The sequence below is a fragment of the Mus pahari genome, chromosome 10 (assembly GCF_900095145.1).
Source record: "Mus pahari chromosome 10, PAHARI_EIJ_v1.1, whole genome shotgun sequence".
Taxonomy (NCBI): domain Eukaryota; kingdom Metazoa; phylum Chordata; class Mammalia; order Rodentia; family Muridae; genus Mus; species Mus pahari.
The window spans coordinates 53,174,807-53,229,745 of NC_034599.1; the positions used below are offsets into that span (position 1 = coordinate 53,174,807).

The 54,939-nt window shown below is 50.1% G+C and overlaps 1 protein-coding gene across 1 annotated transcript; it reads right to left on the minus strand.

Annotated features, from left to right (window-relative positions):
- Window positions 1-9,800: 9,800 nt before the first annotated feature.
- Loxl1 (lysyl oxidase like 1) lies at window positions 9,801-31,895 on the minus strand. Its single transcript, XM_021206688.1, has 7 exons — window positions 30,352-31,895; window positions 19,022-19,130; window positions 15,782-15,919; window positions 15,176-15,332; window positions 14,382-14,477; window positions 12,238-12,353; window positions 9,801-10,114 (listed from the first exon to the last, which is right to left on the minus strand). The coding sequence occupies exons 1-7, from the start codon at window positions 31,556-31,558 to the stop codon at window positions 10,108-10,110; spliced, it is 1,830 nt and encodes a 609-aa protein (XP_021062347.1). The 5' UTR covers window positions 31,559-31,895; the 3' UTR covers window positions 9,801-10,107.
- Window positions 31,896-54,939: the final 23,044 nt, after the last annotated feature.

Consider the following 54,939-nt stretch of genomic DNA (forward strand, 5'->3'; position numbering starts at 1 on the left):
AACTCAGAAATCTGCCTGCCTCTGCCTCCCGAGCGCTGGGATTAAAGGTGTGCGCCACCATGCCCGGCTTAAGTTCAGTAGTTCTAAGACAGTGAAATCTACCGTTATCGTGTGACTCAGTGACCTCATTCCTGACTTAACAAGAAAAAGTGAAAACAGGTATGTACACCACAGAAGCTTATGTGAGAATATTGAGAGCAGTTTTCTCCATAATGGCCCAAATCTAGGGAGAAAACAAACAAACATGAATCTACTAGTAAATGGATGAACAGTTGTGGTATATCTATGAAAATTGTGATACATCTATGAATATGGAATATGAGGAAACAAGAGCAAGAAAATCCTGGGGCTGAGACAACAGCTCAGCCTGGGGAAAGTCACGCGGTCCATCCGGTCCATCCCAGTACAGCAAGAAAACCATGTAATAAAATACTGATCACACAATGGACATGAGTGAGTCTCATAAACATTATGTCCAGAAGGAATATGGTTTTGCTTTGTGATAATTACATAATACAACAAATATAGTAAATTGAATGTATGCTAAGCCTGGTGGGGACAAAGTGACATGGTTCCTGGCCCTGGGACAGGGCCCTGTGTGAGCCTTCACAAGTGTCAATGGCTGCTGTGGGTGTAAGGCTTATTTGTCTGGAAGTCAAGAGTGTGACTATATCTCAGCAAAATGGTAAACACTGGGACCTTCAGAACAGCCCTTAAGGCTATGGGAAAGAGCTCTAAATACATTTTGAAATTATATAATTCTCAAGTATACAAAAATATAAAGATGCAATATGAATTACGAGGGGCTTCATGAATCTAAAGGAACAGAGGTAGCTACTATGAGCCAGCGAATCAGAAAGATGCAAAGACAGGCAGATGCAAATGCAGGCAGATTCCTGGGTTCGTTCAAGGTCAGCCTGGGACTTGGAAAATGAAGGCCCAGGTGTAGGGGAAATGGAAATTTCAGGGCAGGGTGCCACCTAACTAGTTTATCACCTGTGCTTAACAAAGACAGACAGATCTCTGAATTGTTTGCAAAAGGGGTAACAGGATGCTGGATTGAAATGTAAAATAAAAGCCAGGACCTGTGCTCTGCAGGAGATGAGCGATCCAGAAAACTTTTTAGGGAAAGAAGAGAACAGTTGCCGGTGTGGTGAGGCACGCCTTTAATCCCAGCACTTGGGAGGCAGAGGCTGGTGGATTTCTGAGTTCCAGGTCAGCTTGGTCTACAGAGTGAGTTCCAGGACAGACAGAGAAAATGTCTCAAAACAAACAAACAAACATAAAAACAAACAAACAGAAAAAGAAGAGAACTGCTTAGACAACTGGCACTCATGTATTTGCTTTCGTGCGGAAGCACATAAGCAAGAAGGACTTGGACAGAGAGATCTCTTAGAATAGCAAGCAAGCAGAATATAGACAGAGAACTCTCCAGAGAGAAAGCAGAACATAGAAGCAGACTGGAAAAGCTGTATCAAGCATAACATAGGTCGACAGCTTGAATCTACAGTTAGACTTCAAGTTATTCTTTTCGAGGCTCCCAGACTCCCCTTCTCAGAACCCGTCTCCACACTGAAGCTGGTCCTTGGCAAATGCACATTCCACAATCCAGAACTGTGGCTCCGTGGGCAGAGTGTTTATCTAGCAAGCACGAAGCCCTAGGTTCAGTCCCCCGCACTGCAGAAGCAGGGTGTGGCTGCACATGACTATACTAGCCCCACCTGGGAGGTGGAGGCATAAGGACAGAAGTTCTTTGTAACCTCTGTTATGGTAGCAAGTTCAAGGCTAGCCTCCACTAGAAGCCTTGACCAAAAAAAAGCAAACAAAAGTCTCCAAGGAAATGCATTTGAATTGTTCCATCCTAAGAAGATAAGTGCTTGACTTGATGGCTGTTAATGAGCTTGATTTAATTGTTTTGTTATGTTCATAAATCATGAAGTACCTCACTTTGTACCCCATACAGCAAGATAATTTCAATTCACAATATAAAAATTAAAATTAAACTAAAAGGCATATTCTGTAAACGAAATTAGAAACAAAAGGCTGCCTACTATGTGGCGCTATTTACAGGCGATCCCGTGAAAGGCAAATCTTCAGGGACAGAGAACAACTCAGGAACTCCAGGGCTCTGTGACTGTGAGACTGAATACAAGGAAATACCACAGGAGGAGATAAAAACAGCTATTAGATACTGATTTATTGATTTATTTAGTGATTCTCCTAAAGCACAGTTAGAATGCCTCGTGCCAAACATGGCTGGAACAGAGCCACCTGAGAAACAGTTTAAAACAATGAGCCGTTGCCCTTAACAACCTGACTGCTGCTCAGGCTTCTTGCTGTATCAGTAACTTCTCACTAGCTCCCCCTTGTGGTTTTAGATATAAAATGGGAACACAGACTGGGCCAATACCAAGGCCTGCTGGGAGCTGTCCTGGCTTTGGTCCAGATGTCTCCTCTCTTCCACTCGTGTCAGAGTGTTTATTCTAGAAAGATTCCCACAACAGGAGCAAGAGAGGAGTGGGGTTTCCATTTGCATTTTATGTGTATGAGTGTTGTGCCATGTTCATACAGCGTCCATGGAAGACGCCTTTGTCCCCTGGGACTGGAGTTACAAATAGTGTGCTCCACCATGTAGGTGCTGGGAATTGAACCTGGGATCTCTGGAAGAGTAAGTGCTTTCAATTGTTGATCCCCAGGAGGGGAATTTGAGAGCAATGGACTTTTTCCCACATTTTTATTGTGGGGGTGTATTTATTTTTATTTATAGTTTTAAAACTTGTCAAAGCTGGGTGTGGTGGCGTATGCCTTTAATCCCAGCATTTGGGAGGCAGAGGCAGGCGGATTTCTGAGTTCAAGGCCAGCCTGGTCTACAGAGTGAGTTCCAGGGCAGCCAGGACTACACAGAGAAACCCAGTCTCGAAAAAAAAAATCAAAAAAATTAAAAATAAAACTAAAATAATAAAACTTGTCAAACTACACATAAAGGAGGTGACTGTAACTGTATGCAAAGTATCCATTAATATTTCTTAGTTATATATACTGAAAAAGCAAAAGAGACAATGGGTGTGATTCAGAAATTATGTAATAGATCTGAAAAAAACAAACAAACAAACAAAAACAAACAAACAAAGAAACCTACCCAAAAACAAAACAAAAAAACCCTACCTCTACCTCTGAAATAACCCTGAGGAAAACAAAGTCCTGCTCCCCCTGGTGGCCTCCATGTGCATTGACAATCTGTTCCCTGACAAGCTGCTGGGACCCCAGCTCAGGCTAAGACCTCTTGCTGCCAGAGATTGGAGCTCCTTTTGAGACCAGAAAGTGGTTGTCAGTGTACCACAGACATTGTCCTAAAGTTTTGGGGCTGCCTTAACTACTTTTCTATTGCTGTGATCAAACACCATGACCAAAAGCAACTTAGGGAGGAAAGGGTTTCTTTCTGCTCACAGTTCTTAGGTCATCCAATGTCACTGGAGGAAGTCAGGACAGGAACTCAAGCAGGAACCTGGAGACAGGAACTTAAGCACAGACCATGGAAGAACAATACTTACATTTATTTTATGTATACGAGTATACTGTAGCTGTGCAGACGGTTGTGAACCATCATGTGGTTGCTGGGATTTGAACTCAGAACCTCTGCTCACTCTGGCCCTGCTCGCTCCAGAGAAAGATTTATTTATTATTATATGTATGTACACTGTAGCTGCCTTCAGACACACCAGAAGAGGACATCTGATCTCATTAGGGATGGTTGTGAGCCACCAGGTGGTTGCTGGAATTTGAACTCAGGACCTTAAGAGTAGTCAGTGCTCTTAATCACTGAGCCATCTCTTCAGCCCTCAACCTGCTTTCTTGTACCACCCAAGAGTACTTGCTCAGAGTTGGCAATGAGCTGGGCTCTCCCACATCAATCAACAATCAATCAAAATATGCCCCACCCCACCCCCACTTCGCTTGCACAGGCTTGCCCAGTAGCCAGTCTTGCGGGGGAATTTTCTCAATTGAAGTTCTCTCTCCTAAAAGGACTCTAGTTTATGTCAATCTGACAAGACACTAACCAGGACAGGGATTATGCACATTGACAAAGCAAAAACAGACTTCTGTCAGGATTCCGAATTGTAAAATCAGCTGCAATCAAGCCTCGTAGGAAGAAGGCAGAACTGACAACCTATATAAAAACACAAGACAGGCCTGGTGACAGGTGTCTATTGTCCCAGCTACTCAGGAGGCTGAGGCAGGAAGATGACAAATTCCAGACCTGCCTATGCTTCGAGTAGGCTTAAGGTCAGACTGGGAAACTTAATAAGACCTTGATCTCATTTTTTAAAACAATGAAATGATAAGGGCTGGAAATATAGCTCAGTGGTAGAGCACGCCCAAGACCCTGGGTCCATCCCAAAGACCACAAAACACCCAAGAGCTTCATCAGGCTAGTATAGTAGTCTCAGCCCTATAATCTTGTACTTAGGAGGCTGAAGCAGCCAAACAGAGAGGTAGAGGCCAGCTTGAGCTACAGGATGAGTTCAAGGCCAGCCTCAGTTACCTAGAAAGACACTGTCTCAAAAACCAAACCAAACCAACAAAAATTCTCCAAAAGGTAGAGAAATGTCAAATTATCAATCCAATGGGCTGGTCCAGCTAACCACAAGTTGCCAGCAAACAGCAGGGATCTGAGTGGCGGTCCTTTTACATTGTATTTTTATAAGTCGTGCACACTGACTTTGCTGGCTTTCTCTGCTTCCTGAGAGGGCATTTAGGACCACACAAAGTAGACGCTGTGTCCAAATTGCTTGGACTCAGACCTTGGCTCCCAGCATTGCCGTAGAGAAGATCTGAGACACAGGGGAGCAAGCCAAATACCGATCGTGTCAGACCACACTATGGTTCTGAGTTCCATCTGCTGGAATTTTATCCAGGAATCTGATGTCTGCCATTTCGAATTAACCCAGTCTGTGGCTGTCATGGGAGCATGGGTGGGCAGGATGGTCGTCTCCATCATAGTTTCGGTGTCAGGATTATGTTTACTTCATAATATTGGCTAAGGAACATAAAATCGACCCAGTGTTTGCATAGTGCTCCGGAAGAGCTTAAATGACATAGCCACTACCCACTTCTCCACTTCAAAAGAGCTCATTCTAGAATTCTCTTAAGTCTGGCAGTCATTTAGAGGTGACAAATTCTAAAATCCTGTGGGTTTGTGATTTTTACTCCTTGGTATTGATTTTGGAAGTTTAAAAACATATTCCTGCCAGGCATGGTGGCACACGCCTTTAATCCCAGCACTTGGGAGGCAGAGGCAGGTGGATTACTGAGTTGGAGGCCAGCCTGGTCTACAGAGTGAGTTCCAGGACAGCCAGGGCTACACAGAGAAACCCTGTCTCGAACCGCCCCCCCCACTCAAAAAAAGAAAAAACATATTCCTAGGGAAGTATTGAATGTTGAAACACTCTAACTTATAAACGTGTATGAATCTTAACTTTTAAAAAATTATAGTGTGTGTGTGTGTGTGTGTGTGTGTGTGTGTGTGTGCTTTCCTGTGAGCTTCCCAGGCTATGCAATGCCTGCCATTCTTTCTGACCAGCTGTGGCCTGCCTGGAGGCCCCACCTACAGGACTCCATCTGTGGGTTGCTGGGAACTGTGGGATACACCAGGGCATGGCCATGGAAGAGGAGGCTGTTGGGAGGGAGAGTCTATCCCCACAGGGACCAGGAGAAGGTCAGAGCCATGTGTGGGCACCCAAATGGCATCCAATTCCCTTATCATTAATGAGGGGCTTGGCAGGGTCTGGAAAGGGGGCCCTAACCCTGGATGGGTAGATGTTACCAACAATCTTCAGCAGGCACTGAGACACCTCGACACTGTCTGGCAGGCCCCCTTGGAGACACTCAGGATGACAAGACCCTTCATCAAACAGTCAGCCCCAAACTAGATCAGTGTCTCCCATCCACAGCTGTTATCAGCCCCCTCCTCCTCCAGGTCTCGCTGGGTCCCTCACAGGGATTCCTGTTGCGTAGGCGAAGACAGGAGGATGCTTTAGTAAATTAACCTGGGGTCTTGTGGAAAGGGTGGGGGTGGAGCAGGAAACTACCAACATCCTGGACAGGGGATGGGGTAAGGTCAGGGTGTGGTCAGGGTGTGGTCAGGACAGTTAACACAAGAGGCATCCAGGTCTAACTGACCTCATCCTGTTGGCTTTTGTAGCCTCTCCACCTTGCTGGAGCAGCCCCTGAGCACCTTGGTCTCAGTTGGAGTCTTTCTGAAGGTTCCAGGCCCAGGTCCTGGTTTGGAGGTCTAATGCCCCACTGTAGGCCTCATAATGGTGTCTTCTAAGCCAGGCAATGGGGCAGCCTGTGCAGCTACAAGTCTTTCTGGTCACTGCCCTGACCTGAGTCCAATGAGTGGTTCCTTCCCTCTCCGGTCCTCCCTCCAACCCCCCACTGGGCTGGACTTTTTCTCATTCCCTTCCCCTTCTCTCTTTTCTTTCCTGTTCTCTCTTTACTGCCAGATAGGGAATTAGCACTGGGGCCCAAGAAGTCAGGCTCTCAGATAAGAGGGACAGAGGTCCACTACAGGGTAGTAGTGAAGGCCTCTGTTCCTTTCTTTTTGTTTTTTTTTTTCTTTTTTAAACATTTATTTATTTATTTAATGTGAGTACACGGTAGCTATCTCCAGACACTCCAGAAGAGGGCGTCAGATCCCATTACAGATGGTTATGAGGCATGATGTGGTTGCTAGGAATTGAACTCAGGACCTCTGGAAGAACAGTCAGTGATCTAAACCGCTGAGCCCTCTCTCCAGCCTCTCCTGAATTCCTTTTGTGTCCATGACCATTGCACCAAATAAGGGATCTTACTGGTTAGACCAAAGGGAGGTTGCAGGGCCCAGTGCAGGCCAAACTGTTCTGGCAGGCCTTGGGAGAGGCAGTGAGCCCTCAGTACTGGGACTGAGCGATGTGTCTGCGTGTATGTGTGTGTGTGTGTCCTTAGTACTGGGACTGAGCAGTGTGTGTGTGTGTCCTCAGTACTGGGACTGAGCGGCGTGTGTGTGTGTGTGTGTGTGTTGTGTGTGTGTGTGTGTGTGTATAGTGCAGGTAGCTGGGCAGCTGGCCCCAAGGCTCTCTCTATCCTATTCAATGAAGCACCGATGGGCCTGGGGTGGAGATGATACCTGTGTGCCTTGGTTGTGTCTGAGGGAGGTTAAGGAACCTTCTTTTTTTTTTTTTTTTTTTTTTGATTTTTCGAGACAGGGTTTCTCTGTGTAGCCCTGGCTGTCCTGGAGCTCACTTTGTAGACCAGGCTGGCCTTGAACTCAGAAATNCNCCTGCCTCTGCCTCCCAAGTGCTGGGATTAAAGGCGTGCGCCACCACGGCCGGCTTGAGGAACCTTCTTATCCCCCACACCTGTCCATACAGCAAGGGGGTGGGCAAGCCACAGGTGGGGACATTCAGTGCTCCCCAGATGAAGAGGGAAGAAGGGAAGGCCCAGGCTTCAAGGGACCTAGGCTGGTCCTTGAAGGGACATGTGGGAGATTGAGGTGGTAAGTGGACGCAGTCCCTGAGCCTTGTGGCCTGTCCTGTGGGTCTGACATAACTCTGAGTGAAGCTCGGGATGAGGTCCAGGTCATCTTCCACTAGGTGAGCCCTGGGTAAGAGTCAGAGCCAGGAGACAGCAAGACAAGGGCAGTGAGGCCACCCTCCCCTCAAGTGACATGCTGAGATAAACCTCGAGGGACCTCCGTCTGTCTCCCTCCCAACAACGACAATGCTTGCCCAGCCACTTAGGACCCTTTGCCCCTCCCTTGGCCACAGACCCTGCTGTGCCCTACACAAACGCCCTATGAGCCACTTCTCTGAGGTGGGTGGAGCACACCTCTTCTTCCAGAGGGAGGAGCAGTTTGGACAGAGCCCTCAAACCATGGCAACTCTTTAGAAGGAACAATGGCTGCCCACAGTCCCTGTGTATCCTGGCACATCTCCTGTGAGGTGGAGGTTTCCTTTCCTCTTTGCCTCCACGCCAGACTGCTCATTTCAGAAGGTCCTGCCAGAATGTGGGGACTGGCCCCTGTGCCTGCTCCACCTTAAGGGCAGAGCTGCAGTCACCCACCCAGCCTCTGGGGTCTGGGCTCCAGGGTTAGGGCTCACGAGCACATTGGAACCTTGTGTCTGGAGTCTGTCCCTTCCCCGTGCTTTGAAATGAGCCTCCTTGGGGAAAACTCACCCCACCCCTCTCCTTTTCCAGTTGTCTGGCCCCAGCCTCCCTTAGCATCACTAAGGGTAGGGGTCTCCTCCCCAGAAACTGCACGCACCAGCCATCTAGCCTGACTGGGGCTCAGGGACTTGGGTTCCAGTCCTGTTCACCTGTAGTCTCCCATAGGCTCACATTCTGATCTAGGAATCGAGGATCTTTAACTCTGCCTACCTTCTAGGGTTCTTCTAACTGGGGGGGGGGTGTTCCTGGCTTACTCTGGGGCACCTAGAGAGGAATGGTGGGGGGGGGGCAGGTATGGAGTGGCATCATTAAGAGTCATGTGGGCAGAGGGTGTAGCGGGACAGTAATCAAACGTCTAGTCTGCCCCTGAGTTCCTGCTCAGGCTCCTGGTCCAGCCTAGATGCAGAATGGCTGGCCAGGACACCTCCCTCATGCCAGGAGAGTTGGGTCCTGCTGCCTGGGCTGCTGCCTGGCCCAACCACTCCAGTGGGCTGGGGCCAGGAACCTTCTGGGAGGTCTTCCCACCAACCCTCCAGAAGATCTCCTGGTTGCCAGGGACACAGAGGCAAGAATAGCAACAGAGCCCAAAGATGGTGGGGAGGTGGGGTAGGGGTGGTCTTTAAGGAGCTGAGTCCAAATGGACTCTTGGGCAGGTGCTGACCCTGTAGCTCACCTAGTGCCTGCCCTGTGGAAATGACAGGTGGGTTCTCCATGACAGTAGCTTTGCCAGGCAGGAGGGCAGCTCCATTTTATTGATGATGAAACCCGAGGCCCAGAGGTATAGCATACCTGGCCCAGCATCAAACGCTAGAACTAGAGCCTTGAGCCAAGTCTCTCTCCCGTTCCTACGGTGATTCTCCAGGGTGGCAGTGGCAGGTGGGTGGAAAGAAAGCTTGAGAGCTGGTGGGAGAGGAGCAAAGGAGTGGACATTTTCTTCCCACGTCTTCCTGGTCCAGAGTGGTGTCCAGGAGTTCTAGAATACCAGGATAGTGGAGCTCTTCCCTCCTGCGCTCCCTAGAGCCTCAAGACCCACTACTCTACCTAACCCTAACCCAAGCCATCCCCTCTGCCAAGAATTCATATGTCCTCTCTCTTCGGGGAGGTAGACCTTTCCCACTTTAAGGGTCCTCTGCCTCTCCCCATTTGTCCCGAGGATGTCCAGCACTGTGAAAGCTGTAGTAGTGCCCAGGGCTGCTGCCGCTGGTAGTGGTGATGGTAGTGATGGTGGTGGTGGTGACAGTGGTGATGATGGTGGGGGGTGGTGCTGGTGGTGAGCTACAGTCTGAGAAGGAAAGAAAGAGCAGTAAAAGGTGGAAGGCTGGGGGTAGGGGGAAGAGGCTAGGAGATGGAGCCACCTACCACCTCTGCCCTGATTCTATGAGATGGGGTCCTCTGTCCAGGAAGACGACATGGCTTTAGACTAAATCCCTCAGCATTTCCATGATGGCCAAGGCTGGCGGCGTGGAAGTTGCTGGAGTCCTGGCTGTCCAGCAGCTACCCTTCGACATTTTCCTACACAGAGGCTGAAACCCCAGAATATCTCCTGGGCCTGACCCAGCTGTGGTCCGCCAAACCGCACGGCACTGCAGAGCTCCAGACTAGAAAACCCTTGTTTTATTCAGCACCCGGGCAATCTTGCTGTGTGGGATGGCCAAAATATAAAAATTAGAACCAACGACAGACTCCACGGTGTCGTAGAGGAGAAGTAGGTACAAGACAGGGTCCGGCATCCAGGATCCCTGTGGTTTGGGTCCATGTTCACTCCCTGAGGCTGGCAGGGAGGGCTGCCTCAGTGGCCAGCTGCCTTTGCCTTGGGCTAGGCTGAGCCTCTTGGGGGAGGCTGCCTGGAAGCAGGTCCTGCTTTTCAAGGAGAGACAAGGGGGGCTCTGTCCACTCAGATCAGGACCTAAGGAAAGAGAGAGAATGTGAGTGGTGTGACATCTGCAAGGTGGCCCACCTCTCTGACACATAAGGTTCCTTGTGGTGCAGAGGTGGGTGTCCATCTCCCCTTCGGGGCCTCTCACCTCTTTGGGCACAGTCTCAGCATGCCTCCTGCTGGCTGCCCCAGGCCCCAGGTTCTAGCTGTTCTTGTCAAGCAATACTTTCATGCTTGTTGTTTTCTAAGTCTGACCCCCCCTTTTTTCTTCTTAAAAAGGAGAAAAATGTTCTCTTTTCCCCTCTTCAGAAACATGATGGAAACCCACATGTGTCAGTCCCGTGGCCTTTCTGGGAACGCTCCGTCCAGCTTCCTGTGTATGCTGGCCCAGCAGCCTGCCTGTGGTCAGGGTCACAGGGACACCCTCATAAGACCTGGGGCTGTCCAAGCACTTATGTAAAGAGGTCTTGGAAGGAAGGGCCTTTGCCTCCACAACCACAGGCCTCCAGGGGAGCACCGGGGTAGCCCAGATGTCTACACTCAGAGAGGGCCCTGATGGTGTTGATGGGGTCCCTGTGACCCAAGACACACGGATGAGTAAATAGTCATTAGAAACTCAGGCTTGGGCTGGTGAGATGGCTCAGTGGGTAAGAGCACCCGACTGCTCTTCCGAAGGTCCGGAGTTCAAATACCAGCAACCACATGGTGGCTCATAACCATCTGTAACAAGATCAGACGCCCTCTTCTGGAGTGTCTGAAGACAGCTACAGTATACTTACATATAATAAATAAATAAATCTTAAAAAAAAAAAAAAAAGAAAGAAACTCAGACTTATGAAAGCTAAACTGCCCGTGGAGAGCAGGATCAGGCAGGGTCATGTCACCCTCTGGTCATGTCCTGGGTGATGGAAGCCTGATTCTACTCCTAACTTATCTGATCGATTTCTGTACTAAACTAGAGGTGGCAAGACCCATTCTTTCAGGTGTGAGCATATGAGTGGGAGTAATAGGTTAATGGAAGGAAGAGCTGTCTTGAAATGTGCTCTGATCACATACAGAGTCCTGACCCTTTTCACATACTGAGCCTTGATCCTGGTCACACACTGAACCCTGATCCTTGTCATACACTCAGGCCTGATTCTAGTTACACACTGAGTCCTGATCCTTGTTATACACTGAGCCCTGACACTGGCCATATACTGAGCCCAGATCCTGGTGGCACACTGAGCCCTGATCCTAGTCACACAAATGAGCCCTGATTCTAGTCACACAATGAGCCCTGATCCCACAGGCTTATACTCCCATACTAGCCATCCTTTGACAAGCACGATCTTTGGGATAACAACACCTCTCCAGGGATGTGGAGTTTTCACAGCCTGACCACATGGACGATCTAAGCTTAAAGTGCTGGAACACTTTTAGTAGAAGAATATTGCTGTGGTCTAAGCAAAAAATTTAAATTCACAGGGAATAGAAGGAAGTTGTAAATTTGTAAGCGACGGGTTCTCTATAAAGTGCTTCCTGGAAGGAGAGATTCAGGAGAATGAGTTCAGCTGGCCCGGGACAGCAGGTCCTAAACACCCAGCTTAGCAACCATATGCGAAAAGCCCAGGACCACATTCTGTTAACTTTCTGTATGAGGAAGACCCAGGAACAGAAGTTGGCTTATCCAACCAGAATGACTCCCAATCTGGGATTATTACTTAACCCAGTCCACTTGATAATGACACTGATGACCATGCCTGTTGTTCTGCTCCTCCAGGAGTTGGGGACCTGAACATGCAAGTCCTTATCCCAAGCTTGCATGGGAAGTGAAGAAGGTAGCAGCTCTGAGAGCAAAGGTGTTATCAAAACAAGGATGCACACACTAGGATGGCAGAGCCCGTGCATTTAACAGACCATCCTGCCTTCTGCCTCTGATAGGATTTTCTATCTGAAAATCCTAGGGGACAACAGAATCAGACCCATGTCAATACCCCATAGCCTGCCTGAGCTCCATCGTGAGCACTCCGCTTGGGGCTGGTGCGTATCTGAATTCAGCCATCAATGATTCAGCCCCAAAGTGCAGGAGTCTTAGGTATTTCAGGGGGTCCTGCCTGCTCCTCAGGTAGGAATGTGGTTGGGGTAGGGAGTTGGGTTGGGCAAACACGTACTGGACAATTTTGCAGTTTGTTGTAGAAACATAGCGACCTGTGTAGTGGATGTTGCATCTCACCACGTTGTTGGTAAAGTCAGACTCCAGAACAATGTACTTGGGGTTCACGTGCACCTGGAGAAGAGAAATGGAGAGAGACAAGGGGCATATCAGGAGGCTGCACCTCACCTGGTCATCAGTGGAGAAGTAGACACAGATGTGACAGAGAGGAAGACAGATGTAGGGGACAGAGATCTGGGGCCACAGAGAGAAGGATGGGAAAGAAGGGGCAGCTGTGGTCCAGGAAAGCATCGTCTGTCTCCCCAGCAGGAGACTGGAAACTTCTGCAGAGCCAGGGACTGCTCCAAGAGGCCCCTGCACAGGCACTGTTGCCAGTTTCTGCCCCAGAGAATCTTGGCGGTGTGGGGTGGCCTCCCTGACTCTCAGCTATCTACCACAGCAGGTCCAGGTGAGGTGTTGAGGGCCCCAATGCTGCCAGGGTACTTACCACGCCTTGAAGCCACCAAGATGGCCCAAGCATGCCCTGTGCTCTTTGTCTGAAGAGCTACAGAGACAAACCATGACAGTTTGGATTAGCAGTCACTCAAGGACATTTAAGACTGGATGCAGTGGAGTTGGGGGTGCAACCCTATGATAGAGCACCTGCCTAGCCTGGATGGTCCCCATCATCAGTCTCAGTCTCTCTCTCTCTCTCTCTCTCATACACACACACACACACACACACACACACCCCAAGAAGGAAAAAGAAAAACCAAAATACTTAAAGAAAACAGGGCTGGAGAAATGACTCAGCCCCTAAGAACATGGACAGCTCTTCCAGAGGACTCAGGTTTGGTTCCCAGCACCCCCAGTCAGCTCACAACTTTTTGTACTCCAGTTCCAGGGGATGTAATGCCATTTTCTGGTCTCTGAAGGTGCTGTACACACACAATGCATAGATTTACAAACAGGCAAGACACCCGTACAGGAAAAAAAAAAAAGAAATTAGAAAAATTTAAAAATATTAAAAAGAACAGCTGTTACTTGAAATCTTAGTGTATTCCTCCCAGCCTGACCTATGCACCATGTACGTGGCTAATTTGGCCACTGCCTGGAACCCAGATGGGCCTTCCTTAGACTTTGATGAGCTCATGAGGCAGGGTTCTCACGCATGCAACCTGTGGGACAGAGCTCAGGCTGTACAACAATGAGGTGCTTCTGTTTTGAAGCCACTTCTCCCCTCTCCCTCTCTCTGTGTTTTGTTTTTTTGTTTTGTTTTGTTTTGTTTTGTTTTGTTTTGAGACAGGGTTTCTCCGAGCACTCCTGGCTGTCCTGGAACTCACTCTGTAGACCAGGCTGTTGAGGGCTGCCTCTCTACCAGCCTCTTCTTATAGGCACTTGCAAGGAGGAACTAAGATTTCACTTCCTGGGGTCAGGCTGTGGGGACATAGCCCTACACTGCATCTATGGGTATACCAAGCTGAGCAGGGTATTGTTACACTTTTTTATTTGTCCCAGTAACAGGCAATGGGTGATGGGTAAGCTCACACTATTCCAGGTAGCAAAAGGGGTTCCTTCCAGAAGGAATCTCGGTCACAGATGCTGTGGGGCTTGGTACATGTCCTGCAAGCAGCTGAGACCCTGCCATCCCAAACCTGGGAGGATGGGCTAAATGGCTCTCTGGGTCTTTGTCACTTAGAGGGGGATGGTGTCATCACCTTCCCTGTCACTATAGCTGGGCTAAAGAATCATTGGGGTAGCCGGGCAGTGGTGGCACATGCCTTTAATCCCAGCACTTGGGAGGCAGAGGCAGGTGGATTTCTGAGTTTGAGGCCAGCCTGGTCTACAGCGTGAATTCCAGGACAGTCAGGGCTACACAGAGAAACCCTGTCTCAAAAAAACCAAACCAAACCAACCATCCAAACAACCAACCAACCAACCAAACAAAAGAATCCTTGAGGTCTTTAGGGAAAGAGAAGTGATGTCTGCTTGAGACAGAAACCACCAGAAAGGAACATAATCTCAGATAACATTGCAGATGGCAGCCCGGCTGAGCAATGAGGCACGTGTGGGCACAGTCAGAGAAGGGAGCATCCTTCAGAAGCAGGAGACAATAAGCATGGGTGTCAGGTCGGAGAGAATGCTGCAGAGCAGGAGCCCTACCTTGAGGATGTAGTTCCCAGGCTGCACATCGGTTATGTCGATCCACTGGCAGTCAATGTCTGCATTGTATGTGTCATAGCAGCCTGGACTCAGGCCCTGTGGAAAGGGATGAATATGGTCCCATCTTAAAGCCACTTCATATCCTCCTCCCACCCCCCAGGCAGTCTGGGCCTTCTACCTCTGTGCTTCCTCCCTGACCTGGGCCCATGGTGGCTCAAGCCCTTGCTGAGCCACTGGGTGGATGATCCAAGGAGAAGGTATGTCATAGGCGGAGGGGGCATGAAGTGAAGGGGCAGAGGTTTGAATGCTTGGCAGAGGTGACTGGAGGAAGGGCTGAAAAGATAGATGGGCATATGGATATTTTGTGGATGAAGCAGTGGAAAGATGAGACATAGTGTTGTCTAGACTATGTGGCAATGTTCTTTTTTTTCTCTCTCTTTTTCTTTTTGGTTTTTCAAGACAGGGCTTCACTGTGTGGCTCTGGCAGTCCTAGGACTCACTCTGTAGACCAGGCTGGCCTCAAACTCAGAGATCCACCTGCTTTTCCCTCCTGAGTGCTGGGATTAAAGGCATGGGCTACCACTGCCCGGTGTGTCAATATTCTTTTATCTCCAAGGCAGACACCCCTTGAAATGAGGGAGGAAGGGCCTATGCAGGGCCCTTTGATGGTCTCAGGCCTGGCAAGCTCCTCAGCCAGAACTAAGCGGGCACAGCCTCTCACTTGCTCACTCTTTGTTCGGCTGGCCCACGCCCATCCATAGATGCCCGCATCCACCCAGCCACACTAGTCCAACCTGCGTGTGAGAGGTGCAGGCATAGCGCTTGAGGTTGCCGAAGTCACAGGTGCTGTCCTCCAGGCAGAAGCTGGCCTTGTGTCCCTCTGCTACCTTCTTGCCCGTGGATGCGTCAAGCAGGTCGTAGTGGCTGAACTCGTCCATGCTGTGGTAATGTCTGGGGGGAGGTGAGGCAAGAAGGCCTAGTTTCCCCAGTGCTTTTCTTCATGTACCCTCATGAAGTGACCCAGATGACCTGCTTCCTAACCATGGGGGCCCTTCTAGTCCAAGTCCCACAGGATAGCGTCTTGATGCTTGTCACCTTAGAATGACACCTCCTAAGGCTCCTCACTTCTTTTCTGGACTCTTTCCTGTTCTGGTCTCTCTTGAGCAAAATCCTATATTCTAGACATTTCCATCCCATACCCTATCGGCCCATCTTTCTACTCAGTTTTGCTGAGGGTCCCCCGAGGACCCTTGACCAGTGGGGTCCTCTGCGGGATCCTCTCTAGGACTGGAACGAGCAACTGGAGTAGTCTCCCAGGGCTACTGGGAAGGGATTCAGGCGCTGAGAGCGAGCCCTGACCAGGAGGGAAGAAGCAAAGGCCACTCGGGAGTCTCACTTACTGGTGACAGCTATGCCACTCCCAGGTGTGGCGTGGCCGGTTGGGGAGGAAGTCCGCTGTGCCTTGGTTTTTCACCCGTTGGGGGAAGCGCAACAGCACTCGGAGGTCATAGTCGGTAGCCTCAGGGGCATAGGCTGTGCTGTGGAGACAGGGAAGGAGACTGGAATGGTGCTGTGACCCCCAAAGTCAGAGGATGCTACATCAGGTCCCTGTGACCAGCCCTAGCCACTGCCCTCTCAGCTCCCTCCTACCCCAAAGATCCCGGACATTTGATCTCCGCATGACAGCGACGTCTGGCCCCTTCTCTCCAGACAACCACCCAGCCCTGGCTTCCTCTCATCTCTGGCTTTCTGTGTGTGACTGACAGCTGTTAATGGACTCAGACCACAGCCTTGCAGACCACAGCTTCCAGGCAACTCGGCAAGGGACAGCGCCTGCCACCACCCTGGGAGAGGTTAGAATCACGTGAAAAATCTTCCGAGGATAATTAAAAAAACAAACAGTTCTGGGCGGACGAAGACAGCTGAATTGGTAGTGTTTGCTTTGAAAGCATTTGGAACTGAGTCGAATCCTCAGAGCCCAGTCCAAACCCAGTCCTGGAGCCGTGTGCTCCCAATGCCAAGACTGAGGGAGTGGAGATAGGAGGATCTGTGGAGCTTGCTAGCCGGTGGCCTAGCCTAACTGAAGACTTCCATACCAGTGAGAGACCCTGACTCAAAGAGGTGGCTGATAGCCTGGAAGATGACCTGAAAGGCTGTCCTTCAGCCCTCGCTTGTACATGAATACACATCACGCATGCCTGTGCATGTGTGTGTGTGTATGCGCGCACATGCACACACATAAATAAATAAACAAATATAAATAGATCCTAACAGACACATCCGGGAGCTTCTAAGCTCCTCCTTCTTCTGGACAGAGCCTTAACTGGTGACCAAAGTGTCTGCCATGTCTGTGGGACTGAAAGCCAGGTCTGAGCATCTTGGGCTAAGTCTTCATGTTCCTGGTCCCTTGTGCCCTGCCCCACTACAGACTGGGTGCGAGCTCCAAGGACTTTTCTCCCATAAGGCTTCTCTCTTTCCCATTCCTCCCAAGCTGTTTGTATGACCCTAGCCCTAGAGCTCACTAAGCTTCCTAGGCCCAATTCAAGTCCCTTCCTCCACGAAGTCTGCCATGATTGCCGCACTTAGAAGCCCCCTGTTTGCCTGTGAGCTCTCGAAATACTACCGAGGGCTCATCCTCGAGTCACGTGTACCCTGGCTGGTGCAGGTGGGATTAGACCACCTCTCCCTGATGGCACGGCTTCAAGACCAGCAATATGCACTTTGTCTTCTGGAAGCTTGTGACTTTAAATTCCCAGAAGAAAGAGAAAAGAGGGATATCTTTTCTGAGAGAAGGACACACACACACACACACACACACACACCAGGAAGCCTGGCTGCCAGCTCTCCTTTTTGCAGCTGACCGCTGACAGCTGTCCTGGCTGGCCTCATTTGGGGATGGGTTGTAAGGCCAGAGGCGAGAGGTGGCCCATCGTGGGGATTAGTTCTCTCTGAGAATATGTCTGGCCAGCAGGCGGCTCAGACGCAAGGCCCTGGCCCGGTCTGGGGGAGGTTTGGAATCTGTCTGTGTCTGGGTTGAAACAAAACATCCTCCCTGCCTGTTTGGTGAAATCCTGCCCTGCTGTTCGTCTCAGAACACCGTGGGAAAGCGTGGGATCTAGCTTCTAGGCCTAGCTCAGCCACAGGCTCGTGGCAAGACTTGAAGCAAATCCCCTCCCTTCTCTGAGTTCGGTCTGCAGTGTGGGACCTGGCCCAGGGCTCCAGCCCACACTTGAACCGACTGCAGAGAAGCCTCCCACTGCAGGGCCCCAGCTCTGCCGGCTTTTCCGACTTGGTCATCCCATCCGGCACCTAGCCTTCCAGGAGGCCACACCACTGCAGGCCCCTCCTTCTTTGACCTCACTCAGCCCCACCCCCACCCCCACCCCCAGTCCCAGAGCTGTGCATCCTGGCTCTTTGTCTCCTCCTGCTGCCTGTCTGCTTAGTTCTGTCATCTGAGCTTGGAATGAGGGGTCACTCAATCCAGCTTGATGAAGAAGTCACCCAGGGCACAGGGCAGGCTGCCTTCTCTTCACCCAGCTGGGAGCTCAGGGCTGGGCACTTGAGATAGTCCAAGAAGATGTAGTGAGAATTTGGCGTTGACAAGAATGATTCAGACCCTCGCAGGCTGCCATGGGAGAATGTCAGCTGAAGTGGTGTGTTCTCCTCCCAAGGACAAGGGACATAAGACAAAGCCTGAACGACCAGGTCAACTGAGTGGCTGTCCATGGGCGGGATAGGGATACTTGCCCATCTGTGATGATATAAGGAACTTTCACCAGAGTGTAAATCAGCGACTCTACCCAGCATCAGCTTAAAAACAGATGCCTTTACGAAAGAAGCATTCCCTCGAGTTATATGCTGATGAAAGTTCTTTATCTTACCACAGAGAGATAAGAGCTTATGGTCAACTACTCTGAGGGGCACAGGGCTAAAGGTCTAGAAATGAGTAAATGTTGACATTCCAAATGGTTTCCTAGAGAGTAAAAGCTAAGAGAGTTCTCATGTTAAAAAATTAAAAAAAAAAAAAAAGTGTTTTTAAAGTGAACAATTAAAGAGGAAAAAAAAAATGCTTTGGGCATCAATACCCAGAAGAGCAGCAGATCAATGTCCCCTTTAACCAGGTCTTTCAGCACAGGGAGAGGGCCCCAAAGCACAGAAGCTGAGCTCTGCAGCGGCAGGACAATAGTCTCCTCCTCTCTGCCGAACAGAACAGTACAGGACTGAGGCCCCCTTGTCACCCATGCTCAGCCATTCCCTGCTGTGACCAGACAGGCTGCCAGGACCACGCCCATCCCCGTCCACACCCTACAGCTCTGTGCTCTCTAGGACTTCCCTGACACCCACACTGACCTCTGGGAATACAGTCAGGATCAATTTTAGTTCCTTTCATTGTGCCTTAGTTTCCTAATGGGGCAGTCCATTCTGCTCCAGCTGGTGTTAAGACTGACGTCACAGTGTAGCAAAGGGCCTCGTAGATAACAAATGAGGTTGATGTGACCCATCCCTTCCTTTTTCCTCACTCCTTGAGCCAGGTAAGATGGAGGGTAGGGCTCTGAGAGGCTCAGATCCTTTGCCAGGCTCTGGGTGATTCCCAGACTATCCCAAGGCACTCTGCTCCATGCTTCACCCAAGCCTCTTACCTGGCCAGGCACTTCTCCTCTGCCGCACATCGCAAGGAGTACAGATGGGCTCTCTGCACGTATGTGGATGCCTGCACGTAGTTAGGGTCCGGGACTAAGTCAGGGAGGCCTGGAGAGAATGGGAGAGGAAGAACACAGCACCGAAGGGTCAGGCTGGTTACTGCTGGCTCCAAGGACCTCCTCCACCAAACTGTTGGCCATTCTTCCCAGTCAGTGGGTCCTGGGCTCAAGGTCAGCAGCAGCTCACTGCCTCTACAGCTTGGTGGTGTGGGAGCCATTGAGGCGTCCTAGAAGATTTGGAATGAGGACAAGACCCAGGAGTTGGAGGGAAAAGGTGTCTGGAGGGTGGAATGGCATGCCACAAGTAAAGGCTTAGGAACAGGACCAGGGAGACCAAGGGATTTCCTGACTTCCTGACAGAGCCACTCCCTCTGTCCTTGCTCCCGAGGTTTGCACACTGGCCAAGACGCCCCTCTCACCTCTATAGCGAGCCGGCTTCAAAGACCACCAGGACAGCCTGGGCTTATGGCCCAGGGTGGGCCCCAAAATGTTCATAGGCAGAGCTAGGTGGGTGTTAATTGGTAGGAGGGGTGGACAGGAAGAAAACACTTTGCCTGAGGCAGCAGAATTCGAAGCCTGGTGTCAGCTGAGCTGCCCAGGGAATGTTCTTCTTGGCACCTGCTGCCTCTTCTGGCCGTCAGACTTCAGACCTGCCCATAGCTATCCCCTGTGGGCAACCTCTGGTGCCCAACATAAGGGAGGGCCTGGCTCCCACCCCTGCAGAGCCCAGGAGGCATCTAAAGACTGTTCCAGTCTTTGGAGCACTTGTTCTCTAGGCTATATCAGGACCAGAGAGCCTTCCCTTCTTCTTCCACCAGTAAGAATTCGGGTAGGTTAGCACCGATAAGCAGAAACCACAGGCAGGAATCAGACCTGTCTCAGTGGACTAAGGACAGGATGCTCTTGATGTTGGGATGAAGGTTCAGGTGGTAGAGTTGATCCTTGCTCCACAGCTAGCTTACAGGGGAGTGCCTGGGGCCTTACATTCTTCTCTAAAGCCTTGGAAATTCTGTCCAGCAAATGATTAAGAGAGACTGTAAGTTCCTCCTAGTATCTTAGATTTCACTCTTGGGGAGTGAGGAAGGGTAAAGGTGGGGTGCTTGAGTCATGGAAAGGTGTATCTAAGACCACTGTCTACCAATCCCTCCCCTCAGCTTAAAGGTCCTGATAGTGAGGCAGACAAAGGAGGCCTGGCTTCACAGCCTTTGACTGCATACTGCCCCCTCCCCCTCCCCATACACACACACACACACACACACACACACACACACACACACACACTTACAGACTCACACTTTTACAAACACATACACACACTCACACACACTTACAGACTCTCTCACACACTCACACTTTTACAAACACATACACACACTTACAGACTCTCTCACACACTCACACTTTTATAAACACATACACACACACTTATATGCACATACACACATGCACAGATTCTTGCACACACACACTTACAGACTCACACTTTTACAAACACATACACACACTCATACTTTTACAAGCACATACACACACTCACACTTACATGCACACACAAACACACACATACACATACACACTCACACTTACATACATCCCTTAGGCCTCTGCCTTGGACCTGTTCTCCCTGGGGCCTGGGCCTCAGGGGCAGCCTGCTCTGGGCAGCCAGGGTGATCTCACCTACTTGGAATGGAGAAAAAGTTTAGAGTACAGGGTGGGTGAGAATGAGGTGGCTCCTGGCAGATGGGGGACTTCTTGGCTGGCCAGCCTAGGCTCTATGACATGAGCCCCCTGGAATGTTTGCAGTCATTTCCCCAAGGGACCCTCAGGACCTCAAACCAGCTGGGAGCTGGTTCTCACCCACTGATTCCCAGAAGTTTCTGGAAGAGGAGTAAGAAAGGGAGGAGGGGGTCCTCTTTCCCCACCCTCTAGCAACTCAGCAATAGGTGGGTGTGGCAGCTGGGTTTAAGCCTCCTGGGCCCAGCATTCAGCAACAGACAGTCTGCTGCTCCCACCCAAGCCCTGATAAATACGCCACAGATGGCTCCACAGAGTTTCCCCGGCCCGACCCTTCCTCTCTAGGCTGTTTCATGAGCTGCACAGTCCTGGACAGTGAAAAGAGCCAGAGTCCAAGGCTAGGGGCACTCGAAGCCAGTGATAGTGTTCTTGTTCCCTGACTGAGCTTGACCCTGGTCACAAGACTTTGCCAGGGAATTTGATGCCCTCTTCTGATATCTTTGGGAATCAGGCAAGAATATGACACTCGTGTATACGTGTTGTCAAAACATTCGCATACACATAAAAATAGAAAATACAGTCTTACAGGACCTATACTGTGTCTTCATTTTTTTTTCAGTTACTGGAAACCTTCAGGACCTCTTCCATGGCTTGGCACTGCTAAAGAGGAGTCTACAGAGTGTCTCCCCAGCATCCCATCCGACCAGGCTCCTGGGAGGGAGTGGCCTCTGAGCCCTGTTTCCCACGCATGTTCTCACAGGCTTGTTAAGCACACACAACCAGTTCCTCTTCGAACCCACAGGGGACCTGCGGCCTTCCTCATCCCAGCCTCACAGCTTGGGGGTGGGTTAGAGCCCAAAGACTGTGACAACTTTACCCCAATGCCTATTCTGAGGGTGGCTGGGTCCTATCACTGTGCTGGCTGGGCTCCTCGTGTTGGAGACTTGTATGTGGTCCTCTCCAGGCCTCTCTGCCTCCATGTGTCCGCTCTGATCCCCTTGTCCTCAGGGCCTGGATCCCTGTGCCAGGCCCCTGTGTTCATTCTTTTCTAAGGAGGGTTGTGCTGTCCACAGCCTGGGTCAGTGTACTGGGAAAACTGAGTCAGAGGACAGCAATGACCCTTGGGATAACCGAAGCCCAGGGCTCAGCTGGGGAGGGCCTGGGTGTGAGTGAACCAGGTCCCAAGTCATTAAGCAATCAGACAAAGAGATTCCTGCCACAGTGGGCCCCTGGGCCAAGGTAGTGACGATCCAGCCCAGGGAAAGGCCAAACACTGCATCTCAGCTTTGTCCTCAGAGCCCTCTATGGCAGTCAGGGTTCCACAAAAGGACCAGCCACACTGATTCTTGTAACCAGTGGCTTCAGGATAAGCCCTGTCCTCTAGTGGTGGGCTAGGTCTGATACTGCTGGACCATTCTTATGATGGCCTCTGGGGATCTGAGGACAATGACCAGGAGCATCTCTCTGGACATAACTCAAGTGTGGTCTAGTAGGCAACTAACCCTAGAGATTAGTTCACCCTTGTGTTGATCTTCCCAGTGTTCTGGCCCATTCCCTGATCTGAGGCTCAGTTTCCCTGTCTGAAAGATGCCGGAAAGACAGGGCTAACTGACTCTTGAGCACAGGTTGGAAGGATCCATAAACACTTGGAGATAAAAATACTTTTTTTTTTTTTTTTTTTTCAGAGCTATTCGATCCATTCTCCAGCCTTGGGTAAGAGCCTGAGACCTCTCCCGACCTCAGCAGCCCATGCTTCAACAGTCAGGAAATTATCCCACTGGCTGACCCAAATCCTTCCTGCCTCATTAGAAACCGGTTCCCTCCTGCCCAGCGTGTGCCTTTGCATGAGCCTGCACTTTACCTCTTCTTATGCTTTGCAGATTCTGTGAGCTCCATAGCCCTTCCCTGGCATCTGTGTTCCCAAAACCCCTGCTGCTGGGGCTCTTGGAGGATGGGAAGTGGAATCCAGCATCGCCCTAATCTCTTGAGCTCAGGACTGGAGGATAAACACAGTCCAGCAGAAACCCATCAGTCGGTTGTGAAATATGTGCTGAGCGGGATGTTTTGGCAAGTGAACACAGCCAGCCAGGCTCCAGAGGAACCCTTAGGTGGGGAGAGCAGAAGGCTCTGCCTGGCTCAGAGTTGAATAAAGAAGAGCCAGCGCCGGGCAGAGCTGGCAGCTCCCAAACCCAGGAAATTATTAGCTAATAATTGTAACATTAAGTTGTCAGCACCCGCCCAGAGGTGCTCCACCTGTTCTTGCTAACTTGCAGACAAGGTAGCTACAGAAGCCACTCTGCTCCATGGTGATGGGCAGTTTCCAGGCTGGGGGAAGGGGCTATTAAAGCTACAAAGCCAGGTCTAGAAACCTTTCATGGCTCCCAACTGCCAAAAGAGTGGAGCCTAGACATTTCAGGATGGCTACAAAGGCCTTTCGTGGTCTGTCCTGAACCTTCCCGCCACTCTGGGACTCTGAAGTGTATTCATCAGTACTCAGCGCAGCTCCAGCTTAAGGTAGCAGCTTGAGTTCTCTGTTCCCTGTGCCTTGCTGTGCATGCAGACCCCTCCCCCACTCTCCTGGTCAATTCTTAACACCCTTAGGCCCAGAGCCCACCTGTCAAGCCTAACTTCCTCTCACAACCTCCTGCTTTCTCTAATAGCACTCACGCCCAGACCTAACTTCCTAACTCCACACTGCAGCACAGCTGTTAGGCTCCTGCAGTGGCCCCCTAGTTCAGAGTGTTAAGACTGAAGACTTCAAAGTGGCCCCAGAAATTCTCTGTAGTCTGAGCCCTGCTAATCTTTCTGCCAAGTCTCTATTCACCTTTATTTCTACTTTACTCCATGTAAGCGCGCCAGAGCACACTTGGGAATTCCTGTCTTTGGATCTTTCCCTCTAACTGTAATGTTCCCCCCTTCAGACTGAATAGCTAGCTCACTCATGCCTCCTTCAAGTCTTGGTTCAGATATCCCTTTACTGAGGCCTGCAGGGGCCACCTCTGGGAACTGTTCCCTTCCCCAGGCTCTTCATCTCCTTAGACACCTCCATTTTCACCACAGCACCTACTAATTTCCCTATGAATTATGTATACAAATGACAGTGCAAGGCCCTGAAAGGCAAACATTTTGTGTCTTTTCACTAATGGTGCCCAGCTGTAAGCACTGGGCACACAGTAAGGTGCTAACATCCCTGCCAGGTGACTACACTTCCTCAAGTGATGTTATCCTGTTATCCACGATCCTCAGCTGGGCAGCAGCTCCTGGGAGCAATCAGGTGGATGGGCATTGTCATCCTTTGCCTGCACTGAGCTGCCTGCCTGGGTATCCCATATGTACAGTAGGAAGCTGGGAGCTGGACACGTAGGCCAGGTGGCTTCTTATTGGTTGGCTGAGAGAGAAGGCAAGGGTGAGTCTAGGGCACTGTCACCTATCTGCCCAGGTGCTCAGGGCCAGGACCTGCAGACACTCAGTGAGCAAGTGTATGAATGCCTGCACCCACAAAGACTCTGGGATCACCTGCCCTTGTGAGCCTCTCTTCCTTAACAAGCAAAGCTGCTGTTTGTTTTCTAAGCCTCTTTCCTCTGGGCTTGGGAGACACATGGTTCCAAGCAGGGGAAAGGCTAGGCTGCCTCCCAAGGTTTGATGCTTTTGACAACACTGGCCTCTCTTTCTGTCTGACATTCTGATTCCCTCCCCACTTCCTGGAAAAAAAGAGTCTGATGCCTGGTTTCTAGGCGTTTATCACAAGGGGGAGGGGCACGAGACCCAAACCCAGCCCTTCCTCTGTAATCCTGCAGTCTGGGGGAGGCAGGAGGAGGCCATTGGGTCAGGCCACGGGTGGCAACAAGGTTCAGTCTTCCTTCCAGTCCCCTGCCCCCGCTGCTGCTCCTCCGCAGGAATGCTGGGCACAGGAATTGGAAGCAGGTGTGGGCTGCCTGGCTGGGCTTCTGGAGGCCTCCTGTTCCCTTCCTCGTTCTAGTCACCGCCTGGGGAGCTTTCCATGTGTTCTTGGCTTGGAAAAGAAGTGGGGTGGACTCCAGCAGGGTGCTCCTGGGGGAGAGGTGCCCATCCTGGGTCCAGAAGATACACCCAGGGGCATCAAGAAAGAGGAAAGAGGGGGACAGAGCTTCCTGGCCAAACCCAGCAGTAGCTTGCGGCCAGCAAAGACACTAAAGACCCTCACTACTCCCACTTCTATGACGTCCCAACTACGGGTGGGGGTGGGGGTGAGTGGGGCGGTGTCTGCAACCTCAAGGCACAACCAAAGCAGCAACAATACAACAAAACATTGCCCCCTCCAGAGGTTCAGACAAAAGAGTCACTGAACACCCTGGTGCCACTGTAAAACACTTCCCCAAGGGGCATGGCAGAGTGAGAGTGGGGCAGAGAGAGGGTAGGCACCCTTCCTAGTCCAGGTCGGTTGTTTGTAACTCTGTGGCCTTGGCTTCTCTGAGCCTCCATTTCCTCCTGTATAAAGTGGGTGATAACGCTATCCTATACTATTAGCTGTACCTAAGTTGTTAGGTGGTGCAAATGAGAAGACGGGGAAGAAAGTGCTTGGCAGAACATAACTCCCTTATAAGCAGTGGCAGCTACCATCAGACACCTGCTTAAACAAGGGACTGCTCTGCAGAGACGTCCAGTCCAGGCTAAGGGCAAGGGAGCCGAGGCCATGTGAAAGGGTTTTGAGCCAGGAGCCAGGAAGCCTGCCTGGGAGGAGGCTGCTCGCAACTGTGAGTGTTTCCTCAAACATCCACACCTCTCTCTCATCGCCACTCACCTGAGTGACCCTCTACAACTTTCACAGAATGAGCAACCGAGACTTCAGGGAAAGAAGAGGGATGCTGAGCTGTGATTCTGACTCTGGGTGTGTCACTGAACACCTCACCTGCAGAGGTGCCTGTCTTACACAGAGGTTATAAAGTGACTTTAACTGTGAGACTGTCAGAGGGTTAGCCGCCACTTGGCAAGTGCTGAGGGGACAGGGATGTGTCCTGCCACTCCCATGCCATCTTGCTGCCACAGCCAGTACCTAAGTAGCCACGGAGTGACTGAATACATGAACGAACGAATGAGTGAGTAAATGAAGTGTGTGTGCTATGCAATAAACACTGAAGAATTTAAACACGCATAGATGCGAACACAGGATGGGTTCACATGGACTCAAGTCCCAGTATCCCTGTCAAAGTCATGGAGTGACTCTTCATCCTGTCTCTGGAATGGGACCATTAACAGTACCAGGCGGAGACTTGAGGATCAAAGAAAGGAACTGGAGCTGGAAATCACTTGGAGCCTCCCTGGGTGTGAGGACGGTGAGAGGGAGAGGCCCAGCTAGCAGACAGGCGGGGCTCTTGTCCTACCTCCCCTTATCTTGTCTGTGCTGTCTCTGAGCCTTCTCACCAGGCTTCCTCTTCTCATATTCCTAGGGCCTGTGTGTGACCTGTGTCACTGAGCGCTCGTAGGAACAAACGCAGTCATGACAGCCCATAGGAGGCAAGCATTCCATCCCGGCCATAGGGCTCCAATTCAGGAAGCTTGCTGGGCAGAGGCCTCTGCCTTTCTGCAAAGTGTTGTGGAGGAGAGCAGAGGACCTGGAGGGGATGGCAGGCTGGGGAAACAGGGAATCATCCTCAGATGAGTGAGGGCAAGAAGCCAGGACTGCTCCCAGGCCCTGAGGGTGTAAGGATGGTTAGAGAGGGCACTACCCTGGAAACACCCTTAGATGTTAGGGGATCATGTGCTCCCAGGAGCAGCACAGTGGTGACCCTGGGTGCCTGCAAAGGAAGAGGAGGAGGAAAGGAAGGGAAAGGAAAGGCGTCAGGTGGGAGTGTCAACATCCAATTGGCCTTGTCAAGACAACAATGGATGACCCATGCCAGGCAAGGCTGGCATAGCCACCAGGGATGCCCTGATGCACAGCTATCTTTGCGACCTGTTCCAGATTCAGTGGCTATGTCTTTCACAGATTGCCTGGGCTCATGAAGCAGGCCAAGGTAGAGAGCTGTGGTCTTCTGGGGCTGGGGGGCATCTCAACTCTGAGACCATCCGCTTAAAAACTGCGAGGCTGTGATAAGCAGGAACCAGAGCAAGGGTGAGGGAAGAGGAGGGTCTGACAGCAGCCTCAAGGAGAGGTGGCATGGGAGTGGGCACAGGGCAGGGGACCTAGCAGTCCTGGGAGGCAGCTAGCCATGCCCCAGGCCTCTCTGAGTGGGATGTGCTGTGAGAGATGAATGAGGCATGTGAACCAACCCTCCCCTGGGCCTCTGCAAAGCCTCCTTCACCTTTGTGACCTGTCCCAGAGTTAGAGACAAAGGTACTGCAGAAACCTAGGGCAGCCCAGCATAAGAAAGAGGAGGCCGCTGAGGCAGAGGCTGAGCTCAGGACAGACACTTGGAAGGCACACACACAAGGGGGGATGTGGGCGGTGCTCACATGTGTTTGGTGTTGTAAGGACAGATGCGCACGCCCACACACAAGCACAGGCTGCCAGTGCTGGGCCTCAGACCCCTGGGTATGTGGCCAGGAGGGATGAAGTCAGCCTCAGAGAATCTGCCCTGGGCTCCCACACCAGGCCTGGGGGGCTGATCTCAAGTACAAGGCTCGGACTTCACTGGCCTGGGATTTTCCATGGTCCTGGCCTAGCAGGGTGGGGAGGGAGGGGCCAATAGTAGGGAAGTCTAATGCCCCTTCTCTGGCTTTGTTAGGGGCCCTAAATGTACCCCAATCCCTCCCATCCCCTATTTTCTCCATGATCACAGGAGAGGGAACTTCGCGGATGCTCATTGTGTTCCCCTGCACCAAGCTTGGTCACCTCCTCCTCCTCTGAGATGCTCTCTCTGAGCCTCTGGATTGGCACTCAGTGTTGTATTACAGATGTTCCCTGCTCCCCAAGCTGATTCACTCCCAGCGCCTGCGATTCCATTTGCTGTCTGTTTTGTTTTTTTCCGAGACAGGGTTTCTCTGTATAGCCCTGGCTGTCCAGGAACTCACTCTGTAAACCAGGTTGGCCTCAAATTCAGAGATCAGCCTGCCTCTGCCTCCCGCGTGCTGAGATAAAGTCTTGTGATGCCACCACCACCACCACCACCACCTGGTTCAGTTCCTTTGATTTTTGAAGTGGAACTCAGAAGCCCACTCAGGGCTGAGTTATGGATATGACGGCGTGAATGCTCCCCCAAGAGGGAGCACTGCTCCGTACCTCCACAGCTCCTATTCCCAGTGCTGACCTATCCACGGCACTAAATTGTCCTTTTTGCTGTACTTCTCTCAGAGCAGAGCCTGAGTTTGATTGCATGCCAACCTATCCACCTGGGTCCCGAGAACACACTGCCTTCAGGGGAGAAACACATTTGGTCCAAAATGAACTGTGGGGCTCAGGAACAGTAGCCAGAGCCTGCTGAGTGTCAAGAGTCCCACTCCAGACATGGACCTTGCCCTATTCTATCTATCCTCCTCTGAACCAAATGACTTCCTTGAAAATTCACAGGCCACAGAGGGTCCCTAGGAAACACGCTGGCTCGAGGCCCAGATGTACAGCCCTGGTCTGCCTCTGCCAGCTTTGTGCCATTTGAGGCCTCTGTTTTTGCCTCAGCCTAGAGGTGGGGCCCTTCTGGCTGAGCTTCGCTGAGCTGGGGTCTTACATTCTAAGAAAAGCAGCCACTAAAGTCAAGTACTTGATAGGTAACGCCCCCCTCTCCTACAAGGGGCTCCCAGGTCAGGCAAGTCAGCACAAAGCCATGCTAGCCTGCTGCAGGCTATGCCAAGTTGGTGACAGGGCTCGGTGGAGGTGTTTGGTACTGTCTCATAGAAGTCCTCCCCCACACACCCCATTTTGATTCACCCCCAGCTCCTATGGTTTTCAAAGTGGGATTCAGAGTTCTACTCAAGCTTGTGCAGTGACTATGACACAGTGATTGCTCTCCTTCCGTCAGACTCTCCTTCCCCTGGTCTTCAGCTCCAGGGGCCCCCAAACAGCAGCCCTTCAATCAGGCCATCTTGGCCGGAGAAATCGTTATTCAGTGCTGACAGAGACTGAAGAGCCAAGACTGGGCTGAGCTCCAGCACCCTTGGGTCCCAAAGGCTCATTTTCACCCAACAGCCCTGGTATAGCAACCCTGGTATGAAGAAGGGAACTGCAGACAGAGGGCGCTGCCCCAGGGTGTACTGTGTGTGCATTGAGAACTCAGTGGAAAGCTTGACATACGGACAGCCCTGTACGGAGAGCATCAGCAAGGGGATTCTAGGACAGCTGAGGATGGGCTGATGGCCATCCAGCACTGGCCAGACGCAACAGCTGGCCCCTGTCACAGTAACAGCACATGTGGAAGCTGCCCATCTGGCAGAGGAAGACCACTCCACCCTGACCCTTGTGTGCAGATGACATGGCCTTCCCAAGAATAGGTCATATCTTCATCCCTGGGGAAAGCCAGAGGGTGGCCTATCTCCAGACATTTCTGGGACTCTCCCTCAGAGCCAAGACAAGAGTGAGGTAGTGGAGCACTGGCCTGGGTTATGTTTTACAGAACATCATGAAGTACGGTGCCCTAGAGAAGTAATATTTAATGTGATGTGTTTAAAAACGAAATCAATACAAAAAAATCTGCAATGAACAAATATCCCATTTCAAATAAAGAAAGGACCCATTATTGATTTTTCAGTTTGCCCCAGGTTATGAAAACATTACTGAGTCCGTTTAAAATTTGGACATAATTTGTTCATAAGAGATTTTTTTTTAATGCACTGAAATAGTACTTATCTTCATTACTCAGGTTTCTTTAGTGCTCAGTTGAATTTTATCCCCTGGCCAGTGGGCTCTGGCATCCCCAGCCATGTGGGAATCACCTCAGGGTCTGTTCAAGCTCTTTGACCGCCTACTTACCTCACCAAGGGCTAGCTAGCTCACAGAGGTCCAGGCACAAGGACACTGCTGCACCTCTAGAAGCATCCTTAAGGCCTCTTGACCCTGAAGGTCCAAGAATCCCATGATCCTTTGCCTCACTCTGTGCATAGGCATAGGGGAACTTCTAAGAGTGTTAAAAAACGAGATTCCCAGCTGGGCGTGGTGGCGCACGCCTTTAATCCCAGCACTTGAGAGGCAGAGACAGGCGGATTTCTGAGTTTGAGGCCAGCCTGGTCTAGTTCCAGGACAGCCAGGACTACACAGAGAAACCCTGTCTCAAAAAAACAAAACAAACAAACAAACAAACAAAACCCGAGATTCCCTGGGACAGGGAGAAGCAGGGGAGCAAGACTTTCCCCACTTGTCCCTGGATGACCCCAGCCAGATCTGCAAAGTACTTCATAAAACCTGGCTAGTCCTTCCACGATTCTTCCCAAGCCAGAGTCAGAACACAGGCCTACCAGATAGGCCTTTGGCCCAGATGGATAATGGTTGGATTCAGGAGGAGAGGCGCACAGGGGCTACATGGTCCTTACTAAGCCACCACTGGAAGGCCTTTGGTAAGAAACACCGGTCTGCACCAGTAATTCACCAGTGGCCAAAATGTGGAGCCAAGGTGCTCATGGATTGTACTCACCGCGACCATTCTGGTTGGGTCGGTACACACTACCCACGCTGAGACGGCCCTGCTGGGCGCCGTTCCGCTCCCCGCCCTGGGAGGGCGCATCAGAGCTTCGCACGGGCAAGTAAGGTGGCTCCAGCACGCGGAATGGGGGCTGTGGCTCCACCGCACGTGGAGGGACATAGGCCTCTGGCGGCACATTGGCTGCATAGGGCGGGTACCAGCCGAGGCGAGGATCGCCAGCGCCACCGTAGGTGCCACCGGCCCCGGCGGGGGCCTGCGACACGTCGGTGCTGGGATCAGGGTAGGCCTGCTCGAATCCCGGGGTGCCTTCATTGTACAGGCTGTGCGAGTAACGACGGTCAAGACCGTCGGAAGGTTGGGGCTGAGGCTGAGGCTGCGGCTGCGGCTGCGGCTGCGGCTGGGGCTGGGGCGCATAGGGCCTCTCCGGAGCTGGGTAGAAGCCCTGGGCCGGGTACTCAGGCTGCTCCTCGCCTCCTCCACCGCCGTACTCCTCGTAACGCGCCCGGGGCTGGAAGGGATAGATGACCCCAGCCGAGGCTACAGCTGCCGCCCCCGCGCCCATGCCGCCCCCCGCACCACGGTAGTACACGTAGCCTTGTTCGTAGGTCCGTGACGCGGGATCGTAGTTCTCATACTGGTTCACGAAGGGCGCCTGCGGATAGGGGAACTGCTGCGGGTAGGAGGATGGTTGGCGATAGGTGGTGGCGAAGGCCGAGGCCGAAACCGAGGAGGAGGCGGAGCCCCCGTGCCGTTGCTGGGAGACAGAGGTGCGGGCACGAGCCATGCCGGTACTGTCCCCGACGGCTACCTCTCTCCAGTTGTCGGGCACCTGGCCGAAGCCGAACGGGTGCCGCGTTTGGCCGCGCACAGTGTCCGAACCCACGCGTCCCGGCAGGGGCAGGGACGGCGCCTGCCGACGCCGGGGTCCCCCCTGACTGCGCCGCTGCGACGTTTGGGGCGCGCCTGCCAGTAGCACCCTGGAGCTACTCTCCCCTCGTTGGGGCCCCGCGGGCACGTACTCAGAGCCCGAGTTGAGCAAGCTGTACACCTGCCCGTTGTTCTCCCACTGGATCAGCTGCCGCCAGCGTCCTGGGTCCGAGACCTGTCCTGGCTGCGCTTGCTGCCCGTGCACCAGGACGCACAGGCAGGCACCCCACACCAGGGTCCCCAGCTGGCTGCCGGCTCCGGCCAGAGCCATAGTGGTCCTTCTGCAGAGGCCGGGTGGGCAGAGAGGCTCTCAGGAATGGGCCCCGGTGCGTGCTTCTCTTCCCACGGCCTCGAGGACAGGAAGGCTCTTCGCCTGCCCAAGCTCTAGCTTTGTCCATCCTGGCCTTGTCCCGAGCGGGACGGCTCCTCCGATGACAGCATTTCGAGGCCAAGGGGTCAGGGCAGGGCAGGGGCGGTGCCCAGGGCTGCACGAGGCTTTCCGCAGGGCACGGGACGGGCAGGACCTCCTGGGGCCCTTACATGGCCAGCTCCACACTGGCTGGCTGCTCGCTAGGCTGGCGCTTTCCCACTCTGAATGAATAAGCAACAGGCTGGAAGTGTCTGGAGGTTTCAGAAACCTGGTCCGCCTGCTGGGGCCTTCTCCGCGGGGCCCTACGGCCCGCCGGGTTTTAGCTATGTGGCCTGTCCCACAGATCAGTGCTCCCTCAGTCCTGTAGCTTCCAGCCAAGCCACAGACCTGCCTGGGAGGAAGGGAATGAGGTAGGGAGGAGGAGGGGGCCCCTGGGGACTCAGGCCTGGTAAGTGGGGTTTCTGGCAAGCATAGCAGGATTAAGATGTGGACACTACCCTGCTGGTTCCACTCAGCCCTGGATACAGGTTTTTGTTTTGTTTTGTTTTGTTTTTGAATTCCAGTTTCTTCATTGACTTCACCTCTTCCTAGGGTTCTTGGGGTGCCTTTTCCATTCTCCAAAGCTAGTGCTAAGAGACATCTTTGTTGGTGACCCTCCTTGGGGAGATACCCACCTCTGGCTGGGGCTACCCTGTAATTCTGCATCCTGAAGACATATGGCGTTTGGTCCTGAGTACAAAGACACTGAGCCTTCAGCTCTTCTACCAGGTCTCAGTCTACAGGCATGGGAACTAGGGTGTGTATGTCTAAGATCTGCTGAAGGGGACTTGGGAGCGCAGGGCAGATGCTGACATCATGCACCCCACCCCCACCCCCAGTGGCTTCTGCCCTGTGCTTCCTGAGTTGATAGCCAGAAATAATCTGAGTCTACACACGAATAAGAAGAACCCAGCCGGTGGCTGCCTTGGATATGGGGTAGGACCATTGTGAGGCAAGGGGAACCTTTAACATAAAGCAGAGAGATCCTTGGGAGAGCCGTGGCCTGTGAATTGTACGCTCCTTCCCAACTCTGAGTTAGTGGACACATTGATCATTGGGTGATTATTCCACAGAGCGCTCCCTCTGTTCTGGCTGGTTCTCTGTTCTCTCCAGAGATGGCAGGGCTAAGAAGAAAGGTAAATTTGAACTTTTACTTGGTACCTAAGAGGTTACTCTCTAAATGCTGCTCTCTGGGCTTCCCCTAGGCTGTCTTCTGTTTGGCCTTGGGAGCTAGAGGGCAAAGATTACCCCCTCCCCCAGACTTATAAACAAGATAGGAAGGACCTCTCCTCAATGCCGTTTTGTAAACCTTGGACCCCGGTTAAGGAGGAAACAGCCAGAACGATGCTCTTTGGGAACCAGGACCCCTCTGCCCTCCATCCCTTACCAGGAAGCATCTGCTGACCCACCGAACTGTTTTTCAGGACGGATACTTCACATATGTGTCTTGGGACACTGGCTATCTTAATCTAGCCAGAAAAGCGGGGGCGTGCAATAGCACACTTGTCTGTGACGCCATAGATCCAGCGTGACGTCTGAATTCCTACAATAGTGACTGATTAGGCTGAAGACTAGCAAGTCTTGGCTCAACTGAAGCCTGGGACCTGGAGGGTTAAGCCTTCCCTCCCTCCTGCTTGCCTGCTTCCCCCCCCCCCCCCAGTGTTGGCCTCAGATGCTTAGAATCCCTGGGGTCCTGTAGGTCTTTCCAGCTAGCCAGATGGGCAGCAGAGGAGAAGTGGAAACAGGCCTTAGGGTACCTTGGGCTTAGAGGGGAAGGAAGGAAGAACTGAAGGAGGATGTGGGATGGGTTTGAGGTGGGAAGGGGGTTAACAGGAGCCCTTCTGGCTGGCAGGGTGGGGTAGGGGAACAGGGATCAAACACGCTGCCTCAGGGTCTTGGGGTGGGGAGATCAGGGCACAGACCATGGTTTTCAGCGCTCTGCTGGGAGCCAGCACTTGGCATGAAACGCTAGCTGGAGTTGGCCCTGCTTCTTTTTTCTTTTTTCTTAATAAGGTCGAATCAGAGTGAGTCAGAAGAGCCAAGTTTCCTGTTAGACCGTGTTTGAATAAACTGCTCTGAACAGAGACTGGGCCTCTGCACAGAATCCCTGGGCCAGGACCATGGGCCTGCCAGCCAGCATGGCTGGGACCAGAGCCCTGGGGTCCACTGGATGACTTGAGCCAGGGGCCTGGCCTAACTGGCCACTCCCTTGGGAGGCTGTGAGCTCTCGAGTAACCTTGAGGTTTTGCCTTTGACCTGGGGGGGGGGGGGCAGATAAAACCTTTCTTGTGGCAGTTTCGGGAAGAAGTGAGGGATTATGAAAAGTATCCAGCACAGTGCCAGACATATGGCCATTGTTTTCTTCCTTTTGACTAGTGAGAGAAGGGAAGGGTTTAACTCCGGATGGTAGCCTACACCTCATTTTCTCTGTCCCTTTCTTGTTTTGATCTGTCCTCATCTTTCCTTGCCCAGGGAAGGTTACTGTCCATCTTTCTTAAGGACAGGGTCTCTCCCTGGCATGGCACATGTCAGTCAGGCTAAGCTGGCTAACCGTGGAGCCTTGGGGAATCCACTCATCTTATTTTGTGCAGGGCAGGTCCCATCTTCTCCCTTTCTTCTCTTTCCCAGAGTCCAGGAGGCCAGTTCTCTACTTCTCCACATGCAGGGGAAGGACCTTGCCTCAGAAGCCACCACTGTCTCAGCATTCCTAGGTTGAAACCCACAGCATGGGGATCTGAAGGAGACCCAGGCAGGTAGGGTACAGTGCACAGGTCAGGTGAGGACTTGGACCTGCCAGTCTTGTCTGGGACCGGGCCTTCTTAAGTATGGAGTCAGTTCCTTGGACAGCCCAGACCCTACTGACATTCCCACCCATGATTTTAAGACATAGGCGTGTGACTGAGTGACTGAGGCCTACTGCCAGTTCCTGGCACTAGGAACTAGTCTCAAGGGACCCATGGAGGACTGATGGAAGGCTAAAAGAGGTTTGTCTTCTGTGTGCTCAGCTACATGCCCGTGCTCCCATGGAATACCATTACCCTGAGACTCTGAGACAGAACTCCAGGACTTGGGGCTGAGGAGGTGGCTCAGTGGTGTGATCATGAGGTGCCTTGTAATCATGAGGACCTGAGATCAGTCCCCAGAACCTGTGTGAAAAGAGTTGGGCACGACAGGGCTTGCTTGTAGTCCTACTGATAGGGAGGAGGAGATGAGCAGGTCCCTGGGGCTTCCTAGCCTAACTGGCAAGTTCCAGGCTAGGAAGAGACCCTGTCCCTAAAACACGGTGGACAACATGTGTGATCATCGAATACTTGCACACATGTGTAAGCACAGCGCACACATGTGCCTCCCCACCAATGTGTGCATATGCACATGTACAGACCCACGAAAGAAACTCCAGGTCTTGGAAAATCCATGGGGGAAACAAGTAACCACAGAGAGGCTTGCTCGGCAGAGGGTTTAGAAAACAGAGAGGGAAAGAAGCTGTGTGATGGGTGGCCCACTGCTTTGCAGAAGAGGGGACCAGGGAACAAACTCTGCATCAGAATTTTCTGTGGCTGAAGGAATGAGGGTAAGCCTCAGGAGCCAACTGATCCATCACTCACACCTGCCTGATTGGGTCTCTTGCCCTACCTGTCACTGATGGTTCGGGTTCGACAGTTCAGAAAAGACCGCTGATGGAGTTTGCACTGAACTGGGACTCTAAGGTGGTGGCTGGGGACTGTGTTGCCCCAGCCGCTGCCTTTGGAAAGAGGTCTGGAGGAAGTGCTGAGTGAGGAGGCCAGGCGAGCTGGCTGGCGCAGGAACCGCTGACTCTGCAGGGAGAGGACCACCAAGTGACCACTGCCAGCTGGGCCCTGCGCCCACCCATCCCCCGCAGCCACATCTGGCGCAATGGTGGGGGTAATGTTGGGGAACGTTGGTTGGTCCCCAGAGCCAAGGCAGTCATGGAGGGGGCCCAGGGAGGGGGCTGAGGCCCTTTGGTTTGGAAATGTCTCTCTTTAGGGCTGGAACTTTGGAGCAGAAGAGGGGGAGGTGAGGGCAGAGCCTTTTCAAGGGGCTGATGGAGTCGGGGAGACCCACCCTTCTCTAGGAACCAAGAGGATTCTGTGACTCTGGCCACTTCCCCCTCAGTTTTCCACCCTAGCTCTCCTTGCCACGCCCCGAGGGTTCTTGGAACAGTATAGATGGAGCATTAAGGCCAGATCCGTGGAGGCAGGAAGCCTTCTTGGTTGTCTCTGGAGGCTTCTGCCCTGGTAGACAGGGTTAGAATGGTAACATTCCTCACCTCTGCCCCCATCCAAAATTGTAAAAAGGAGACTGGCAAGGAGTGGGGGGTTCACTTCCAGGAAGCCTGTATTGGTCGAGGAACTTTGTGTGATTGCTGGAGTCTGCTGGGTGGGAGAGCCTCATCTGTCAAAACCCTAGGGATGGACATGAACCAGCAAGGCGGGGGATGGAGGCAAGGGAGCTCCCTGTCCAAAGGAGCTGGCAAAATCAAGCAAGATGCCAGGCCCTGAGGCAGAGCTGCCCAGGAAGCAGAGAAACTAAAGCTCGGGTTCTCTCTCTCTCTCTCTCTCTCTCTCTCTCTCTCTCTCTCTCTCCCTCCTTCCCTCTCTCCCTCTCTTCCCCTTTTTTATCTTGTCTCTGTGTCTTTAACTTTCCCTGGGACCTCTGGGTTTCTCCACCTTTAAGCCTTCATTTCCAGATTCATCCATTCACCTGCTAGTGGTCTTCTCTGTCTCTCTCTGTGTCTTGCGGTCTCCGTCTGTTTCTTCTGTCACCTCCCTTCACTGCCTCCGTGTGCCCGTGTTTCTCCCATGTTTCCTTCCCTAGTCTACTTGTTCAGTGTGTTCCCAGGGTGGCTGCCCAGTGCCAGGCCTTTGCGCTGGCCATAGGAGTTACAGAAACAGGGCATGCCCACCAGGTCCCCAACGAGCCCCAGGTCTATGGGTGACACAAGTAACAGTCCTGGGTGGCGGTGAGGCTGGCATTGCGCTGGCTCTCTTGTGTCTAGTAGAGACAGTAGGTGAACAGGTGACACTGGGTGTCTTCTTCAAACTCAGGTCATCAAGTTTAGCAGCAGCCACCTTTGCTCTCTGAGTTGTCTTGATGGCCGGCCCCACTTTACTTTTTGAGGCAGAGTCTCTCACTGAACCTGGAGCTTTCTGCACGGGTGCCTGGGATCTGAACATAGCTCCGCATGCTTGTCCAACAAGCATCCCAATGAGCCATCTCCTCAGCCTCTTTCCCTTCATTTTTTTTTTTTAATTAAATGTATATTTCTGATCACAAAAGAAACCCAAATCCCAAGTAAGAAGTAAGGAAAGGAAAACAAAACAAAACAAAACAAAAGAGCCCACACTTCCTTCTGTATGCAATAGAAAGCTACCGTTCCAGGCTCTCTCCCACTCATTCAATCATCCACTAAGGCCATGGGTTAGTTTATAGCCCGAGTGGCAACAGTCAAGGAATAATTCTCCTGTCAGCATCACTGGGGTTCAGAGCTGCCCAGATAAAGTGGAGGTTGAACCTTCGTTCTCACAGATGCCCCCTGTTGGGGACCATGGTGGGTGGGTGGGTGTGCTCAAATGTTAGCTCAGTCACCAGGACCAGATCCTGAGCCTGCAGGCTGATTGCCAACTGTCTCTGAGGCTGCTGCCTGCACATGGTTGTGATGGAGCTGTGGGTGGAAGAAGGGAGTGAGGTAAGTCAGGTGCCTGCTTCATTTCTTTTTTTCCTGCCAGTGTAAGAAATGAGTTTCATTATGCATTCACATACATACATACATACATGTATACATACATACATACAAACAAACTTGAGCTTGGTTCAAGTTTACCCCCTCTCATTACCTGCCCCTGCCCCTCACCAGCATTTATTGACTCTCTCCACTCACATAGGCTCCCTTCTGTTTCCATGTCCCACACCACAATAAGAGGCAACCTTTGTCTTTTCTTCCTTTGCCTCTCAGTAGCCTCTCTTATTCTCCCACCCCCTCCCTTTAGGTCCCTCATTTCTGTCCATGTCTCCCTTTATGTTCATGCCACGTGTAGATGACAGTGCTCCTCACTGGACTCGGAGCTGGCAGATTTGCCTAGCCTGGCTGGTCATGAGACCTGAGATCTTCCCCTCTCTGCTCCCCAGTGCATAGGGACATAGGCATAGACTAACATGTTCATCTCGGCTTTTTATATGAGTTCTGGGGGGTCAAGTTTGGGTCTGCACACTTGCACTGTAAGTATGTTATTGCTTCTGATATTAGGTCCTCATGCTTGCAAGCCCGGCTGAGTTATTCCCCGGCCCAGCGAGCATCTTCTAGGGAGAAGGTCCAAGTTGTTTTTGGCACCTGCATACATCCCAAACTAGTTTGCTTAGATGAGTTTTGGTTTTTAAAGATAATATCCACTTATTGCTAATTAAAAAAAATTTTTTTTAATATGTATAGGTATCTTGCCTGCAAGTGTGTAAGTGTATAAGTGGTGCAAGTGTGTAAGGCACCACATGCACGGTGCCTGAGGAGGGCAGAAGAGGGCATCGGATCTCCTGGAACTGGAGTTACTGCTGTTTGTGAGCTATCCTGTGGGTGCTGGGAATCAAACCCAGGCCCTCTGAAGAGCAGCAGCCAGTGCTCTTGACCACGGAACCATCTCTGCAGAACACCTGGCTTAGGTTCGTTTTCTCTGTACACATGAGCACGTACCTGAGTATCTCTGGGTATCGCAGTTGGGTTAATTTGTAGAATAATTTAGTGCTAATTGGCTTCTTCGGAACAGCACTTGCACCCAGGAGCACAGTGTATCTCACACTGTTGAGGTTTTCTTTTTTTGAGGTTATTTGGTGAGGTATTTTGTAGATGAATGTTTGTGCTTGGGCTTCCCCTCACGATGTGCTCCAGAGCCCTGTGTTCTGGAAGCCTCTGCCTCCTGTCATCCCCTCACGCGAGGGCTAGTTCTCACAGAATATGGCGAAAGTGTCGAGGTTTGCTTCTAAGGTTAGGTTCTAAACGGTGTCAGGCCCTCCCTTTGGCCCACACATTTGACTGATCTGATGAAACCTGCTGCCATCTGTGTGGGCCATCTCACGGAAAACCCATGTGGCTAGGAACTGGAGTGGCCTCCAGTCAATGACCAGCCGCTGAGAAATAGATGCATGGCAGTGTACATGGCAGCCAACCCTCTTCTGGGATTTTAGATCACAGCCGGGCCTTGACTGACACCTTGGATATAGTTTTGTGAACGACACTGAATCATATGCCCAGCTGTGGTTCCCTAATTCAGCTGTGAGATCATTGGCATTGGGGTTTTAAACTGTTTGTTTGTTTATTTGTTAAGATTTATTTATTTATTTTTATGTATATATGAGTACACTGTAGCTGTACAGATGGTTGTGAGCCTTCATGTGGTTGTTGGGAATTGAGTTTTTTTTTTTTTTTTTTTTTTTTTTTTTAGAACCTGTGCTCACTCTGGTCAACCCCGCTTGCTCTAGTCTGCCCTGCTCTCTCTGCTCAACTCTGCTTGCTCAGTCCCTGCTTGCTCTGGCCCAAAGACTTATCTATTATTATATATAAGTACACTGTAGCTGACCTCAGAGGCACCAGAAGAGGACGTCAGATCTCATTATGGGTGGTTGGGAGCCACCATGTGGTTGTTGGAATTTGAACTGAGGATCTTCCGAAGAGCAGTCAGTGCTCTTACCCACTGAGCCATCTCGCCAGTCCAAACGGCTTCGTTTTGTGGTAACTTATTATTCAGCAATGAATAACTAACAGCCCCTTTTATTCAATGTGCTTTCTGACAAGTTGTAGAACATGAAAAAGCTAGTAGCCACTCAATAGCTATTTCGTATTGACCACTTTAGTCAGCCCTGCTGCTTCCATTACTTTGCCTTTATTTTCTTCGTTTTTCTAGAAAGGCAAACCTGAAGATACAGAAGGAAAACAAAATCAGTTTCTCTGAGTATAGAAGTGTGAACACCAGGTGAGCCAGCAATTCTGCTGTGAGGCCAGTTATCCTCTGGGTCCAGTCAAGTCGGATGCTCTCTACCTGGAGATAGTGTTAGGTCCCACAACTGGAGGTCTCTGCTGCAGGATTGCCTCCTGCTTCAAACAGCAGCCAAAAGACCTGAGGTCTGGAACTTCTCATAGACCACGGTCTAGAACATGTTTCTCACAATCCATTCTCACACAACCCTCTGGGACCCTCTACATGTTCACTAGTTGAAAGCCCTCACAAACCAGCATTTTGGGGGGATTCATGGAAGTTCAATTATGTGGGCATGAGCATCAGTGATTAGCTCAACCTTCGGCTCCTCTCCAGGAGATCCACAGGCGGGACTGAAAGGCACAGCTCACCATGCTAGGTCTTTCCAGTGATCAGTTCTCATCCTTAAGATCTAAGGACCCAACCATCAGCAATTCATTGTCACACCAAATACATCACTTGGGAAATCCTGAGGGTCTTGGAGCTTCTGAGGCAGGAAACAGGAAGGATGCCCATATACAAGACCACTCCAGCCATATTTGCAGATGGTTGCTTTCCAACCTTTTAATTTATGTCCTAATTGCATTAGGAAGGACCTTCAGAACAGTATTACATAACAAGGTAGCTGAAAGCATCTCTTATTTCATTAAACCCTTCCTGCTTCTCATTCTGTTGCTCTTAGCTATAATTTGAAATTTACTGTATTCCTTTGTGTGCATATGTGTGTGTGTGTGCAATGTGTGTATGCATGCATATATATGTACATGTATGTGTAAGCATAGTTCTATGCCCAGTATCCTCCTCAGTCACTTTCAACTTTATATTTGTTAAGATTTATGTATTTATATTTTATACGTGTGAGTGTTTTTGCTTGCTTGTATGTCTGAACACCATGTGCCTGCAGTACCTGTGGAGGCCAGAAGAGGTCATCAGATCTACTGGAACTGGAGTTGCACACAATTGTAAATCACCAGGAAGATGTTGGGAATTGAACCCTGGTCCTCTTCAAGAGCAGTCAGTGTTCTTAATTGTCCTCTCTCTATCCATATCTATCTATCTATCTATCTATCTATCTATCTATCTATCTATCTATCTATCTATCTGTCTGTCTGTCTGTCTGTCTGTCTGTCTGTCTGTCTGTCAGTCAGTGTTCTTAATTGTCCTCTCTCTATCCCTATCTATCTATCTATCTATCTATCTATCTATCTATCTATCTATCTATCTGTCTGTCTGTCTGTCTGTCTGTCTGTCTGTCTGTCTGTCTGCCTGTCTGTCAGTCAGTGTTCTTAATTGTCCTCTCTCTATCCATATCTATCTATCTGTCTGTCTGTCCGTCCGTCCATCCATCATCCATCCATCCATCCAGACATGGTCTCATTATGTAGCTCTCTGTCCCAAAACTCATTGTATAGATCAATTTGTCCTCAAACTCACAGAGATCCACCTGCCTTGCAAATCTGGCTAGTTTGGTGTGTTACTTAGGGTTTCCACTGCTGTGAAGAGATACCATGAACGAGGCAACTCTTAGAAAGAGCATTTAAGAGAGCTGGAGAGATGGCTTAGAGGTTAAGAGCACTGGCTGCTCTTCCAGAGGTCCTTAGTTCAATTCCCAACAACCACACGGTGGCTCACAACTATCTGTGATGAGATCTGATGTTCTCTTCTGACATGCAGATAGAGCATTCATATTAAATAAATAAAACTTTAAGAAAGGGCATTTAATTGGGGCTGGCTTACAAGTGCTAATGTTCAGTCCACTATCATCATGGCAGGAAGTGTGACAGCATCTAGGCAGGCATGGTGCTGGAGGAACTGAGAGTTCTACATCTTCATCCAAAGGAAGCCAGGAGCAGACTGACTCTCAGGCAGCTAGGAGTAGGGTCTCAAAGCTCACAGCCACACTGACATACTTCCTCCAAAAAGGCCACACCCACTTCGCCAAGGACACACCTCCTAACAGTGCCACTCCCTGGGCCAAGCATGTTCAAACCACCACAGTTAGCCAGCAAGTCTCGAGGACCCTCTTCTCTCTGTGACCTCAGTGTTGGGATTACAGGCTCACACTGCCGTGGCTGGCTCTTTTGTATGAGCTTTAGTGTGGATCAAGCTCAGATCCTCACACCTGCACAGTTAAGCCTGTTACTGACTGAGGCATCTCTCCAGCCAGAGATTTATTATTATAGTTCATGTTTTGTAAGATAAGTATATTTTGACTTATCGAGAAGAAATAGTTAAGTTTATATAACTTGTATTCAGTGTGTGAGATCATTTCTTCTCTTTTGACTTATGACAGAGATAAACCAGTTTGCTGCAGTCCCTTGTGGAATCGTTATGCTCACAGCAATGCTTGCTAAGTGTATTTGCTCCACGTATTATTGGATATAGGGTGGACTTAATCTGATTGGGTTCTTATTAGAACTTGGCATCCCAGTGAATGAGACTGGTGTATGAGATTGCTGCGTGACTCATTCATTCATTCTGTGTCCTGTGCCATTTATTAGATTTTTAGCATCAGGCTTATTCAGATATGATAGAAAGAACCAGGAAATCTTTGAGGCAGGGATCGGTCAAGAAATATCCACCCAAAATGGTTTAACCAACAAGACCTTAACAAAGGGACAGGCTATACTAATGACTTTCAGGCTAAGGGAGCAAAGAAGAGATGGCAAGACCGTTGGAGACCAGCAATAATGGGGCACATGACTGTGCCTAAGGCTTCAGGAACCCGTGGAGGAGCCAATGTGACGAGAGTTCAGGAAAAAGTGCAACTGGAACTGGGTTCAAGGAAGGGCTGACGCTATAAAGGGAAAAGGCTGCTGACTGTCCAAAGGACAGGACACTCAAGGTGGCAGGCAGAATCTTCTCTCCTCTCCTGTTAAACTCATCAGGGGACAGATGGCACTGTTCATAGGTGTCAGCCTCCAGGGGCACAGGGCCAATGGCAAAGGATGTGGCTCTGGTGTGATTCTGGTCTCCTGACAAACATCTGTGTTTAACAGGTTTGTGACAGTTTTTTTTTTTTTGTTTTGTTTTGTTTTTTTGTTTTTGGTTTTTTCAAAACAGAGTTTCTCTGTATAGCCCTGGCTGTCCTGGAACTCACTTTGTAGACCAGGCTGGCCTCAAACTCAGAAATCCACCTACCTTTGCCTCCAGAGTGCTGGGATTAAAGGCGTGCGCCACCATGCCTGGCATTGTGACAGTTATTTCCTGACCTTTTATATAGTAATTTCCCCATCATGGTGGTTTGCATTATTTGGATTCTTGCTTGTTTACTAAGAATGAAGCTGTATTTTCTCCCCATTAAAGTCAGAACTATGCATGGCGTATACCACTGTACACGCCAGAGTGTCGGGCATGGCATATACTGTACACGCGAGAATGTTGGCAAGTCCTGCTCCGTTGTCTTCATCAATACACCTGGCAAACTGTTTACATTTTACATCTCAGCAGTAAATTCTCATAATTCTGTAGTAGACTGGCTACCAGAGCGCACTGCCCGGAGCTCTGGTCTTAAACTGTAAAACCAGATTTTACAGTCAACTGGACGACTGCTCTTTTATACTGGCAATTTAGTAACATGTGGACTGTGCTTTAAAAAACCCAGGAAAGCCTCAGTATAGAATTTGGTCTTGTTTGTTTAATTTAATATTTCCTAAATTCATTCTGTGGAATCTGTCTTCCAACTATATACATTTTAAAGAAATGTCACAGAACCAGGTGTGGTGAGGCACACTTTTTTTTTTTTTTAAAGGTTTATTTATTATTATATGTAAGTACACTGTAGCTGTCTTTAGACACACCAGAAGAGGGCGTCAGATCCCATTACAGATGGTTGTGAGCCACCATGTGGTTGCTGGGAATTGAACTAAGGACCTTCGGAAGAGCAGTCAGTGCTCTTAACCACTGAACCATCTTACCAGCCCCGAGGCACACTTTTAATCCCAGCATTTGGGAGGCAGAGTGATAGGTGCATTTCTGCAAATCTGAGGCCAGCCGGGTCCACTTATTGAATTTCAGGCCAACCAGGGCTACAGAGTAAGAGACCCTGCCCACCTACCACCCCCCAAAAGGAAAAGAAAAATTTAAGTGTTTCCCCCATGTTACCTGCTACAGGGGTGCTGACAAAATTGTTTCTTTGCCATTAAAATTAATTCTGGTACATTCTTCTGCCCCTTCCTCCTCCCCCTTTTTTTGTAGGGTGCCATTATGAAGTCCTGACTGGCCCAAACTCACTGTGTAGGCTAGGCTAGCCTCCGATTTACAGCAATCCTCCTGCCTCTGCTTCTTTAGTGCTGGGAGTATGAGCACAGCATGAAGCTAGCGGTCACAGTCACGTCTTTTGATCAGTTTGGTTAGGAAATCAAGGGACTTTTCAAAGCACAGGCCTAGCTTTCCCCATCAGCTTGGAATGTTCCCCCCAGCCTCCTTCCCCTGGTTCTTCCTGGTCCTCCCTTTGTTTATCAGATTTTTCTCTTTGCTTTTTATCCCTTTGGGCTTCTCTTTTGTTTTCTCAGTGAATTTCTCATATCGGAGCTCCACATTCCCAGATTCAATTTTCTGCTCTTTGCTATCGTGACAGAAATTTTAATCCCACCGCCGCCTCCTCTTCTGCTTCCTTAACAGCCCTGCTGCCTGCCCCTCCCCTGCCTTAGGTTTCTACCTGCCTCAGCCAGCAGCCTTCTCATCTCAGTTCTCAGGGCTCCTGATCTCACAGAGCAAATCAAGTACAAAGCAGATGCCATCTGAAAGTTTTTATATTTTCATGATAAATCGCTTGAAATGGTTGGTCCCCAGTAAACTGGCAGGAGCCATCTGCTTCACCCATGTAGAAATCGTGGCCATGCATGGAGACGTTCCTCCACTCTGTCCACCTCAGGCCCTCAAGGACAGAGTCTGTGGGCTAGGCAGCGACTGAGGAACTTACATCCCCAAGCCCCGAGAGCTTCAGGCCAGCAGCTGCAGGCACTGGTCAGGCCCTCTCCACTCAGGTTGGAGACTTTAACTACTAGCAACTGTCTAATGTCGTCGGTTGTGTCTAGGTAGGCCCTGCTAGTGTTACAGCTCCTGTTGGGCCTTGGGAGTTATAACTCTTGTCTCCCACAGCCTCTAATAGAGTCTTAGGCCTACCATGTTAGTATCATTGACCCTTAGGTCTTAGGCAGCTTCTAAGACTGCCTTCCAGGGACTGGAGTGCCCACCATCATATCTTTAACCCTTCACAGCCCCCCTCTCCCGCCTTTAAACCCTGGTTCTTTGCCTCTCATGCTTTCTCACACAATTAAAGAAGAATATTTACTGTATATGGGGGTGGCACATACGGAATCAGAGGACAGATTGTGCAAGTCAGTGCTCTTCTTCCACCGTGTGGACCCAAGGACTGAACTCGAGTGGGTAGACTTGGCAGCAAGCACCTTTATCCACTGAGCCCTCTTGCCAGCCCTCCTATCCTCTCTGTGTGCTTCTGTGATTCCTTATCTCTGCTGCCCACCCCCCTCCCCCATCACTTCTACCACAGCCTCTCTCTGGAGCTCTTCTGCTACCTTTTCACCACTCCTGCTGTTACCAGGGCAGTTGCTGCCACCTCCACTGCTGCGGTCCTCCCCCTCCCTCCCCTCCTTTCCCCTCCCCTCCCTCCCCTTCCCTCCCCTTCCCTGCAGCTGCCACTGCAGCAGCTTCTCTTTCTGTTCTAGCTCAGCCTGCTCTACTAATGATAAAGATAAAATTAGGCAGAGGAAAAAAAAAAAAAAACACTCCAGAGAAGCCTCTTAATGGGCCTAATGTTGCAACCTGGGGCAGCCTGGGAAGATGCCTCCAGCTGACTGGAAGGCTAAGATAAGGGGCTGGAGAAACGGTTCTTGGTTGAGAAGACGTGCTGTTCTAACAGAAGACTTCACACTCACATCAGGAGACTCCCATCTGCCTGGAATTCTAGCTGCAGGGGACCTGATGCCTTCTTCTGGCCTCAGCTGGCAGCTCCACATGTACACACACACACACACACACACACACACGCACACACACACACACAGAATAGATTTAAAAGAATTCAAGCAAACCGAACAGTGTAGCAAGAAAGAGATTTATGGTAATGCTTTTTAAAAGCTTTTTTTTTTTTTTTAAAGATTTTTATTTATCTTATGTATATGAGTACATTGCAGCTGTCTTCAGACACACCAGATGAGGGCATTGAATCCCATTGCAGATGGTCATGAGCCACCATGTGGTTGCTGGGATTTGAACACAGGACCTCTGGAAGAGCAGTCTTAACCACTGAGCCATTTCTCCAGCCCTATGGTAATGATTTTTTTAATACTAATCACGGCACAGCTCTCATGGAAATAAAGGATTATAATGTGCACTGGCCACGGGCCTCCTTCCTGGGCCACCAGGAAAAGTGTCGCCACCCTGGTTTAGGTGACTGTGGCTGCAGGGGTATTCAGAATTCGCAGAGGCTTGTCTTGCGTAGAGCAGTACCTTTTAAAGTCTGCAGAGACAGTCTGGAGTGGTCACGACTGGAACGTGCCTTCGTGGTCTTCTGCAGCAGTTAGAGCAACCTCAGAGAGTCTGCAAATGTCCCAAGCCACCAGGCTGCCTTTGTAGTAGCCTGGCTGCTTGCCAGCTAAGGGGCCACTTGACTGACAGCTCCTTACTCAAGGCCACCAGGCATAAGGGAAGGCCCTGTCAAATGCCTGCTTTTGACAAGGTTAGTCATCTACAGAAATCATTAAAAGAGTGTTACAATAAGGACTTAATGGAAATCCAACCCAGAACTAACAATACTGACAGTATTTCACAGTTCTTAATAGCATTTAGCAGTGCTTAGCAGTCCTCAACGAACTCCCCGGCCCGGGAGGAGAAGTGGGTCCCTTTGGTTTGTCTCACTTGGGAAGACACACCGATCTCCTTTCATGGTGCAGAATCTTTTCAAAGGTTCTCAGCATTTGTAGGTGTGTGTGTGTGTGTGTGTGTGTGTTGAGCATATGTGCAGATATGTTTGCTCTTCTGTACGATCTTTCTTTAAAGATAAGAACTAATAAAATTTTTATTTATTTATTTTTTTTCAGCGATGGAGAGCTGGATCAGCAGTTAAGAGCACTTGATGCTCTTGCAGAGGACCCAGGTTCAGTTCCTAGCACCAACATAGAGGTTTACCGCTTCAATTCCAGAGGATCCAGTGCCCTCTTCTGATTTCCAAAGGCAGCAGGCGCGCATGCAGTGCACTTACATGCAGTCAAAACACACATACACATACAATGAAAATGAATCTTAAAAAATAATCTTATGATCCTTCCACCCCAAACACAGGGGCTGTGCAGAACCAGGAAGAGGGGACTGTTTAGGGTTGGGAGGAGGGGGCTGTGCAGAATCACACCCACCTAAGCGATCTTTCCAATTATTCCGCCGTATTTTAACTAAAGGACTGAGGACAGCGCTACACAGCACCAGGCGGCTCTGACATACAAGACATCCATCCTCCACTCTTCATCTGCACAGACCTGTGTGTCTGTTTAGAGGTGTGTGTGTGTGTGTGTGTGTGTGTGTGTGTGTACATGTCCCTTGTTCCTCTTCACTTCATGTAAGAACTTCTTCCAAATACCACCCCCAGCTAATGGCTTAAGCTTGGAATTAAGGATGGAAGGTGGCAGGGGTCAACTTAACAAGGCACCTTACCTGTTAATAGGGCCACTTCCATGTGCCCAGTGTCCCAAGTTGCCAGGCTGTTCTCTTCCCCAGGTACAGTCCCTCTAGAATCATGCCCCGCCCTTTCAGGGAAGGATGAACATGGTATCTGGAAGGCCTGTCTCTGGGATGGTCAGGAGTGGTCATGTGTAGAACATGTCTTCAGCCAGGGCTATAGTGATATATCAGCCACGTGGGTCCCATTGTCAGATTCCCCAGTCAGCTCCTTCAAAATACAGAGCCCATTCCCCAAAGGATGTGTTACCATCTGGCCTCTTACCTTAGGGACAGTCACTATACCAGCATCTCACCTATGACTCATGACACAGCAGATCTGTCTCTGAAACTGGCACCATGATTCTATACTAAAGAACAATGGAAGATACATTCCAGTCCAGGCCTTGCACATCTTACAGAATCTTGGCAGTCCTGGCGTGGGTGGGCTTTGAGGTTTCAAAAGTTCACACACAGGCCAGTGTGTCTCCCTCCCCCCCCCCCCCCCCCCCCCCCCCCCCCCCCCCCTCTCTCTCTCTCTCTCTCTCTCTCTCTCCCCCCCCGTCTCTCTCTCTCTGCCTTCAGATCACGATGTAGCTCTCAGGTATCGCTCTAGAATGCCTGCTGTCACGTTCCCTGCCATGATGCTAATGAACTGAACCTCTGAAAGTGTAAGGCAGCCCCAATTAACCATTTTCCTCTATAAGTTGCCATGGTCATGGTGTCTCTCCACAGCAATAGAACAGTGACTAAGGCAGTGCCTGTGACACTGGTAGGAAATCAACAGGGGACTTGGGGATTGAGAGGGGACTGTTGCAATAGTTTAAGGTGACAACAGAGTTGTGGGATGCAGCCACAATGTCAGATGTCATCAGGACTTCCATCACTCAGCAAGAAAGAGCAGGAGAGCTGAGCACATCCTGTCAGCATCTTGATTTTGTTCCTTGCTGCCTTTCTTTACAGAGTGTGTTCATCCACAAGACAGACCACTGGCTGTTTCCAAGTAACTAATAAGTCCTGCCAAGGAAAAGAAGTGCCTCTTCACGACCACCTTCTGGTCAAGCCTGGGCTAGGTGCACGGTGCAGGTGAGCAGCGCAGCTCAGGAAGCAGCCTCAACTGAGAGCGAGAGGGAAGCCCCACAGAGAAGCCAGGTTAGCCAGCCACAACTGGTGCTCCCAGCAGAACTCTATCTGTGACACTGTGGCCTTCTGCAGAGATGTGACACTGTCCACCCTACCTGTCAACCACCTCCCAGGGTATCATGGCACCTGCATGGCCTGGAACAAAGCTCTACCCTTCTCCTTGTGTGAAGCCCATGGCCAAGTCTATGACCTTAATCATCCTCTCTTCGGATAGAACAGTTGCGTGACTGTTATTTTACACTCACGGCAACTACATGTTTCCTCATCATTGCAGATGAAGCCACAGTTAGGAAGCCGGTGGTGGGCAGTGAGGGCTCTGTCCCTCTGTCTGTCTGACTCCTTGCTCACACTTCATCAGGACTGACAGTCTGGCCAGGCTTTGGCTTTTCTGGAAGAAGTAAAAAAGCCCAGGGCACAGCTTCGTTTGGGGATTTGCAGCTAGAGATGCTTCCAGAAGTGCGTGCCACACTGCCCAGTATGCCACCCAGAAGCCTCAGGAGTCGAGAGCTGTAAGTGGATCTTAATCCTGGTGACATTAGCAGCAGAATGTGTGTTGCCAGGTTCTCGTCTCTTCTCTCTTCACAACTTACCTCCTTCCTGCGTTCTCTCTTCCTACCATAGTTGTAGTCTTGGTTCTTTCTTCCCAAGGCTGATGCAGGCTGCAGGGAACACTGTCGTCAGCAGAGGACGCCAAAGCCTCTTTACACACCAGAGCCCAAACCTGGCTCAGGGCTGAAGAGTAGGAGAGCCAGGCCAAGGCTCTGTGTTTCAGGCAGCCACACTAGGGCTCTCTCTGTGCTCCATGCGGGTCTGGCTCCCATGCTTTAGGCTTCTGTCATCCAGCGGGGGTGGTACACTTGCACACAAAGCCAGCCAGTGTGCACGCATTCGTGCACATGTGCATGGTTTCCTGTCTGTTTTCGCACTTGTTTGTGTCTCTGTGAGTCCACATAGATTGTCAGCAGCCTCATTTGTATCCATTCTGGCATGCTCAGGTATGACTCTGTGTGCTGTTTTGTGTGTCTGGATGTACCTGGGCCTCTGAATCGGTGAATGTCTGGGAATGTGAGTTGTATGTGTGTTGGCATGGTGGGTCTTTGTATGTTGCATGTTCCAAATACCTATCTCTGAGTTTGTTTGGCTTCATATGTGTGTGGGTGATAGGGAGAGAGTAGCAGTGAGGGGGTGGTAGTCTGGTTCCCTGGGAATCACATATGACAGTTACACAGTGTCAAAGAGGAAAGTCAGGGACAGATAGTATGTGTATGCCTGATCCCCGATCTCAGTGAAGCCACCTTAGCCAGCCTAATTCTAGATTCTGAGCTATTGTGGGACAGGCAAGAATGGTTTTCCATAAAGACAAGGGAACAAACAGCTGTTCATCCCTGCCCAAGGCTTGGCTAGAAACTATATCTATTATCCTGATCGGCCATCGTAACAACCTTACGAGCCCCACCATGTAGATGAAGACAATAAAGCTCAGGGAAATCTGAGAGCTTGCCTAAGGTTGACCAGCTAGGAAATAGAGAAGCCAAAACGCAAACTCTAGTCTCTGGTTCCAAAATCCATGCGGGTTTCACACTCCGGAAAGCTGCCCTTTCAAGATGTGCTTTCTCCACCCCAGCAAAGATGGCCTGAGTTCAGCTCAGAGCATTCCAGAAGCAGCAGCTGCTTGTGGCTAGAATGACTGAGCTGAGAAATTAATGTTGATGGACAGTTCCTAGGAGTGAAAGAATAAGGGACTATATTTAGCTGTTTGCTGCGGGCTAGTTAGCTGGTAGGGAGAGAGAGGAACAGAGAGGGGAGAGAGAGAGAGAGAGAGAGAGAGAGAGAGAGAGAGAGAGAGAGAGAGATAAAAAGGAGGAGGAGATAGATGATAGATAGATAAATAGATAGATAGATAGATAGATAGAGATATAAAAAGGAGGAGATAGATGATAGATAGATAAATAGATAGATAGATAGATAGATAGATAGATAGATAGATAGATAGATAGACAGACAGACAGACAGACAGGAGAAGGGAAGAGTCAGGGAATGAGACCCAGTTGTCTGCTGCCTGGCTCAGTGCTTGAAGCCCTAGCTCCCTGAGTTCTGTCTCTGCTTCCAGCTCTGCCTGGAACAATAATGGTCAGGGACCTCTTGATGAGGGACATACCTGCTCATGTCACCAGGTTAGTGAGGCAGGTGAGCCTCTTCCAGGTCTGAGGGTCTCTTCTCCACATGTCTGACATTGGTGTATGATGGGCCCTGTGCTGTGACCCTGTAGGCTAACACAGCTAGGATACAAGGAACAATTTCTCAGCACTACAAGCATACTCTCATGGAGGCTCAGGGTTAAATTTGTTTCTTCCCACCTCACATGTGGAGAGCAAGACACTTGCTCTAATCAACTGGGGTTCGTGGGCCCAATCAGGAACTTACCTGGGGAACAGAGAACCAAGGGCAGCCTCTTTCTCATTGAGCTTTGTAGTTCCCCCCAACCTAGTCCCTTCCTCCTCAGCGGGCTTGGTCTCTCCTCGTATAACTTGTGAAGCTGGTCCCTCCTCCTGCTTTCCAAGTCACCACTTCTCTTTCACAGTCTGCCCACTAGAAGACATGAAAGAGGAGGCCAACAACTTTGGCTGGGTTCTGGAGGACCTAAACTCCTTCTTGTATATTTTTCTCTAGCATATCTTTCCACCCTTCACCTCCGTCTCCTGTCTCCAGGTTCCTCCTCTTGTTACAGGGAATTTGAGTAAAGAGGGCAGCTGCTACAGTGTGCGAGAGACACATGGATAGTTACAGGAAAAGAGGTAGCATCTAAGGGAGAAATATAGAGGCGCTGGAAGGTGTGTGAGACCTGGCTTATGCCCCCCTGGCTCTTAGAGAGCCAGGGCAGGGGATGCATAACTTTTTGAGGGTCATTTACATAGCACCCACCCAGTGAGTTCATGAGCTTTTTGAGCATGCTGCCTTGGCAGCATCAAGCCCAGGTAGGCTAAGTTCACTGTTTCTCTCATAGGTCACCTCTAGAATCTCCTCTTCTGCATCAGCTTGAAAACATTAATAATAAATTCAAAGTCACCAGTAATGCATCTTTGTGTGTGGTGGCTTGAATGAGAATGACCCTGATAAGCTCATCTATTTCTTTATAAACATTTGGTCTCTCTTTAGTTAGTTAGTGGAACTGTTTGGGAAGGATTGGGGGTATGGCCTTGTTGCAAGTTCATCACAGGGGTGGACTTGTTAGGCCCAGTATCTGTCTGTCTGTCTCTGTCTCTCTGTCTCTGTCTGTCTCTCTGTCTCTGTCTTTGTTTTTCTGTGTCTGTCTGTCTGTCTGTCTGTCTCTCCTGCCTGCAGATCAGGATGCAAAGCTCTCAGCTACTGCCCTAGCACCATCCCTGCCTGCTGCCACACTTCCCTCCAAGATGGTCATGGACTCACTCTCTGAAACTGTAAGCAAGCCTCCAATTAAATGATTTCTTTTTATAAGAGTTGCCTTGATTATGGTATCTTTTCACAGCAACAGAACAGTAAGTGTCACATTAATGAAACAAATCAAAACACATTCCCTTATGCCATTTAACTAAGGGTAAGCCCATATTTAATTTCTCCCTTGTCTTTTGTCCAACTCTCGAATCTGTACCTACTTGAAGGCTGGCTCGTGAGTCTGTCCCTGTGTCTGTGTTTGTGTGTTCCCCTGTGTCTGTCTTCCACAAAGGGCTCTACTTTCTCTTTTATTGAACAGCACAGAAAGCATCACATGGGGAAGGAATGAGGGATACTTTCCAGAAATTTCTAACAGAGTTTTACTAGGGATTAAGTCACTGACTCCAACTGACCCCAAATGACTAAGAAAACAAACAAAACAAAATTATCAAGCGCTATCAGAGTACTGCTTCCAACATTTACGGTGGATATTCATTTTCAGTCAACTTGCTCTTTCCAGTAAATGATTATCATGACACACATGCAGACAACATGCAAACATACATGTTTTACTCTTGTGTCAGGGAATGGTAGAGTACATAATATCTTAAGATTAAAGCTATACATTGGCTTAGGTTGTAATAGTTAATTACATGGGAAATCCAAGGCAAGTGAGGTTGGTTGTTGCATGCTTTTCTTAAAGGCAGGTTAAACAAACAGATTGAGTATACAGTAGAATATCGGTCTTTTCCCCATTTGTTTTTTTCATTCACTTTACATCCCAATAGTGCTCCCTTCCCAGTTCCCCTTCACATGGTCCCTCCCCCTTTACCTTTACCTCTGAGAAGGGGGAGGTCCCCCTTGGGTATCAACCCACCCTGGCTCCTCAAGTCACTCTAGGAGTAGGTACAACCTCTCCCACTGAGGCCAGACAAGACAGTCCAGTTAGGGGAACAGGATCTACAGGCAGGTAACAGAGTCAGGGACAGCCCCTGTTCTAGTTGTTGGGAGACCTGCATAAAGACTAATCTACACATCTGCTACATGTATGTGCAGGGGACCTAGACCCAACCCTTGTATGCTCTTTGGTTAATGGGTCAGTCTCTAGGAGCCCCCAAGGGTCCAAGTTAGTTAACTCTGTTGGTCTTCTTGTGGAGTCCCTATCCACTCCAGGTTCCTCAATTCTTCCCCCAACTTTTCAACAAGACTTCCAGAGCTCTGTGAATGTTTGGCTGTGGGTCTCTGCATCTGTTTCAGTCAGCTGCTGGGTGGAGCCTCTCAGAGGACAGTTATGCTAGGCTTCTGTTTGCATGTATAACAGTGTATCATTAGTAATGTCAGGGACTGGTTCTTGCTCATGGGATGGATGTGAACTCAAGGTGTACTTTGGCTGTGAAGTCCATCAAACCTTCCAGTCTATTAGAATGCAAGAGATATTTTCATAGCATTGCATTGGCACAATCCTCCACCCCATTCCCTAGTCTCCTGACCCAGTTTACCTGAGAGTTGTACTTCCTAAAACTTTTAGGTGCAGAAGAGTGCTGATCCACCATCTATAGATACTTGAATATTAATCATGGGTGTAGACCTTGCCTAAAAAGAATCACAGAATTCTCTCCCTTTTCTGTCCATGGGATGGAAGGAAGGCTCCATTTTCAAGTTCTGATCTTCTCAGGTTATCAACTGATTGGTATCTTCAAAGCTCATAGTCATTGTTGCATTGCAGAATATACAAATCAAGCTATTGGGTTTAGGATACAAGGACTAAAAGCCTAAGAACAAAGAGTATGAGCACAAAACCATCGGAACTCCTATTACCCACTGGTTGACTCTTCATGGGACCAATGAGAGAGCCTAAGTTGGATTTTTGATAGATATTAGAGTTTAGATTTGAGTGTACTTGAATCATCTTCTTTAATTTTATAGGGTTTTCCCAACTGTTTGTGTTGTTAATCCAAAGTCACATATTTTGTTAAGCTTTTCACAAACTTCTACCTGAACTGCCAAAACATCTAAGACCCAGGACCCTTTGTGAGAGAGCCAAGGTTTTCTTGTGCCTCAGTAGCAACTACAGTGGCCTCCTATGTCTCTCATCGTGCACAGGACAGGTTTTTGGACTAACCTCTTGAAATTTAAGACTCTCATTGGTGAGAACAAACTCATCAATATACTTTAACCCATTATCGATTACTCCAACACTGCACTGTCAACATTAAGCCAGTAAACTCAGGAAGGCTTGGTATCCATGGAGCTATCTCTCCTTTTTCTATAAAGAGGATGTAACAGGGAGTGAGGTCTTGAGAAAAGACTCCAAGTAACTAGTATATATGAAAGTTGGGAAATTCTCTCTAGTATACCTTACTATCCTGAGAATGTGGATACAGTGGTTCATCAACATCACCATCTCTGAGAAAAGACAGAAAATATTCTTGTTCCACATAAGATGTAGTGTCCTGTAAACTTACAGCAGTAGTTGTCTCCTGGACCCAATTATACTTATAAATGGTAGATATAGGAAAGGTTTAAAGTGAGATGAGAGATAGAGTGGTCTCATGCTTCCCAAGGCCAACAGAAAGGGATGGTTTCCAAGGAAATTACCACCTGTGTATAGTGGAGGAGAAAAGATGCTACCGTAGGGTGTTGGACCCCATTTTGCCTCTGGTTTGGGCCTTGAGGGCAAACCTGAGCCTGGCTCGAGTTTCTGCGGCCTTGTGGGAGAGCCTAAGCCTGGCTCGAGTTTTGAGGCCTGGATCGATTTTTGAGACCTGTCTCAGTCACTTCTATATCAGGGTGACTCAGCAAGACCTATTTGGCCCTGCCTCTACCCTGCCATTGCTGATGTAGAGCTTTGCAATTGGCCCTGTCAGTCATTCCATACCCTCTGTCACCCTTCCCCGCCTCCTACACCATCTTACCCCACCCAAAATCCCCCTCCCTATGTTCCAAACTTATATAAGTGAGAGGCTGATGCTATAAAGTTGAGCTCCTGCTTTGACAGATTCCCGGCAGTTTTTCTTTTTTTTTTTTTTTTTT

Coding starts and splice junctions, on each gene's coding strand:
- Loxl1 (XM_021206688.1), bottom strand. CDS start 31,558: ATGGCTCTGGCCGGAGCCGGCAGCCAGCTGGGGACCCTGGTGTGGGGT. Junction 15,920..19,021: donor GAGGAGAAGTGCCTGGCCAG/GTAAGAGGCTTG, acceptor CTGTCTCCACAG/CACAGCCTATGCCCCTGAGG. Junction 12,354..14,381: donor CTGGGAACTACATCCTCAAG/GTAGGGCTCCTG, acceptor TCTCTTCTCCAG/GTGCACGTGAACCCCAAGTA.